The sequence below is a fragment of the Scyliorhinus torazame genome, chromosome 2, assembly GCF_047496885.1.
Source record: "Scyliorhinus torazame isolate Kashiwa2021f chromosome 2, sScyTor2.1, whole genome shotgun sequence".
NCBI classification, from domain to species: Eukaryota; Metazoa; Chordata; class Chondrichthyes; order Carcharhiniformes; family Scyliorhinidae; genus Scyliorhinus; species Scyliorhinus torazame.
Window position 1 is genome coordinate 378,779,506 of NC_092708.1, and position 70,795 is coordinate 378,850,300.

The 70,795-nt window shown below is 52.6% G+C and overlaps 4 non-coding genes and 2 pseudogenes across 4 annotated transcripts; all 6 read right to left on the minus strand.

Moving 5' to 3' along the window:
* Positions 1–16,689: 16,689 nt before the first annotated feature.
* On the minus strand, positions 16,690–16,868 carry LOC140408162 (U2 spliceosomal RNA; annotated as a pseudogene).
* A 5,587-nt stretch (positions 16,869–22,455) lies between these two features.
* On the minus strand, positions 22,456–22,640 carry LOC140407959 (U2 spliceosomal RNA). The gene has a single exon (XR_011939915.1). It is a non-coding gene; the product is annotated as a U2 spliceosomal RNA (small nuclear RNA).
* Positions 22,641–28,227: 5,587 nt separating this feature from the next.
* LOC140407983 (U2 spliceosomal RNA) lies at positions 28,228–28,417 on the minus strand. Its single transcript, XR_011939937.1, has one exon. It is a non-coding gene; the product is annotated as a U2 spliceosomal RNA (small nuclear RNA).
* A 5,591-nt stretch (positions 28,418–34,008) lies between these two features.
* LOC140407948 (U2 spliceosomal RNA) lies at positions 34,009–34,189 on the minus strand (annotated as a pseudogene).
* A 5,588-nt stretch (positions 34,190–39,777) lies between these two features.
* Positions 39,778–39,973, minus strand: LOC140408003 (U2 spliceosomal RNA). The gene has a single exon (XR_011939957.1). It is a non-coding gene; the product is annotated as a U2 spliceosomal RNA (small nuclear RNA).
* A 5,591-nt stretch (positions 39,974–45,564) lies between these two features.
* Positions 45,565–45,755, minus strand: LOC140408134 (U2 spliceosomal RNA). The gene has a single exon (XR_011940051.1). It is a non-coding gene; the product is annotated as a U2 spliceosomal RNA (small nuclear RNA).
* Between the last annotated feature and the right edge of the window lie 25,040 nt (positions 45,756–70,795).

The window sequence follows — 70,795 nt, forward strand, 5'->3', positions numbered from 1 at the left end:
CTGACACGGCTGGTGGAACAAATGGAAGAGGATTTCAAAAGGTGGGACATGCAGCCGCTGTCACTGGCGGGCAGAGTGCAGGCAATTAAGATGATGGTCCTCCCGAGGTTCCTATTTGTGTTCCAATGTCTCCCTATACTGATCACTAAGGCCTTCTTTAGAAAAATAGATAGGAGCATCACGAACTTCGTGTGGGCAGGGAAGGCCCCGAGGGTAAGGAGGGGGTTCCTACAACGTAGTAGAGACAGAGGGGGACTGGCGTTGCCGAATTTGGGCGACTACTATTGGGCCGCCAACGTGGCGATGATTTGTAAGTGGATGATAGAGGGAGAGGGAGCGGTGTGGAAAAGGTTGGAGATGAAGTCCTACAAAGGGACGAGCTTGAAGGCACTGGTGACGGCGCCATTATCGCTCTCCCCAAAAAAGTTTACCATGAACCCAGTGGTGGCGGCAACATTAAGTATCTGGGGGCAATGGAGGCGACAGAGGGGTGTGCTGGGAGCCTCGGTGTAGTCCCCGATCAGGAACAACCATAGGTTTGCCCCAGGGAGGCTGGACGGAGGATTCCAGAGCTGGTACCGGGCAGGAATCAGGAGAGTGGGAGACTTATTTATAGATGGGACGTTTGCGAGTTTGGGAATACTTGAGGAAAAGTATGAGCTGCCCCTTGGAAATACCTTTAGGTATATGCAGGTGAGAGCGTTCACGAGACAACTGGTGAGGGAATTTCCGCTGCTCCCGACACAGGGGATCCAGGACAGGGTGCTTTCGGGGGTGTGGGTCGGGGAGGGCAAAGTGTCCGAGATGTACCGGGAGATGAGAGAAGAGGGGGAGGAGCTGATGGACGAACTGAAGGGAAAATGGGAAGAAGAGCTCGGGGAGGAGATTGAGGAGGGTTTGTGGGCTGATGCCCTAAGCAGGGTAAATTCCTCTTCCTCGTGTGCCAGGCTTAGCCTGATCCAATTTAAGGTGCTGCATAGAGCACACATAACGGGAGCAAGGTTGAGCAGGTTCTTCGGAGTGGAGGACAGGTGCGGGAGGTGCGGCGGAAGCCCGGCAAACCACACACATATGTTTTGGTCGTGTCCGGCACTGGAGGGGTATTGGAGGGGAGTGACGGGAGTGATCTCGAAGGTGCTGAAGGTAGCCAGGCTGGGGGTTAGCTCTATTTGGAGTAGCGGATGAGCCGGGAGTGCAGGAGGCGAAAGAGGCCGATGTTGTGGCCTTTGCGTCCCTAGTAGCCCGGCGTAGGATTTTACTCATGTGGAAGGAAGTGAAACCCCCCGGCCTGGAGACCTGGATAAACGATATGGCGGGGTTTATAAAACTGGAGCAGATTAAGTTTGCGCTGAGAGGATCGGCTCAAGGGTTCACCAGACGGTGGCAACCGTTCCTCGACTACCAAGCAGAACGTTAGAGGGAAGATAGATGACCAGCAGCAGCAACCCAGGGGGGGGGGGGGGGGGCGGGGAAGGGAGGGAGGGGGGGGGTAAGATGTTTGGGTTCTGGGAGGGGGGGGGGGAGTTTCATTTTATGTTATTTGGTTAGTTTACCATGTTAGTTAGTTACTCATTGTTAGATTGTAGTTATCATGTTACTTGTACTTTTTATTTTTATTTTGATTGATGTGTAAGGGGAAAAAATTGTGATTGAAAAACTTTAATAAAATATATTTTTTTTTAATTAAAAAATTAAAAAATCCACTCCGAAGAACCTGCTCAACCTTGCTCCCGTTATGTGTGCTCTATGCAGCACCTTAAATTGGATCAGGCTAAGCCTGGCACACGAGGAAGAGGAATTTACCCTGCTTAGGGCATCAGCCCACAAACCCTCCTCAATCTCCTCCCCGAGCTCTTCTTCCCATCTTCCTTTCAGTTCGCCCACCAGCTCCTCCCCCTCTTCTCTCATCTCCCGGTATATCTCTGACACCTTGCCCTCCCCGACCCCTCCCCCCCCCCCCCCCCCCCCCGAATGCACTCTATCCTGGATCCCCTGTGTCGGGAGCAACGGAAATTCCCTCACCTGTTGTCTTGTGAACGCCCTCACCTGCCCTCATATACCTAAAGAAATTTCCCCGGGGCAGCTTATACTTTTCCTCCAGCGCTCCCAAGCTCGCAAACATCCCGTCTATAAATAAATCTCCCACTCTCCTAATTCCCAACTGGTGCCAGCTCTGGAATCCTCCATCCAGCCTCCCTGGGGCAAACCTATGGTTGTTCCTAATTGGGGACCCCATCAAGGCTCCCAGCACACCTCTCTGTCGCCTCTATTGCCCCCAGATACTTAATGTTGCCGCCACCACTGGGTTCGTGGTAAATATTTTTGGTGAGAGCGGTAGTGGCGCCGTCACCAGCGCTTCTAGACTCGTCCCTTTACAGGACTTCATCTCTAGTCTTTTCCACGCCGCTCCCTCTCCCTCTATCATCTACTTACGAATCATCGCCACATTGGCGGCCCAGTAGTAGTCGCCTAAATTCGGCAGCGCCAGTCCCCCTCTGTCTCTCCTACGTTGTAAGAACCCCCTCCTTACCCTCGGAACCTTCCCTGCCCACACGAAGCTCGTGATGCTCCTGTCTATTTTTAAAAAAAAGGCCTTAGTGATCAGTATAGGGAGACATTGGAACACAAATAGGAACCTCGGGAGGACCATCATCTTAATTGCCTGCACTCTGCCCGCCAGTGACAGCGGCTGCATGTCCCACCTCTTGAAATCCTCTTCCATTTGTTCCACCAGTCGTGTCAGATTAAGTCTGTGTAAGGTTCCCCAGCTCCTGGCTATCTGAATCCCCAGGTATCGAAAGTTTCTTTCCACTCTCCTTAGCGGTAGGCCATCTATCCCTCTACTCTGGTCCCCAGGGTGTATCACAAAAAGTTCACTCTTTCCCATGTTAAGCCTATATCCCGAGAAATCTCCGAACTCCCTCAATATCTGCATGACCTCTGTCATCCCCCCCACCGGGTCCGCTACATATAGCAGTAGGTCATCCGCATAGAGTGATACTCGGTGTTCCTCTCCCCCTCTCATCACCCCTCTCCATTTTCTGGAGTCTCTCAGCGCCATGGCCAGTGGTTCAATTGCCAACGCGAACAGTAATGGAGATAGCGGGCATCCCTGTCTTGTTCCCCTGAATAGTCGAAAATACTGCGATCTTTGCCGACCCGTGACCACACTTGCCGTTGGGGCCCCATAGAGGAGTTTGACCCAGCTAACAAACCCGTCCCCGAACCCGAACCTCCTCAGCACCTCCCATAGATACTCCCACTCCACCCTATCAAATGCACTTTTCGTCCTGCTCCACGGAGCGGACTCTGGAACGGAAGATAACCTTGGAGGCCTCCGAGGTGTAGAGCGAGGTTTGCTGGCCTTAAACTACACCTTAAACTGATAAGAACAGATTTTTTTTTTTTAATTCAAAAAAATATGATTTATTCATAAAATTTATCATAAGCATTACAGAACATTTCGAATTGTCTTGACTGTACATTTCCGTCAGTTACACATTGCCTTGACTTTCTTCCATTCAATTTTGATAATATTATACACATATCACTCTTTACATTACAATTCCTTCTTAAATATTTACATTGTCATGTTTATTTGATACACCTCCCCCACCTCTGCCTCCCCGCCCCCTCCACTCCCGAACTTCGCCCCATCGATCCCTGCCCCTCCCCCTCACTAACCCCACCCCATTGATCCCTGCCCCTCCCCGCACCAAAACCCCATCGATCTGCCCCTCCCCCTCCGCTGCCTGACCCCGCCCCCTGTCCCGTAACTCCGCCCCTCCTGGAGCCGCGCCCCCTCCTGTAACCCCGCCCCACCCCTAACCCCGCCCCTTCTCTTCAAACCCCGCCCCTTCTCTTCAAACCCCGCCCTTCCATTCCAAGACCCTCCCTCTATCCCAACCCCCACGCCCTCTTTTCTCCCTCCCCTCCTCACCCCCATTGCTTGGTGAACCAGGCTTTGCGATCAGGACTGCGCCTGCGCTCGCCCCGATCCGGCGGTTGCCGGAGGGGGCGGGGCGATCAGTTTGAAAGCCACGCTCGAGCCTCCGAGACTGGCTGCGCGCGCGGAGGGGGAGGCTCGAGCTGGGTCTCGGGCTGTCTGAGGCGCGCGTTGTCTGAGGCGCGGGGCCGGGGACCGGGCCAGGGCGCCGTGGCAGGGGACCGGGCCCGTGGCAGGGGACCGGGGCAGGGGACCGGGCCCGGGCGCCGGGGCAGGGGACCGGGCCCGGGCGCCGGGGCAGGGGACCGGGCCCGGGGGCAGGGGACCGGGCCCGGGCGCCGGGGCAGGGGACCGGGCCCGTGGCAGGGGACTGGGCCCGAGGCAGGGGACCGGGCCCGTGGCAGGGGACCGGGCGCCGGGGACTGGGCCCGAGGCAGGGGACCGGTGCCAAGCGGAGGAGCTATTGCGCTGAGTCACTTTGCTGCTGAGGTGAAGAAACCCTGGAGTTATTGGCGTTGACTTCTATTTTGTGTATTGAATGTCAATATCGCCAAAAATACGCTGCAGGGTTAAAATCAGGTTGCAATATGTGGTTTGGGATTTGAACCCCTAATCCAGGGGAATGCAAAAACATTTTGGTGATCTCCCAGTGCCTTGGCCAACATTCACCCCCACCATCAGGATCTCTGAAACAGATCGGGGCGGCATGTTGGTGCAGTGGTTAGCACTGCTGCCCCAGCGCACCGAGGACCCGGGGTCGATCCTGGCCCTGGGTCACTGTCCGTGTGGAGTTTGCACAATCCCCCCCGTGTCTGCGTGGGTTTCACCCCCACAACCCAAAAAGATGTGCAGGCGAGGTGGATTGGCCACACTAAATTGCCCCTTAATTGGGGAACAAAGAATTGGCTACACTAAACGTACATATAAAAAAGAAACCGATCACCTGATTGTTGTCACATTGTGGAGCCTTGCTGTGCGCATGTTGGCTGCCCCACTTCTCGCTTTACAGCAGATCTTTCTCCCAGTTGGTGTAAAGTGCCTTTGGATGTCCTGTGGTTCGTGATCGATGCTCTACAAATGCAAGTGACTCCTTTTGTGCAGTACTGGAGGGAGGGACAACACGATGGTTAGCATCTGTGCCTCACCGGGCCTGGGACCCGGGCTTTTCTTTAGGTGTTTAATGCTTTTTCCTTCGTGTAGATTGGCAACTCTGAGTCCTTGGCTTGAATAAAAACATTGCAATGTTAACAGTACCAGACCAGACCCGCAATGTTAACAGTACCAGACCAGACCCCCCCCCAATTTATATTAGGAAACCGGAGAAGAAACCCCAACAATTTTCCAATTTGTACACTATGAGGAAAGGATGCTGTATGCCTGGGAGTGATTCCACTAACAAAAACAAAAACGTATTAAAACAAACATTATTAACACAGGATTAACCCCATTGACATCCAAGGAGAAAACAGCTTTTCAATGAACAGTTCTTTTTTAAAAAGTCTTTGCGCTGACTTTCTCGTCTACTTCTAAAATTTCAATGGGGCAAGATCCACATTCGGGTCAAATGGCACTTATTAATAAAGTGTGGGGGAATCAGTTAGCTGGATGGCTGGTTTGTGACGCAGAGCAATGCCAACAGGGGGGAGTTCAATTCCCGTATTGGCTGAGGTTACCAGGAAGGCCTCGCCTTCTCAACCTTGACCCTTGCTTGAGGTGAGGTGGCCCACAGGTTAAATCACCACAAGTCAGCACTCTCTCTCTCTCTCTCAAAGGGAAGAGTAGCCTATGGCCCTCTGGGACGAGGGTGGCTTTCATTAATAAAGTTAACACTCAGGATTTGTTCACAAAGTCCTTGGAGAGAAACTTTCAGAAGGCAGTCTGAGAGACACAACTCTTTTCCTCAGAATCCAGAGCAGGGCTGGAAACGAAACTAAAAAGAGACGCAGCTCCTGCCAAGAGTGACATCACAGCCTGCCTAGCTGTTAACCCTTAATCACAGACATATAATCTGGATACCTTAACCTAAGTCCTTGTTAAAAAATATATATTTTATTGAAATTTTTCAAACAAAAATTTTTCCCGTTTTTACAACTCAACAAGGGATTATACATTAAACATTATTTAAATAATATAGTGAGCTTACAACAAAACTAGAAAAGAAAAAACAAATAGCAAAAACACAAAATAGTGCTCCCCCCTCCCCCCTGGGTTGCTGCTGCTGTCCTTTCTGTCTGGTGCTTGTTTGAAAGTTCTGGTGATGAGGCGTTCTGCCAGATGACTCTGGCAGTCTGCTCAGGGAACCATCCAACGTCCTCCACGGTCTCCTTTTCCCTGAGGGCCTCGAGGACATTACGTGCTGACCACTGCTTCATTGCCTTGTGGTCAAAGGTGTTTTCCTTCAAAACCCTTTCCACGAAGGACAGGTGGTACGGTACGGTCCAACTACTTGGAGCATTCCGCGGCAATGAGGCCAGGCCCATCCTTCGTAACACCGGGGACAGGTAGAACCTCAGTATGCAGTGACACTTGGTGTTTGCATACTGGGGGTCCACGCACAGCTTGATGCAGCTGGACACAAAGGTGGCCAACAGGATGAGGGAGGCGTTGGGTACCTTCCGCCCTCCCTTCTCCAGAGGTTTGTACATGGTGTCCCTTCGGACACGGTCCATCTTGGATCTCCAGATGAAATTGAAGATGGCCCGGGTGACTGCTGTGGCGTAGGGTCGGGTTATGGGCCAGACGTGCGCCACGTACAGTAGCACCGAGAGTACCTCACACCTGATGACCAGGATTTTGCCCGCAATGGAGAGGGAGCGTTGCTCCCACCAGCCCAGTTTCTGCCTTACCTTTGCTATGCGCTCCTCCCAGTTTTTAGTGCACACCCGAGCAGCTCCGAACCATATCCCCAGCACCTTCAGGTAATCTGACCTGACAGTGAAGGGGACAAAGGACCGGTCGGCCCAGTTCCCAAAGATCATGGCCTCGCTCTTGCCACGGTTTACCTTGGCTCCCGAGGCCAGTTCAAACTGGTCGCAGGCGGTCAAGAGCCTGCGTACAGATGCAGGATCCGAGCAGAAGACGGCAACGTCCTCCATTTACAGGGAGGCCTTGACTTGCATGCCTCCACTGACTGGGATCGTCACTCCACTTATACCCAGATCCTTCCTGATGGACTCAGCAAAAGGTTCTATGCAGCACACAAAAAGGGCAGAGGAGAGAGGGCAGCCCTGCCTGACTCCGGATTTGATCTGGAACTTTTCTGATTCCCACCCATTGATTGAGACTGCGCTATAGATGTTGGTGTAGAGGAGTTTGATCCAATTGCGGATTCCCTCCCCAAACCCCATTTTGGAGAGCACAGCTATCATGTAGGTGTGCGATATTCTGTCAAAAGCCTTCTCCTGGTCAAGGCTGATGAGGCAGGTGTCCACCCTCCTGTCCTGCACGTAGGCGATCGTATCCCTGAGTAGCGCGAGGCTATCAGAGATCTTCCTGCCTTGTACAGCACAGGTCTGGTCAGGGTGGATCACCGACTCCAGAGCAGACTTGACCCGATTGGGGATGACATTGGCTAGAATTTTGTAATCCACATTCAACAGTGAAATGGGTCGCCAATTTCGAATTTCTTCCCTTTCCCCCTTCTGCTTGTAGATGAGGGTGATGATGCCTTTCCTCATGGACTCTGACATGCTGCCTTCCAGAAGCATACTCTCGTACACTTCCAGCAGGTCTGGGCCCATCCAGTCCCACAGAGCCAAATACAACTCAACCGGTAAGCCGTCGCTTCCGGGGGTTTTACTCGTCTCGAAGGACTTGACGGCCTTTGTCAGCTCATCCAGAGTTAGTGGTTTGTCCAGGTTTTCCAGCTCGCTGCCGCCTATGACCTCCGTGATAGTCGACAGGAAGGTCTGGGAAACAGTGCTATCTGTTGGCTTCAGGTCATACAGTCCGGCATAAAAGGATTGGCTGATCCTCAGGATGTCAGACTGCGATGACTTTTCAGAGCCATCTTCTTCCTTCAGGCTGCTGATCACAGAGGTCTCTCTGTGCACCTTTTGGAAGAAGAAGCGTGAGCACTTTTCATCCTGCTCCACGGAGCGGACTCTGGAACGGAAGATAACCTTGGAGGCCTCCGAGGTGTAGAGCGAGGCTTGCTGGCTCTTCACCTCTTGGAGATCCCCTTTGACATCCACCCCCATCGACTGCAGCTGGAGCAAATTCTGCATACTTTTCTGGAGCCTGGACATGACCCCTCGTCTTTCTCTCACCTTCTGAACGCCCTTGAGGATGAAAAACCTCTTGAAATTCCCCTTGATTGCTTCCCACCAGAGATGTGGGGCCTCAAAGAGGGGTTTCACGGTTCTCCAACCTTTGTAATCCCTCCTGAGTTCCTCGAGGTTCTCAGGGGTCAGCAGTTTTACATTTAGCCTCCATGTCCCCCTGCCTACCCCCTGGTTTTCCTTGCAGGTGGCAGTCGGCCAGTAGGAGGCAGTGGTCAGAGAAGAACACCGGCCTTACGTCGGTGGACCTGACCGTGAAAGCTCGGGACACAAAAAAGAAGTCTATCCTGGAGCGGATGGACCCGTCTGGACGTGACCATGTGAATCTACGCTGCGCTCCGTCTGCAGGGTTGCTGCAGACGTCGAGCAGCTTGGCGTCTTTTACCGTTTCCATCAGGAGTCTGGACGTAGCGTCTAGTTTGCTGTCGGCTCTGCCAGATCGTCCAGCCGCATCGATGATGCAGTTGAAGTCACCGCCCAGGATGACCGGCTTGGAGGTGGCCAACAACAGTGGGAGTTGCTGAAGGACTGCCAGCCGCTCACTTTTTACGGCCGGCGCGTACACATTAATAAGTCTGAGAGGGGTGTTTTTGTATTTCACGTCTGCTACGAGGAGGCGCCCTCCCACCACCTCCTTAACGTCGGAGATGGTGAAGTTGCCTCCCCGCAGCAGAATACCCAGGCCGGAGGAGCAGCAGTCGTTTCCTCCTGACCAGATGGATGGCCCGTGGGACCACCAGCTCGACCAGCGCCTGTAGTAGCTGAGGTGCGGAATTCCGCACTCCTGCAGGAACAGTAGGTCAGCTTTCACATTTGCTAAATAGTTGAGTGTGGCTACACACCGCGAAGTATCTTTGATGCTTCGCACATTTCTGGATGCAATTTTAAAACCCATTATAAAAACGTAGATTTACCAGTCTCAAGAGTCCAGAGTCTATACAGTTGGCTGTTCCAGCTGTTGGATGTTCCCCAGCATGCCGGTGGTGCTCGCAAACTTTAGCACAGTTGCAGGGTTGAGAAAACTGTTCTGGTCCGCACTGGCCACGTGAACTTGATGCAGATGCATTGGGGGGGGGGGTGGTGTAGCTCTGGCGTTCGTTGTGGCAGTCAGTAGGTGTTGGGGTTGCAGGCCGGTCTTGGCCTGGGTTGTTGCTGCTCGTTACTTTCGGGGGTAGGTCTGTGACCTTGTTTTCTTCCCGGTCGGTGGTCTGGGGGGGTCTGTGCCTCCCGTTCCACGTTGGTGCTTTGCCTCTTTATTTATTTATTTTTTTAAAATATATTTTATTCAAGATTTTTTGGCCAAACATAACAGTACATAGTTTTTAATTTAAACAACAATAAAACAATATAAATAACAGTGGCCAGTTTTAAACAAATAAATAAATAATGTATAAACAGAAACAAAAACAAAACTAAATGGCAACTGCCTTGTCAAAAATAGTTACTCTCCAAAGATACAATCCAACAGTCCAATATACATTTCCTATAACAAATGTCTATACATATACAATGACATCCCTGAGAGCCCCCCCCCCCCCCCCCCCCCTCCCTCCCCCCCTGGCTTGGTGCTGTTGTCTTTCTTTCTTTTTCATTCCTTCTATCGTTCTGTGAGGTAGTTGACGAATGGTTGCCACCGCCTGGTGAACCCTTGAGCCGAACCCCTTAATACGAACTTGATCCGTTCTAACTTTATAAACCCTGTCATGTCGTTTATCCAAGTCTCCACGCCCAGAGGTTTGGCTTCCTTCCACATAAGCAATATCCTTCGCCGGGCTACTAGGGACGCAAAGGCCAAAACATAAGCCTCTTTCGCCTCCTGCACTCACGGCTCTTCTGCAACCCGAATATAGCTAACCCCCAGCTTGGCTCGACCCGGACCCCCACCACCTTCGAACGCACCTTCGCCACCCCCACCCAGAACCCCTGTAATGCCGGACATGACCAGAACATGTGGGTGTGATTCGCTGGGCTTCGCGAGCATCTCCCACACCTATCCTCTACCCCGAAAAATTTACTGAGCCGTGCTCCAGTCATATGCGCCCTGTGTAGAACCTTGAATTGTATCAGGCTTAGCCTGGCACACGAGGACGACGGGTTTACCCTACGTAGGGCCTCAGCCCACAGCCCCTCCTCAATCTCTTCCCCAGCTCTTCCCATTTCCCTTTCAGCTCATCTACCATGATCTCCCCCTCGTCCCTCATTTCCCTGTATATATCCGACACCCTACCATCCCCCACCCATGTCTCTGAGATCACTCTATCCTGCACCTCCTGCGTCGGGAGCTGCGGGAATTCCCTCACCTGTTGCCTCACAAAAGCCCTCAGTTGCATATACCGAAATGCATTCCCTTGGGGCAACCCATATTTTTCCGTCAGCGCTCCCAGACTCGCAAACGTCCCATCTACGAACAGATCTCTCAATTGTACTACCCCAGCTCTTTGCCATGCTCCAAATCCCCCATCCATTCTCCCCGGAACAAACCTATGGTTATTTCTTATCGGGGACCGCACCGAGGCTCCCGTCCTTCCCCTATGCCGTCTCCACTGCCCCCAAATTTTTAATGTTGCCACCACCACCGGGCTTGTAGTGTATTTCTTCGGTGAGAACGGCAACGGTGCCGTGACCATTGCTTGTAAGCTGGTCCCCTTGCAGGACGCCCTTTCCAATCTCTTGCACACCGCTCCCTCCCCTTCTCCCATCCACTTACACACCATTGAAATATTGGCGGTCCAGTAATAATCATTTAGGCTCGGTAGTGCCAGCCCCCCCCTATCCCTACTACACTGCAAGAACCCCCTCCTCACTCTCGGGGTCTTCCCGGCCCCCACACAACTCATAATGCTTTTCTCGATTCTCTTAAAAAAAGCCTTCGTGACCATCACCGGGAGGCACTGAAACACAAAGAGGAATCTCGGGAGAACCACCATTTTAACCGCCTGCACCCTACCTGCCAGTGACAGGGACACCATGTCCCATCTCTTGAAGTCCTCCTCCATTTGTTCCACCAATCGTGTTAAATTAAGCCGGTGTAAGGTTCCCCAATTCTTGGCTATCTGAATCCCCAAGTACCGGAAGTCTCTTGTTACCTTCCTCAGCGGTAAATCCTCTATTTCCCTGCTCTGCTCCCCCGGATACACCACAAACAACTCACTTTTCCCCATGTTCAATTTATACCCCGAAAAATCCCCAAACTCCCCAAGTATCCGCATTATCTCTGGCATCCCCTCCACCGGGTCCACCACATACAACAACAAATCATCCGCATACAAAGATACCCGGTGTTCTTCTCCTCCCCTAAACACTCCCCTCCACTTCCTGGAACCCCTCAGTGCTATGGCCAGGGGCTCAATCGGCAGTGCAAACAATAACGGAGACAGGGGACACCCCTGCCTCGTCCCTCTGTAAAGCCGGAAATAATCAGACCCCCGTCCATTCGTAACCACACTCGCCATCGGTGCCCTATACAGCAACTGTACCCATCCGATATACCCATCTCCAAAGCCAAATCTCCTCAGCACCTCCCACAGATAATCCCACTCCACTCTATCAAATGCTTTCTCGGCATCCATCGCCACCACTATCTCCGCTTCCCCCTCTGGCAGGGGCATCATCATTATCCCTAGCAACCTCCGTATGTTCGTGTTCAGCTGTCTCCCCTTCACAAACCCAGTTTGGTCCTCATGAACCACCCCCGGGACACAGTCCTCTATCCTCGTCGCCGTTACCTTGGCCAGAATCTTAGCATCCACATTTAAAAGAGAAATGGGCCTATAGGACCCGCATTGCAGCGGGTCTTTTTCCTTCTTTAGGAGGAGCGATATCGTTGCCTTTGACATAGTCGGGGGCAACTGCCCCCTTTCCCTAGCCTCATTAAAGGTTCTTGTCAGAAGCGGGGCCAGCAAGTCCATATACTTCCTATAAAATTCCACCGGGAATCCGTCTGGTCCCGGAGCCTTCCCCGCCTGCATGCTCCCAATCCCTTTCACTACCTCCTCCATCTCAATCTGTGCTCCCAGTCCCGCCCTCTCCTGCTCCTCCACCTTAGGGAATTCCAGCTGATCCAGAAAGCTCATCATTCTCTCCTTCCCTTCCGGGGGCTGAGCTTTGTATAATGTTTCGTAGAATGCCTTGAACACACCATTCACTCTCTCCGCTCCCCGCTCCATCTCTCCCTCCTCATATCTCACCCCCCCTATCACCCTCGCTGCTCCCCTCTTCCTCAGTTGGTGGGCCAGCAACCGGCTCGCCTTCTCCCCATATTCGTACTGTACACCCTGTGCCTTCCTCCATTGTGCCTCTGCATTACCCGTAGTCAACAAGTCAAATTCTACATGTAGCCTTTGCCTTTCCCTGTACAGTCCCTCCTCCGGTGCCTCCGCACATTGTCTGTCCACCCTCAAAAGTTCTTTCAGCAACCGCTCCCTTTCCCTACCCTCCTGCTTTCCTTTATGTGCCCTAATAGATATCAGCTCCCCTCTAACCACTGCCTTCAGTGCCTCCCAGACCACTCCCACCTGAACCTCCCCATTGTCATTAAGCTCCAAGTACCTTTCAATACACCCCCTCACCCTTAAACATACCCCCTCATCTGCCAGTAATCCCATGTCCATTCTCCAGGGCGGGTGCTGTTCTTTTTCCTCCCCTATCTCCAGGTCCACCCAATGTGGAGCGTGGTCCGAGATAGCTATAGCCGTGTACTCCGTCCCTGTCACCTTCGGGATCAGCGCCCTTCCCAAAACACAAAAGTCTATCCGTGAATATACTTTATGGACATAGGAGAAAAACGAGAACTCCTTACTCCTAGGCCTGCTAAATCTCCAGGGGTCTACTCCTCCCATCTGCTCCATAAAGTCCTTGAGCACCCTAGCTGCAGCCGGCCTCCTCCCGGTCCTGGACCTCGATCTGTCCAGCCCTGGGTCCAGCACCGTATTGAAGTCTCCCCCCATTACCAACTTTCCCGCCTCTATGTCCGGGATACGTCCCAACATACGCCTCATAAAATTGGCATCATCCCAGTTCGGGGCATATACGTTCACTAGAACCACCACCTCCCCTTGCAATCTGCCACTCACCATCACGTATCTACCCCCACTATCCGCCACTATGGTCTTTGCCTCAAACCGTACCCGTTTCCCCACTAATATAGCCACGCCCCTGTTCTTTGCGTCTAACCCCGAATGAAACACCTGCCCCACCCATCCTTTGCGTAGTCTGACCTGGTCTATCAGTTTCAAATGCGTCTCCTGCAACATAACCACATCTGCCTTTAATTTCATTAGGTGTGCGAGTATCCGTGCCCTTTTAATCGGCCCGTTCAGCCCTGTCACATTCCACGTGATCAGCCGGGTTGGGGGGCTCTTTACCCCCCCCCCTTGTCGACTAGCCATCCCCTTTTTTAATCCAGCTCCTCACCCAGTTCCCACGTAGCCGTATCTCCCCCTGACGGCGCCCTCCCGCTTCGACCACCCAAGCCCATACCAGCTCCCCCTTCTCCCCAGCAGCAGCAACCCAGTTAGGCCCCCCCCCCCGCTAGATCCTTTTCTAGCGTAATTGCACCCCCCATGTTGCTCCCAGAAGTCAGCAAACTCTGGCTGACCTCTGCTTCCCCCCGTGACCTCGGCCCCCACTGAGCGAGGCCCCCTTCTTCCTGCTTCCCTGTTCCCGCCATGATTACCATAGCGCGGGAACAAAGCCCGCCTTTCCCACTTGGCCCCACCCCTAATGGCCGGCGCCCACAATTCCTCATCCTCCCTCCCCCCTCTCCCCCACGACATGGGGAAGAGCGAAAAGTTACAGGGTCGCAAGATTAACAACTTGAGAGATCATCCCTTCCCCCTTTTTCCCCCCCTTCACCCCACGTAATCACCCCACCACTTTGTCCCAAACGTTCTTTTTCTGGCCCGCCTATTGCAGCTTCTCCTCCACAATAAATGTCCACGCCTCTTCTGCCGTCTCAAAGTAGTGGTGCTTCCCTTGGTGTGTGACCCACAGTCTTGCCGGCTGCAACATTCCAAATTTGACCTTCCTTTTGTGAAGCACCGCCTTGGCCCGATTAAAACTTGCCCTCCTTCTCGCCACCTCCGCACTCCAATCTTGATATACGCGGATCACCGCATTCTCCCACCTACTGCTCCGAGTTTTCTTCGCCCATCTGAGGACCATGTCTCTGTCATTATATCGGAGAAATCTCACCACTATGGCTCAAGGTATTTCTCCAGCCCTCGGTCTTCACGTCATAACTCGATAAGCTCCCTCCACCTCCAACGGGCCCGTCGGGGCCTCCGATCCCATTAACGAGTGAAGCATCGTGCTCACATATGTCCCGACGTCTGCACCTTCGGGAAGACCAAGAATCCTTAAATTCTTCCTCCTCGCATTATTCTCCAGCACCTCCAGCCTTTCCACACTCCTTTTGTGCTGTTCCTCGTGCGTCTCTGTCTTCACCACCAGGCCCTGTATTTCGTCTTCATTTTCAGCGACCTTTGCCTTCACGACCCGAAGCTCCTGCTCCTGGGTCTTTTGCTCCTCCTTTAGCCCTTCAATCGCCTGTAATATCGGGGCCAGCAGCTCCTTCTTCATCTCCTTTTTAAGTTCTTCCACACAGCGCCGCAGGAACTCTTGTTGGTCAGGGCCCCATACTAGACGGCCACCTTCCGACGCCATCTTGCTTTGTGCTTGCCTTCCTTGCCGCTGCTCTAGAGGATCCTCCGCAATCCGGCCACTTTCCTCTCCTTTTTCCATCCGTGTCCAGGGGGAATTCCCTTCTGGTTACCGCACAGTGTTTTTAGCCGTTAAACTTGCGGTTGGGGCTCCTATCAAGAGCCCAAAAGTCCGTTCCACCGGGAGCTGCCGAAACGTGCGACTTAGCTGGTCATCGCCGCACCCGGAAGTCTTTGCCTCTTTATTTGAGGCCGATTCTTGTCTTGTTTTCCCTCATCGGAGGAGGTGTCGGCATTAAGTCCGCTGGCTGAAAGGTGTCGCTTTTTGCCACTACCCCTCGGGGGGTTCTTCAGTTTGTTTTTTTGTTTCCTCTTTCGTTTGTCCCTGTTCACTGTTTGCCAGGGCTCTCTATTCTTTGTCCCATCCTCTTCCTCTTCCATTGAGTGTTCCTCATCAGATGAGGCTGGGGTTGGGTTGTCAGGGCGTGCTGGGGCCTCTTTTTGTTGGGGGCCCTTCTGTTGCTTTTCCGCATTCTGTGCCGTGGTGTCTTTTTCGGTGGGGGGTGCATGAACCTCCTCTCTGGTCGCCTTTTTAACTCCGCTGCTGATGATCTGTGCATATGTCGCCCCCCGTTTCGGGCAGGCCCTGTAAAGATGGCCGGCCTCCCCACACAGGTTGCAGCACTTGTCTTCTTTGCAGTCCTTAGTCATGTGTCCCTCCTGCCTGCAGTTTTTGCAGAAGGTCACACTGCAGTTTGCGGCAACATGCCCCGTTTTGCCACAGGTGTGGCATACTCGTGGCTGTCCCACGTAGTAGAGGTAGCCACGATTTCCTCCAATAGTGAAACTGGAGGGGGGATGCAGGATGGTTCCGCTGCCGTCTGTTCTTAGAGTCACCTTGATGTGGTGCTCACTTGTCCAGATGCCGAAGGTGTCTTTCACTTGCACGCTGTCACTTTTCAGCTCAGCGTACCTGGCGAGGAACGTGAGCACATCAGACACGGGGACGTGGGGGTTGTACGTGTGCAGTGTTACAACCCGGTTTTGCTGCGACGGTAGCGTAAACAGAGGCTCCGCAGTCAGGATCGACAGGGGACTCTGATTACCTTTTTCCTTGAAGACGTTCAAGAATCTGATGCACGCTGCGACGCTCTTGAAGGTGACATCAAAATATCCATTGTTGGGGAAGTTTTGCAAGCAGAAGATCTCTGTTGCTTTAAACCCACAACACTCGAGCAGCACCCGTTTCACGAAGAGTTTCCGGTCCACAGGTGACTCTCCTTCCGTTTTCTTCACTGTGACTCGGACAGTGTTTCGCACTCCCCAGCCTGGTGGTCGGGATGCAGCTGCATCCATAGCTCGTTCGTTGGGTGTGAAACTGTATCGGTGTTAGGCCTAAACCCGAGGTTTAGGCCAGCATGTAGATCCACCAATAGCAGCCAAGCTCCAAACGTTTCCTCTTTGACGACTTCAATCCCTCCGAGTTCTCCAATCCACGATCGACATGGAAATCCTCAGCTTCTCTCGATCAAATGAGACTACACTTGATCTTAGGCAAAAGGCCGAGAAGCCGAGTAATGCACATTCAAGAGTGAAATGGGTGGTCAATTTAGAATTAGTTCCCTTTCGCCGTTGTGCTTGTAAGATGCGTTTGGTCATTCTTCATGACACCGGGGCCAGGTAGAAGCTGAGTAGCAGCAGCCACTTGCCGAAGCATTTTGTTGTGTGCTGAAAGAACTGTGAATAAAGTGTATATTTGTATGTGTTTGATCTGTTTTTTAAGTTTGAAATTCCCCATGAAGGGGTGGTGTGCACCGTTCCTGGAGATACTGCAATACCAGGTCGATGCGTGGAGTGGACGGAGCAAGCCCCTATTCCATCTCCCTGCTCCAAAAATCAATTTAATATATGGTCCCCAGATAAGGGACGTATCAGATATTAAACTGATAAGAACAGATTTTTTTTTTTTTTCCAAAAAAATTTACTTTATTCATAAAAATTTATCATAAGCATTACAGAAACATTTCAAATTGTCTTGACTGTACATTTCCGGCAGGGTTACATGTTGCCTTGACTTTCTTTCATTCAATTTTGATATTATTATTCACATATCACTCTTTACGTTACAATTCCTTCTTAAATATTTACATTGTCATGTTTGTTTTATACATTGGAGTGTTGGTTGCCCAGACCGAGGGGCTTTACACTGTTACCCGCCCCTCGGTGTACATTTGCTGGAAAGACTTTACACAGTGGTCTTTCCCCATTGCGCCTTGGCGGCAGCTGCCCCAAGCTTGAGTGCGTCCCTCAGCACGTAGTCCTGGACCTTGGAATGTGCCAGTCTGCAACACTCGGTCGAGGACAATTCTTTGCACTGGAAGATCAGCAAGTTTCGGGCAGACCAAAGAGCGTCTTTCACCGAGTTGATGACCTTCCAGCAGCAGTTGATATTTGTCTCGGTGTGTGTCCCTGGAAACAGTCCGTAGAGCACAGAGTCCTGTGTCACAGATCTGTTTGGGATAAACCTTGACAAATACCACTGCATCTCTCTCCAGACCTTCTTTGCAAAGGCACATTCCACAAGGAGGTGTGTGACCGTCTCATTTCCCCCACAGCCACTCCGAGGGCAGCGTGCATTGGTGCAGAGCCTTCGGGTGTGCATGAAGAATCTGACAGGGAGGGCCCTTCTCACCACCAGCCAAGCTAGGTCTTGGTGCTTGTTTGAAAGTTCTGGTGATGAGGCGTTCTGCCAGATGACTCTGGCAGTCTGCTCAGGGAACCATCCAACGTCCTCCACAGTCTCCTTTTCCCTGAGGGCCTCGAGGACATTACGTGCTGACCACTGCTTCATTGCCTTGTGGTCAAAGGTGTTTTTCTTCAAAAACTTTTCCACGAAGGACAGGTGGTACGGTACGGTCCAACTACTTGGAGCGTTCCGCGGCAATGAGGCCAGGCCCATCCTTCGTAACACCGGGGACAGGTAGAACCTCAGTATGTAGTGACACTTGGTGTTTGCATACTGGGGGTCCACGCACAGCTTGATGCAGCTGGACACAAAGGTGGCCAACAGGATGAGGGAGGCGTTGGGTACGTTCCGCCCTCCTTTCTCCAGAGGTTTGTACATGGTGTCCCTTCGGACACGGTCCATCTTGGATCGCCAGATAAATTTGAAGATGGCCCGGGTGACTGCTGTGGCGCAGGGTCGGGTTATGGGCCAGACCTGCGCCACGTACAGTAGCACCGAGAGTACCTCACACCTGATGACCAGGGTTTTGCCCGCAATGGAGAGGGAGCGTTGCTCCCACCAGCCCAGTTTCTGTCTTACCTTTCCTATGCGCTCCTCCCAGTTTTTGGTGCACGCCCCAGCAGCTCCGAACCATATCCCCAGCACCTTCAGGTAATCTGACCTGACAGTGAAGGGGACAAAGGACCGGTCGGCCCAGTTCCCAAAGAACATGGCCTCGCTCTTGCCCCGGTTTACCTTGGCTCCAGAGGCCAGTTCAAACTGGTCGCAGGTGGTTAAGAGCCTGCGTACAGACGCAGGATCCGAGCAGAAGACGGCAACGTCGTCCATGTACAGGGAGGCCTTGATTTGCATGCCTCCACTGCCTGGGATCGTCACTCCTCTTATACCCGGATCCCTCCTGATGGACTCGGCAAAAGGTTCTATGCAGCACACAAAAAGGGCAGAGGAGAGAGGGCAGCCCTGCCTGACTCCAGATCTGATCTGGAACTTTTCTGATTCCCACCCATTGATTGAGACTGCGCTATAGATGTTTGTGTAGAGCAGTTTGATCCAATTGCGAATTCCCTCCCCAAACCCCATTTTGGAGAGCACATCCATCATGTAGGTGTGCGATATTCTGTCAAAAGCCTTCTCCTGGTCAAGGCTGATGAGGCAAGTGTCCACCCCCCTGTCCTGCACGTAGGCGATCGTATCCCTGAGTAGCGCGAGGCTATCAGAGATCTTCCTGCCGGGTACAGCACAGGTCTGGTCAGGGTGGATCACCGACTCCAGAGCAGACCTGACCCGATTGGCGATGACCTTTGCTAGAATTTTGTAGTCCACATTCAACAGTGAAATGGGTCGCCAATTTCGAATTTCTTCCCTTTCCCCCTTCTGCTTGTAGATGAGGGTGATGATGCCTTTCCTCATGGACTCTGACATGCTGCCTTCCAGAAGCATGCTCTCGTACACTTCCAGCAGGTCTGGGCCCATCCAGTCCCACAGAGCCGAATACAACTCAACCGGTAAGCCGTCGCTTCCGGGAGTTTTACTCGTCTCGAAGGACTTGGCGGCCTTTGTCAGCTCGTCCAGAGTTAGTGGTTTGTCCAGGTTTTCCAGCTCGCTGTCGCCTATGACCTCCGTGATAGTCGACAGGAAGGTCTGGGAAACAGTGCTATCTGTTGGCTTCAGGTCATACAGTCCGGCATAAAAGGATTGGCTGATCCTCAGGATGTCAGACCGCGATGACTTTTCAGAGCCATCTTCTTCCTTCAGGCTGCTGATCACAGAGGTCTCTCTGTGCACCTTTTGGAAGAAGAAGCGTGAGCACTTTTCGTCCTGCTCCACGGAGCGGACTCTGGAACGGAAGATAACCTTGGAGGCCTCCGAGGTGTAGAGCGAGGCTTGCTGGCTCTTCACCTCTTGGAGATCCTCCTTGACATCCACCCCCATCGACTGCAGCTGGAGCAAATTTTGCATACTTTTCTGGAGCCTGGACATGACCCCTCGTCTCTCTCTCACCTTCTGAACGCCCTTGAGGATGAAAAACCTCTTGATATTCCCCTTGATTGCTTCCCACCAGAGATGTGGGGCCTCAAAGAGGGGTTTCACAGTTCTCCAACCTTTGTAATCCCTCCTGAGTTCCTCGATGTTCTCAGGGGTCAGCAGTTTTACATTTAGCTTCCACGTCCCCCTGCCTACCCCCTGGTCTTCCTGCAGGTGGCAGTCGGCCAGTAGGAGGCAGTGGTCAGAGAAGAACACCGGCGTTACGTCGGTGGACCTGACCGTGAAAGCTCGGGACACAAAAAAGAAGTCTATCCTGGAGCGGACGGACCCGTCTGGCCGTGACCATGTGTATCTACGCTGCGCGCCGTCTGCAGGGTTGCTGCAGACGTCGAGCAGCTTGGCGTCTTTTACCGTTTCCATCAGGAGTCTGGACGTAGCGTCTAGTTTGCTGTCGGCTTTGCTGGATCGTCCAGCCGCATCGATGATGCAGTTGAAGTCACCACCCAGGATGACCGGCTTGGAGGTGGCCAACAGCAGTGGGAGTTGCTGAAGAACTGCCAGCCGCTCACTTTTTACGGCCGGGGCGTACACATTAATAAGTCTGAGAGGGGTGTTTTTGTATTTCACGTCTGCTACGAGGAGGCGCCCGCCCACCACCTCCTTAACGTCGGAGATGGTGAAGTTGCCTCCCCGCAGCAGAATACCCAGGCCGGAGGAGCGGCAGTCGTTTCCTCCTGACCAGATGGATGGCCCGTGGGACCACCAGCTCGACCAGCGCCTGTAGTTGCTGAGGTGCGGAATTCCGCACTCCTGCAGGAACAGTAGGTCAGCTTTTACATTTGCCAAATAGTTGAGTGTGGCTACACACCGCGAAGTATCTTTGATGCTTCGCACATTTATGGATGCAATTTTTAAACCCATTATAAAAAAGATAGATTTACCAGTCTCAAGAGTCCAGAGTCTATACAGTTGGCTGTTCCAGCTGTTCGATGTTCCCCAGCATGCCGGTGGTGCTCGCAAACTTTAGCACAGTTGCAGGGCTGAGAAAGCTGTTCTGGTCCGTACTGGCCCCGTGATTTTGATGCAGATGCATTGGGGGGGTGGTGTAGCCCTGGGGTTCGTCGTGGCAGTCGGTAGGTGTTGGGGTTGCAGGCCGGTCTTCACCTGGGTTGTTGCTGCTCGTTGCTATCGGGGGTTGGTCTGTGACCTTGTTTCCTTCCCGGTCGGTGGTCTGGGGGGTCTGGGCCTTCCGTTCCACGTTGGTGCTTTGCCTCTTTATTTGAGGCCGATTCTTGTCCTGTTTTCCCTCATCGGATGAGGTGTCGGCGCTAAGTGCGCCGGCTGAGAGGTGTCGCTTTTTGCCACTACCCCTCGGGGGGTTCTTCAGTTTGTTTTTTTGTTTCCGCTTTCGTTTGTCCCTGTTCACTGTTTCCCAGGGCTCTTTATTCTTTGTCCCATCCTCTTCCTCTTCCATTGAGTGTTCCTCATCAGATGGGGCTGGGGTTGGGTTGTCAGGAGGTGCTGGGGCCTCTTCTTTTTGTTGGGGGCCCTTTTGTTGCTTTTCCTCATTCTGAGCCGTGGTGTCTTTTTCGGTGGAGGGTGTATGCACCTCCTCTCTGGTCGCCTTTTTAACTCCGCTGCTGATGATTTCAGCGTATGTCGCCCCGCGTTTCGGGCAGGCCCTGTAAAGATGGCCGGCCTCCCCACACAGGTTGCAGCACTTGTCTTCTTTGCAGTCCTTAGTCATGTGTCCCTCCTGCCTGCAGTTCTTGCAGAAGGTCACACTGCAGTTTGCGGCAACATGCCCCGTTTTGCCACAGGTGTGGCATACTCGTGGCTGTCCCACGTAGTAGAGGTAGCCACGATTTACTCCAATAGCGAAATTGGAGGGGGGATGCAGGATGGCTCCGTTGCTGTCCGTTCTTAGGGTCACCTTGACCTGGTGCTCACTTGTCCAGATGCCGAAGGTGTCTTTCACTTGCACGCTGTCACTTTTCAGCTCAGCGTACCTGGCGAGGAACGTGAGCACATCAGATACAGGGACGTGGGGGTTGTACGTGTGCAGTGTAACAACCCGATTTCGCTGTGCCGGTAGCGTAAACAGAGGTTCCGCAGTCAGGATCGACAAGGGACTCTGGTTACCTTTCTCCTTGAAGACGTTCAAGAATTTGATGCACGCTGCGACGCTCTTGAAGGTGACATCAAAGAAGCCATTCTTGGGGAAGTTTTGCAAGCAGAAGATCTCTGTTGCTTTAAACCCACAGCACTCGAGCAGCACCTTCTTCACGAAGTGTTTCCGGTCCAAAGGTGACTCTCCATCCGTTTTCTTCACTGTGACTCGGACAGTGTTTCGCACGCCCCAGCCTGGTGGTCGGGATGCAGCTGCATCCATAGCTCGTACGTTGGGTGTGAAACTGTATCGGCGTTAGGCCTAAACCCGAGGTTTAGGCCAGCATGTAGATCCACCAATAGCAGCCAAGCTCCAAACGTTTCCTCTTTGCCGACTTCAATCCCTCCGAGTTGTCCAATCCACGATCGACATGGAAATCCTCAGGTTCCCTCGACCAAATGAGACTACACTTGATGTTAGGCAAAAGGCCGAGAAGCCGAGTAATGCACATTGAAGAGTGAAATGGGTGGTCAATTTCGAATGAGTTCCCTTTCGCCGTTGTGCTTGTAAGATGCGTTTGGTCATTCTTGATGACACCGGGGCCAGGTAGAAGGTGAGTAGCAGCAGCCAGTTGCCGAAGCATTTTGTTGTGTGCTGAAAGAAGTGAATAAAGTGCATATTTGTATGTGTTTGAGCTGTTTTTTGAGTTTGAAATTCCCCATGAAGGGGTGGTGTGCACCGTTGCTGGAGATACTGCAATACCAGGTCGATGCGTGGAGTGGACGGAGCAAGCCCCTATTCCATCTCCCTGCTCCAAAAATCAATTTAATATATGGTCCCCAGATAAGGGACGTATCAGATATTAAACTGATAAGAACAGATTTTTTTTTTTTTTTTTTTTTCAAAAAAATATACTTTATTCATAAAAATTTATCATGAGCATTACAGAAACATTTCAAATTGTCTTGACTGTACATTTCCGGCAGGGTTACATGTTGCCTTGACTTTCTTTCATTCAGTTTTGATATTGTCGTACACATGTCACTCTTTACATTACAATTCCTTCTTAAATATTTACATTGTCATGTTTGTTTTATACATTGGAGTGTTGGTTGCCCAGACCGAGGGGCTTTACACTGTTACGCGCCCCTCGGTGTACATTTGCTGGAAAGACTTTACACAGTGGTCTTTCCCCATTGCGCCTTGGCGGCAGCTGCCCCAAGCTTGAGTGCGTCCCTCAGCACGTAGTCCTGGACCTTGGAATGTGCCAGTCTGCAACACTCGGTCGAGGACAATTCTTTGCACTGGAAGATCAGCAAGTTTCGGGCAGACCAAAGAGCGTCTTTTACCGAGTTGATGACCTTCCAGCAGCAGTTGATATTTGTCTCGGTGTGTGTCCCTGGAAACAGTCCGTAGAGCACAGAGTCCTGTGTCACAGATCTGTTTGGGATAAACCTTGACAAATACCACTGCATCTCTCTCCAGACCTTCTTTGCAAAGGCACATTCCACAAGGAGGTGTGTGACCGTCTCATTTCCCCCACAGCCACTCCGAGGGCAGCGTGCATTGGTGCAGAGCCTTCGGGTGTGCATGAAGAATCTGACAGGGAGGGCCTTTCTCACCACCAGCCAAGCTAGGTCTTGGTGCTTGTTTGAAAGTTCTGGTGATGAGGCGTTCTGCCAGATGACTCTGGCAGTCTGCTCAGGGAACCATCCAACGTCCTCCCCGGTCTCCTTTTCCCTGAGGGCCTCGAGGACATTACGTGCTGACCACTGCTTCATTGCCTTGTGGTCAAAGGTGTTTTCCTTCAAAAACTTTTCCACAAAGGACAGGTGGTACGGTACGGTCCAACTACTTGGAGCGTTCCGCGGCAATGAGGCCAGGCCCATCCTTCGCAACACCGGGGACAGGTAGAACCTCAGTATGTAGTGACACTTGGTGTTTGCATACTGGGGGTCCACGCACAGCTTGATGCAGCTGGACACAAAGGTGGCCAACAGGATGAGGGAGGCGTTGGGTACGTTCCGCCCTCCCTTCTCCAGAGGTTTGTACATGGTGTCCCTTCGGACACGGTCCATCTTGGATCGCCAGATAAATTTGAAGATGGCCCGGGTGACTGCTGTGGCGTAGGGTCGGGTTATGGGCCAGACCTGCGCCACGTACAGTAGCACCGAGAGTACCTCACACCTGATGACCAGGGTTTTGCCCGCAATGGAGAGGGAGCGTTGCTCCCACCAGCCCAGTTTCTGTCTTACCTTTCCTATGCGCTCCTCCCAGTTTTTGGTGCACGCCCCAGCAGCTCCGAACCATATCCCCAGCACCTTCAGGTAATCTGACCTGACAGTGAAGGGGACAAAGGACCGGTCGGCCCAGTTCCCAAAGAACATGGCCTCGCTCTTGCCCCGGTTTACCTTGGCTCCAGAGGCCAGTTCAAACTGGTCGCAGGTGGTCAAGAGCCTGCGTACAGACGCAGGATCCGAGCAGAAGACGGCAACGTCGTCCATGTACAGGGAGGCCTTGACTTGCATGCCTCCACTGCCTGGGATCGTCACTCCTCTCATACCCGGATCCCTCCTGATGGACACGGCAAAAGGTTCTATGCAGCACACAAAAAGGGCAGAGGAGAGAGGGCAGCCCTGCCTGACTCCAGATCTGATCTGGAACTTTTCTGATTCCCACCCATTGATTGAGACTGCGCTATAGATGTTTGTGTAGAGCAGTTTGATCCAATTGCGAATTCCCTCCCCAAACCCCATTTTGGAGAGCACATCCATCATGTAGGTGTGCGATATTCTGTCAAAAGCCTTCTCCTGGTCAAGGCTGATGAGGCAAGTGTCCACCCCCCTGTCCTGCACGTAGGCGATCGTATCCCTGAGTAGCGCGAGGCTATCAGAGATCTTCCTGCCGGGTACAGCACAGGTCTGGTCAGGGTGGATCACCGACTCCAGAGCAGACCTGACCCGATTGGCGATGACCTTTGCTAGAATTTTGTAGTCCACATTCAACAGTGAAATGGGTCGCCAATTTCGAATTTCTTCCCTTTCCCCCTTCTGCTTGTAGATGAGGGTGATGATGCCTTTCCTCATGGACTCTGACATGCTGCCTTCCAGAAGCATACTCTCGTACACTTCCAGCAGGTCTGGGCCCATCCAGTCCCACAGAGCCGAATACAACTCAACCGGTAAGCCGTCGCTTCCGGGAGTTTTACTCGTCTCGAAGGACTTGGCGGCCTTTGTCAGCTCGTCCAGAGTTAGTGGTTTGTCCAGGTTTTCCAGCTCGCTGTCGCCTATGACCTCCGTGATAGTCGACAGGAAGGTCTGGGAAACAGTGCTATCTGTTGGCTTCAGGTCATATAGTCCGGCATAAAAGGATTGGCTGATCCTCAGGATGTCAGACTGCGATGACTTTTCAGAGCCATCTTCTTCCTTCAGGCTGCTGATCACAGAGGTCTCTCTGTGCACCTTTTGGAAGAAGAAGCGTGAGCACTTTTCGTCCTGCTCCACGGAGCGGACTCTGGAACTGAAGATAACCTTGGAGGCCTCCGAGGTGTAGAGCGAGGCTTGCTGGCTCTTCACCTCTTGGAGATCCTCCTTGACATCCACCCCCATCGACTGCAGCTGGAGCAAATTTTGCATACTTTTCTGGAGCCTGGACATGACCCCTCGTCTCTCTCTCACCTTTTGAACGCCCTTGAGGATGAAAAACCTCTTGATATTCCCCTTGATTGCTTCCCACCAGAGATGTGGGGCCTCAAAGAGGGGTTTCACGGTTCTCCAACCTTTGTAATCCCTCCTGAGTTCCTCGATGTTCTCAGGGGTCAGCAGTTTTACATTTAGCTTCCACGTCCCCCTGCCTACCCCCTGGTCTTCCTGCAGGTGGCAGTCGGCCAGTAGGAGGCAGTGGTCAGAGAAGAACACCGGCGTTACGTCGGTGGACCTGACCGTGAAAGCTCGGGACACAAAAAAGAAGTCTATCCTGGAGCGGACGGACCCGTCTGGCCGTGACCATGTGTATCTACGCTGCGCGCCGTCTGCAGGGTTGCTGCAGACGTCGAGCAGCTTGGCGTCTTTTACCGTTTCCATCAGGAGTCTGGACGTAGCGTCTAGTTTGCTGTCGGCTTTGCTGGATCGTCCAGCCGCATCGATGATGCAGTTGAAGTCACCACCCAGGATGACCGGCTTGGAGGTGGCCAACAGCAGTGGGAGTTGCTGAAGAACTGCCAGCCGCTCACTTTTTACGGCCGGGGCGTACACATTAATAAGTCTGAGAGGGGTGTTTTTGTATTTCACGTCTGCTACGAGGAGGCGCCCGCCCACCACCTCCTTAACGTCGGAGATGGTGAAGTTGCCTCCCCGCAGCAGAATACCCAGGCCGGAGGAGCGGCAGTCGTTTCCTCCTGACCAGATGGATGGCCCGTGGGACCACCAGCTCGACCAGCGCCTGTAGTTGCTGAGGTGCGGAATTCCGCACTCCTGCAGGAACAGTAGGTCAGCTTTTACATTTGCCAAATAGTTGAGTGTGGCTACACACCGCGAAGTATCTTTGATGCTTCGCACATTTATGGATGCAATTTTTAAACCCATTATAAAAAAGATAGATTTACCAGTCTCAAGAGTCCAGAGTCTATACAGTTGGCTGTTCCAGCTGTTCGATGTTCCCCAGCATGCCGGTGGTGCTCGCAAACTTTAGCACAGTTGCAGGGCTGAGAAAGCTGTTCTGGTCCGTACTGGCCCCGTGATTTTGATGCAGATGCATTGGGGGGGTGGTGTAGCCCTGGGGTTCGTCGTGGCAGTCGGTAGGTGTTGGGGTTGCAGGCCGGTCTTCACCTGGGTTGTTGCTGCTCGTTGCTATCGGGGGTTGGTCTGTGACCTTGTTTCCTTCCCGGTCGGTGGTCTGGGGGGTCTGGGCCTTCCGTTCCACGTTGGTGCTTTGCCTCTTTATTTGAGGCCGATTCTTGTCCTGTTTTCCCTCCTCGGATGAGGTGTCGGCGCTAAGTGCGCCGGCTGAGAGGTGTCGCTTTTTGCCACTACCCCTCGGGAGGTTCTTCAGTTTGTTTTTTTGTTTCCGCTTTCGTTTGTCCCTGTTCACTGTTTCCCAGGGCTCTTTATTCTTTGTCCCATCCTCTTCCTCTTCCATTGAGTGTTCCTCATCAGATGGGGCTGGGGTTGGGTTGTCAGGAGGTGCTGGGGCCTCTTCTTTTTGTTGGGGGCCCTTTTGTTGCTTTTCCTCATTCTGAGCCGTGGTGTCTTTTTCGGTGGAGGGTGTATGCACCTCCTCTCTGGTCGCCTTTTTAACTCCGCTGCTGATGATTTCAGCGTATGTCGCCCCGCGTTTCGGGCAGGCCCTGTAAAGATGGCCGGCCTCCCCACACAGGTTGCAGCACTTGTCTTCTTTGCAGTCCTTAGTCATGTGTCCCTCCTGCCTGCAGTTCTTGCAGAAGGTCACACTGCAGTTTGCGGCAACATGCCCCGTTTTGCCACAGGTGTGGCATACTCGTGGCTGTCCCACGTAGTAGAGGTAGCCACGATTTACTCCAATAGCGAAATTGGAGGGGGGATGCAGGATGGCTCCGTTGCTGTCCGTTCTTAGGGTCACCTTGACCTGGTGCTCACTTGTCCAGATGCCGAAGGTGTCTTTCACTTGCACGCTGTCACTTTTCAGCTCAGCGTACCTGGCGAGGAACGTGAGCACATCAGATACAGGGACGTGGGGGTTGTACGTGTGCAGTGTAACAACCCGATTTCGCTGTGCCGGTAGCGTAAACAGAGGTTCCGCAGTCAGGATCGACAAGGGACTCTGGTTACCTTTCTCCTTGAAGACGTTCAAGAATTTGATGCACGCTGCGACGCTCTTGAAGGTGACATCAAAGAAGCCATTCTTGGGGAAGTTTTGCAAGCAGAAGATCTCTGTTGCTTTAAACCCACAGCACTCGAGCAGCACCTTCTTCACGAAGTGTTTCCGGTCCAAAGGTGACTCTCCATCCGTTTTCTTCACTGTGACTCGGACAGTGTTTCGCACGCCCCAGCCTGGTGGTCGGGATGCAGCTGCATCCATAGCTCGTACGTTGGGTGTGAAACTGTATCGGCGTTAGGCCTAAACCCGAGGTTTAGGCCAGCATGTAGATCCACCAATAGCAGCCAAGCTCCAAACGTTTCCTCTTTGCCGACTTCAATCCCTCCGAGTTGTCCAATCCACGATCGACATGGAAATCCTCAGGTTCCCTCGACCAAATGAGACTACACTTGATGTTAGGCAAAAGGCCGAGAAGCCGAGTAATGCACATTGAAGAGTGAAATGGGTGGTCAATTTCGAATGAGTTCCCTTTCGCCGTTGTGCTTGTAAGATGCGTTTGGTCATTCTTGATGACACCGGGGCCAGGTAGAAGGTGAGTAGCAGCAGCCAGTTGCCGAAGCATTTTGTTGTGTGCTGAAAGAAGTGAATAAAGTGCATATTTGTATGTGTTTGAGCTGTTTTTTGAGTTTGAAATTCCCCATGAAGGGGTGGTGTGCACCGTTGCTGGAGATACTGCAATACCAGGTCGATGCGTGGAGTGGACGGAGCAAGCCCCTATTCCATCTCCCTGCTCCAAAAATCAATTTAATATATGGTCCCCAGATAAGGGACGTATCAGATATTAAACTGATAAGAACAGATTTTTTTTTTTTTTTTTTTTTTTATTCAAAAAAATATACTTTATTCATAAAAATTTATCATGAGCATTTAAGAAACATTTCAAATTGTCTTGACTGTACATTTTCGGCAGGGTTACATGTTGCCTTGACTTTCTTTCATTCAATTTTGATATTGTCGTACACATATCACTCTTTACATTACAATTCCTTCTTAAATATTTACAGTGGCATGTTTGTTTTATACATTGGAGTGTTGATTGCCCAGACCGAGGGGCTTTACACTGTTACGCGCCCCTCGGTGTACATTTGCTGGAAAGACTTTACACTGTGGTCTTTCCCCATTGCGCCTTGGCGGCAGCTGCCCCAAGCTTGAGTGCGTCCCTCAGCACGTAGTCCTGGACCTTGGAATGTGCCAGTCTGCAACACTCGGTAGAGGACAATTCTTTGCACTGGAAGATCAGCAAGTTTCGGGCAGACCAAAGAGCGTCTTTTACCGAGTTGATGACCTTCCAGCAGCAGTTGATATTTGTCTCGGTGTGTGTCCCTGGATACAGTCCGTAGAGCACAGAGTCCTGTGTCACAGATCTGTTTGGGATAAACCTTGACAAATACCACTGCATCTCTCTCCAGACCTTCTTTGCAAAGGCACATTCCACAAGGAGGTGTGTGACCGTCTCATTTCCCCCACAGCCACTCCGAGGGCAGCGTGCATTGGTGCAGAGCCTTCGGGTGTGCATGAAGAATCTGACAGGGAGGGCCCTTCTCACCACCAGCCAAGCTAGGTCTTGGTGCTTGTTTGAAAGTTCTGGTGATGAGGCGTTCTGCCAGATGACTCTGGCAGTCTGCTCAGGGAACCATCCAACGTCCTCCACGGTCTCCTTTTCCCTGAGGGCCTCGAGGACATTACGTGCTGACCACTGCTTCATTGCCTTGTGGTCAAAGGTGTTTTTCTTCAAAAACTTTTCCACGAAGGACAGGTGGTACGGTACGGTCCAACTACTTGGAGCGTTCCGCGGCAATGAGGCCAGGCCCATCCTTCGCAACACCGGGGACAGGTAGAACCTCAGTATGTAGTGACACTTGGTATTTGCATACTGGGGGTCCACGCACAGCTTGATGCAGCTGGACACAAAGGTGGCCAGCAGGATGAGGGAGGCGTTGGGTACGTTCCGCCCTCCCTTCTCCAGAGGTTTGTACATGGTGTCCCTTCGGACACGATCCATCTTGGATCGCCAGATAAATTTGAAGATGGCCCGGGTGACTGCTGTGGCGTAGGGTCGGGTTATGGGCCAGACCTGCGCCACGTACAGTAGCACCGAGAGTACCTCACACCTGATGACCAGGGTTTTGCCCGCAATGGAGAGGGAGCGTTGCTCCCACCAGCCCAGTTTCTGTCTTACCTTTCCTATGCGCTCCTCCCAGTTTTCGGTGCACGCCCCAGCAGCTCCGAACCATATCCCCAGCACCTTCAGGTAATCGGACCTGACTGTGAAGGGGACAAAGGACCGGTCGGCCCAGTTCCCAAAGAACATGGCCTCGCTCTTGCCCCGGTTTACCTTGGCTCCAGAGGCCAGTTCAAACTGGTCGCAGGTGGTCAAGAGCCTGCGTACAGACGCAGGATCCGAGCAGAAGACGGCAACGTCGTCCATGTACAGGGAGGCCTTGACTTGCATGCCTCCACTGCCTGGGATCGTCACTCCTCTTATGCCCGGATCCCTCCTGATGGACTCGGCAAAAGGTTCTATGCAGCACACAAAAAGGGCAGAGGAGAGAGGGCAGCCCTGCCTGACTCCAGATCTGATCTGGAACTTTTCTGATTCCCACCCATTGATTGAGACTGCGCTATAGATGTTTGTGTAGAGCAGTTTGATCCAATTGCGAATTCCCTCCCCAAACCCCATTTTGGAGAGCACATCCATCATGTAGGTGTGCGATATTCTGTCAAAAGCCTTCTCCTGGTCAAGGCTGATGAGGCAAGTGTCCACCCCCCTGTCCTGCACGTAGGCGATCGTATCCCTGAGTAGCGCGAGGCTATCAGAGATCTTCCTGCCGGGTACAGCACAGGTCTGGTCAGGGTGGATCACCGACTCCAGAGCAGACCTGACCCGATTGGCGATGACCTTTGCTAGAATTTTGTAGTCCACATTCAACAGTGAAATGGGTCGCCAATTTCGAATTTCTTCCCTTTCCCCCTTCTGCTTGTAGATGAGGGTGATGATGCCTTTCCTCATGGACTCTGACATGCTGCCTTCCAGAAGCATACTCTCGTACACTTCCAGCAGGTCTGGGCCCATCCAGTCCCACAGAGCCGAATACAACTCAACCGGTAAGCCGTCGCTTCCGGGAGTTTTACTCGTCTCGAAGGACTTGGCGGCCTTTGTCAGCTCGTCCAGAGTTAGTGGTTTGTCCAGGTTTTCCAGCTCGCTGTCGCCTATGACCTCCGTGATAGTCGACAGGAAGGTCTGGGAAACAGTGCTATCTGTTGGCTTCAGGTCATACAGTCCGGCATAAAAGGATTGGCTGATTCTCAGGATGTCAGACTGCGATGACTTTTCAGAGCCATCTTCTTCCTTCAGGCTGCTGATCACAGAGGTGTCTCTGTGCACCTTTTGGAAGAAGAAGCGTGAGCACTTTTCGTCCTGCTCCACGGAGCGGACTCTGGAACGGAAGATAACCTTGGAGGCCTCCGAGGTGTAGAGCGAGGCTTGCTGGCTCTTCACCTCTTGGAGATCCTCCTTGACATCCACCCCCATCGACTGCAGCTGGAGCAAATTTTGCATACTTTTCTGGAGCCTGGACATGACCCCTCGTCTCTCTCTCACCATTTGAACGCCCTTGAGGATGAAAAACCTCTTGATATTCCCCTTGATTGCTTCCCACCAGAGATGTGGGGCCTCAAAGAGGGGTTTCACGGTTCTCCAACCTTTGTAATCCCTCCTGAGTTCCTCGATGTTCTCAGGGGTCAGCAGTTTTACATTTAGCTTCCACGTCCCCCTGCCTACCCCCTGGTCTTCCTGCAGGTGGCAGTCGGCCAGTAGGAGGCAGTGGTCAGAGAAGAACACCGGCGTTACGTCGGTGGACCTGACCGTGAAAGCTCGGGACACAAAAAAGAAGTCTATCCTGGAGCGGACGGACCCGTCTGGCCGTGACCATGTGTATCTACGCTGCGCGCCGTCTGCAGGGTTGCTGCAGACGTCGAGCAGCTTGGCGTCTTTTACCGTTTCCATCAGGAGTCTGGACGTAGCGTCTAGTTTGCTGTCGGCTTTGCTGGATCGTCCAGCCGCATCGATGATGCAGTTGAAGTCACCACCCAGGATGACCGGCTTGGAGGTGGCCAACAGCAGTGGGAGTTGCTGAAGAACTGCCAGCCGCTCACTTTTAACGGCCGGGGCGTACACATTAATAAGTCTGAGAGGGGTGTTTTTGTATTTCACGTCTGCTACGAGGAGGCGCCCGCCCACCACCTCCTTAACGTCGGAGATGGTGAAGTTGCCTCCCCGCAGCAGAATACCCAGGCCGGAGGAGCGGCAGTCGTTTCCTCCTGACCAGATGGATGGCCCGTGGGACCACCAGCTCGACCAGCGCCTGTAGTTGCTGAGGTGCGGAATTCCGCACTCCTGCAGGAACAGTAGGTCAGCTTTTACATTTGCCAAATAGTTGAGTGTGGCTACACACCGCGAAGTATCTTTGATGCTTCGCACATTTATGGATGCAATTTTTAAACCCATTATAAAAAAGATAGATTTACCAGTCTCAAGAGTCCAGAGTCTATACAGTTGGCTGTTCCAGCTGTTCGATGTTCCCCAGCATGCCGGTGGTGCTCGCAAACTTTAGCACAGTTGCAGGGCTGAGAAAGCTGTTCTGGTCCGTACTGGCCCCGTGATTTTGATGCAGATGCATTGGGGGGGTGGTGTAGCCCTGGGGTTCGTTGTGGCAGTCAGTAGGTGTTGGGGTTGCAGGCCGGTCTTCACCTGGGTTGTTGCTGCTCGTTACTATCGGGGTTGGTCTGTGACCTTGTTTCCTTCCCGGTCGGTGGTCTGGGGGGTCTGTGCCTTCCGTTCCACGTTGGTGCTTTGCCTCTTTATTTGAGGCCGATTCTTGTCCTGTTTTCCCTCATCGGATGAGGTGTCGGCGCTAAGTGCGCCGGCTGAGAGGTGTCGCTTTTTGCCACTACCCCTCGGGGGGTTCTTCAGTTTGTTTTTTTGTTTCCGCTTTCGTTTGTCCCTGTTCACTGTTTCCCAGGGCTCTTTATTCTTTGTCCCATCCTCTTCCTCTTCCATTGAGTGTTCCTCATCAGATGGGGCTGGGGTTGGGTTGTCAGGAGGTGCTGGGGCCTCTTCTTTTTGTTGGGGGCCCTTTTGTTGCTTTTCCTCATTCTGAGCCGTGGTGTCTTTTTCGGTGGAGGGTGTATGCACCTCCTCTCTGGTCGCCTTTTTAACTCCGCTGCTGATGATTTCAGCGTATGTCGCCCCGCGTTTCGGGCAGGCCCTGTAAAGATGGCCGGCCTCCCCACACAGGTTGCAGCACTTGTCTTCTTTGCAGTCCTTAGTCATGTGTCCCTCCTGCCTGCAGTTCTTGCAGAAGGTCACACTGCAGTTTGCGGCAACATGCCCCGTTTTGCCACAGGTGTGGCATACTCGTGGCTGTCCCACGTAGTAGAGGTAGCCACGATTTACTCCAATAGCGAAATTGGAGGGGGGATGCAGGATGGCTCCGTTGCTGTCCGTTCTTAGGGTCACCTTGACCTGGTGCTCACTTGTCCAGATGCCGAAGGTGTCTTTCACTTGCACGCTGTCACTTTTCAGCTCAGCGTACCTGGCGAGGAACGTGAGCACATCAGATACAGGGACGTGGGGGTTGTACGTGTGCAGTGTAACAACCCGATTTCGCTGTGCCGGTAGCGTAAACAGAGGTTCCGCAGTCAGGATCGACAAGGGACTCTGGTTACCTTTTTCCTTGAAGACGTTCAAGAATTTGATGCACGCTGCGACGCTCTTGAAGGTGACATCAAAGAAACCATTCTTGGGGAAGTTTTGCAAGCAGAAGATCTCTGTTGCTTTAAACCCACAGCACTCGAGCAGCACCTTCTTCACGAAGTGTTTCCGGTCCAAAGGTGACTCTCCATCCGTTTTCTTCACTGTGACTCGGACAGTGTTTCGCACGCCCCAGCCTGGTGGTCGGGATGCAGCTGCATCCATAGCTCGTACGTTGGGTGTGAAACTGTATCGGCGTTAGGCCTAAACCCGAGGTTTAGGCCAGCATGTAGATCCACCAATAGCAGCCAAGCTCCAAACGTTTCTTCTTTGACGACTTCAATCCCTCCGAGTTCTCCAATCCACGATCGTCATCGAAATCCTCAGCTTCCCTCGATCAAATGAGACTACACTTGATCTTAGGCAAAAGGCCGAGAAGCCGAGTAATGCACATTGAAGAGTGAAATGGGTGGTCAATTTTGAATGAGTTCCCTTTCGCCGTTGTGCTTGTAAGATGCGTTTGGTCATTCTTGATGACACCCCCGGGGCCAGGTAGAAGGTGAGTAGCAGCAGCCAGTTGCCGAAGCATTTTGTTGTATGCTGGAAGAAGTGTGAATAAAGTGTATATTTGTATGTGTTTGAGCTGTTTTTTGAGTTTGAAATTCCCCATGAAGGGGTGGTGTGCACCGTTGCTGGAGATACTGCAATACCAGGTCGATGCGTGGAGTGGACGGAGCAAGCCCCTATTCCATCTCCCTGCTCCAAAAATCAATTTAATATATGGTCCCCAGATAAGGGACGTATCAGATATTAAACTGATAAGAACAGATTTTTTTTTTTTTTTTTCAAAAAAATATACTTTATTCATAAAAATTTATCATGAGCATTACAGAAACATTTCAAATTGTCTTGACTGTACATTTCCGGCAGGGTTACATGTTGCCTTGACTTTCTTTCATTCAATTTTGATATTGTCGTACACATATCACTCTTTACATTACAATTCCTTCTTAAATATTTACAGTGCCATGTTTGTTTTATACATTGGAGTGTTGGTTGCCCAGACCGAGGGGCTTTACACTGTTACCCGCCCCTCGGTGTACATTTGCTGGAAAGCCCTTACACAGAGGTCTTTCCCCATTGCGCCTTGGCGGCCGCTGCCCCAAGCTTGAGTGCGTCCCTCAGCACGTAGTCCTGGACCTTGGAATGTGCCAGTCTGCAACACTCGGTCGAGGACAATTCTTTGCACTGGAAGATCAGCAAGTTTCGGGCAGACCAAAGAGCGTCTTTTACCGAGTTGATGACCTTCCAGCAGCAGTTGATATTTGTCTCGGTGTGTGTCCCTGGAAACAGTCCGTAGAGCACAGAGTCCTGTGTCACAGATCTGTTTGGGATAAACCTTGACAAATACCACTGCATCTCTCTCCAGACCTTCTTTGCAAAGGCACATTCCACAAGGAGGTGTGTGACCGTCTCATTTCCCCCACAGCCACTCCGAGGGCAGCGTGCATTGGTGCAGAGCCTTCGGGTGTGCATGAAGAATCTGACAGGGAGGGCCTTTCTCACCACCAGCCAAGCTAGGTCTTGGTGCTTGTTTGAAAGTTCTGGTGATGAGGCGTTCTGCCAGATGACTCTGGCAGTCTGCTCAGGGAACCATCCAACGTCCTCCACGGTCTCCTTTTCCCTGAGGGCCTCGAGGACATTACGTGCTGACCACTGCTTCATTGCCTTGTGGTCAAAGGTGTTTTCCTTCAAAAACTTTTCCACAAAGGACAGGTGGTACGGTACGGTCCAACTACTTGGAGCGTTCCGCGGCAATGAGGCCAGGCCCATCCTTCGCAACACCGGGGACAGGTAGAACCTCAGTATGTAGTGACACTTGGTGTTTGCATACTGGGGGTCCACGCACAGCTTGATGCAGCTGGACACAAAGGTGGCCAGCAGGATGAGGGAGGCGTTGGGTACGTTCCGCCCTCCCTTCTCCAGAGGTTTGTACATGGTGTCCCTTCGGACACGATCCATCTTGGATCGCCAGATAAATTTGAAGATGGCCCGGGTGACTGCTGTGGCGCAGGGTCGGGTTATGGGCCAGACCTGCGCCACGTACAGCAACACCGAGAGTACCTCACACCTGATGACCAGGGTTTTGCCCGCAATGGAGAGGGAGCGTTGCTCCCACCAGCCCAGTTTCTGTCTTACCTTTCCTAGGCGCTCCTCCCAGTTTTTGGTGCACGCCCCAGCAGCTCCGAACCATATCCCCAGCACCTTCAGGTAATCTGACCTGACAGTGAAGGGGACAAAGGACCGGTCGGCCCAGTTCCCAAAGAACATGGCCTCGCTCTTGCCACGGTTTACCTTGGCTCCCGAGGCCAGTTCAAACTGGTCGCAGGTGGTCAAGAGCCTGCGCACAGACGCGGGATCCGAGCAGAAGACGGCAACGTCGTCCATGTACAGGGAGGCCTTGACTTGCATGCCTCCACTGCCTGGGATCGTCACTCCTCTTATGCCCGGATCCCTCCTGATGGACTCGGCAAAAGGTTCTATGCAGCACACAAAAAGGGCAGAGGAGAGAGGGCAGCCCTGCCTGACTCCAGATTTGATCTGGAACTTTTCTGATTCCCACCCATTGATTGAGACTGCGCTATAGATGTTTGTGTAGAGCAGTTTGATCCAATTGCGAATTCCCTCCCCAAACCCCATTTTGGAGAGCACATCCATCATGTAGGTGTGTGATATTCTGTCAAAAGCCTTCTCCTGGTCAAGGCTGATGAGGCAAGTGTCCACCCCCCTGTCCTGCACGTAGGCGATCGTATCCCTGAGTAGCGCGAGGCTATCAGAGATCTTCCTGCCGGGTACAGCACAGGTCTGGTCAGGGTGGATCACCGACTCCAGAGCAGACCTGACCCGATTGGCGATGACCTTTGCTAGAATTTTGTAGTCCACATTCAACAGTGAAATGGGTCGCCAATTTCGAATTTCTTCCCTTTCCCCCTTCTGCTTGTAGATGAGGGTGATGATGCCTTTCCTCATGGACTCTGACATGCTGCCTTCCAGAAGCATACTCTCGTACACTTCCAGCAGGTCTGGGCCCATCCAGTCCCACAGAGCCGAATACAACTCAACCGGTAAGCCGTCGCTTCCGGGAGTTTTACTCGTCTCGAAGGACTTGGCGGCCTTTGTCAGCTCGTCCAGAGTTAGTGGTTTGTCCAGGTTTTCCAGCTCGCTGTCGCCTATGACCTCCGTGATAGTCGACAGGAAGGTCTGGGAAACAGTGCTATCTGTTGGCTTCAGGTCATACAGTCCGGCATAAAAGGATTGGCTGATCCTCAGGATGTCAGACTGCGATGACTTTTCAGAGCCATCTTCTTCCTTCAGGCTGCTGATCACAGAGGTGTCTCTGTGCACCTTTTGGAAGAAGAAGCGTGAGCACTTTTCGTCCTGCTCCACGGAGCGGACTCTGGAACGGAAGATAACCTTGGAGGCCTCCGAGGTGTAGAGCGAGGCTTGCTGGCTCTTCACCTCTTGGAGATCCTCCTTGACATCCACCCCCATCGACTGCAGCTGGAGCAAATTTTGCATACTTTTCTGGAGCCTGGACATGACCCCTCGTCTCTCTCTCACCTTTTGAACGCCCTTGAGGATGAAAAACCTCTTGATATTCCCCTTGATTGCTTCCCACCAGAGATGTGGGGCCTCAAAGAGGGGTTTCACGGTTCTCCAACCTTTGTAATCCCTCCTGAGTTCCTCGATGTTCTCAGGGGTCAGCAGTTTTACATTTAGCTTCCACGTCCCCCTGCCTACCCCCTGGTCTTCCTGCAGGTGGCAGTCGGCCAGTAGGAGGCAGTGGTCAGAGAAGAACACCGGCGTTACGTCGGTGGACCTGACCGTGAAAGCTCGGGACACAAAAAAGAAGTCTATCCTGGAGCGGACGGACCCGTCTGGCCGTGACCATGTGTATCTACGCTGCGCGCCGTCTGCAGGGTTGCTGCAGACGTCGAGCAGCTTGGCGTCTTTTACCGTTTCCATCAGGAGTCTGGACGTAGCGTCTAGTTTGCTGTCGGCTTTGCTGGATCGTCCAGCCGCATCGATGATGCAGTTGAAGTCACCACCCAGGATGACCGGCTTGGAGGTGGCCAACAGCAGTGGGAGTTGCTGAAGAACTGCCAGCCGCTCACTTTTTACGGCCGGGGCGTACACATTAATAAGTCTGAGAGGGGTGTTTTTGTATTTCACGTCTGCTACGAGGAGGCGCCCGCCCACCACCTCCTTAACGTCGGAGATGGTGAAGTTGCCTCCCCGCAGCAGAATACCCAGGCCGGAGGAGCGGCAGTCGTTTCCTCCTGACCAGATGGATGGCCCGTGGGACCACCAGCTCGACCAGCGCCTGTAGTTGCTGAGGTGCGGAATTCCGCACTCCTGCAGGAACAGTAGGTCAGCTTTTACATTTGCCAAATAGTTGAGTGTGGCTACACACCGCGAAGTATCTTTGATGCTTCGCACATTTATGGATGCAATTTTTAAACCCATTATAAAAAGATAGATTTACCAGTCTCAAGAGTCCAGAGTCTATACAGTTGGCTGTTCCAGCTGTTGAATGTTCCCCAGCATTCCGGTGGTGCTCGCAAACTTTAGCACAGTTGCAGGGCTGAGAAAACTGTTCTGGTCCGTACTGGCCCCGTGATTTTGATGCAGATGCATTGGGGGGGTGGTGTAGCCCTGGGGTTCGTTGTGGCAGTCAGTAGGTGTTGGGGTTGCAGGCCGGTCTTCACCTGGGTTGTTGCTGCTCGTTACTATCGGGGGTTGATCTGTGACCTTGTTTCCTTCCCGGTCGGTGGTCTGGGGGGTCTGTGCCTTCCGTTCCACATTGGTGCTTTGCCTCTTTATTTGAGGCCGATTCTTGTCCTGTTTTCCCTCATCGGATGAGGTGTCGGCGCTAAGTGCGCCGGCTGAGAGGTGTCGCTTTTTGCCACTACCCCTCGGGGGGTTCTTCAGTTTGTTTTTTTGTTTCCGCTTTCGTTTGTCCCTGTTCACTGTTTCCCAGGGCTCTTTATTCTTTGTCCCATCCTCTTCCTCTTCCATTGAGTGTTCCTCATCAGATGGGGCTGGGGTTGGGTTGTCAGGAGGTGCTGGGGCCTCTTCTTTTTGTTGGGGGCCCTTTTGTTGCTTTTCCTCATTCTGAGCCGTGGTGTCTTTTTCGGTGGAGGGTGTATGCACCTCCTCTCTGGTCGCCTTTTTAACTCCGCTGCTGATGATTTCAGCGTATGTCGCCCCGCGTTTCGGGCAGGCCCTGTAAAGATGGCCGGCCTCCCCACACAGGTTGCAGCACTTGTCTTCTTTGCAGTCCTTAGTCATGTGTCCCTCCTGCCTGCAGTTCTTGCAGAAGGTCACACTGCAGTTTGCGGCAACATGCCCCGTTTTGCCACAGGTGTGGCATACTCGTGGCTGTCCCACGTAGTAGAGGTAACCACGATTTACTCCAATAGCGAAATTGGAGGGGGGATGCAGGATGGCTCCGTTGCTGTCCGTTCTTAGGGTCACCTTGACCTGGTGCTCACTTGTCCAGATGCCGAAGGTGTCTTTCACTTGCACGCTGTCACTTTTCAGCTCAGCGTACCTGGCGAGGAACGTGAGCACATCAGATACAGGGACGTGGGGGTTGTACGTGTGCAGTGTAACAACCCGATTTCGCTGTGCCGGTAGCGTAAACAGAGGTTCCGCAGTCAGGATCGACAAGGGACTCTGGTTACCTTTTTCCTTGAAGACGTTCAAGAATTTGATGCACGCTGCGACGCTCTTGAAGGTGACATCAAAGAAACCATTCTTGGGGAAGTTTTGCAAGCAGAAGATCTCTGTTGCTTTAAACCCACAGCACTCGAGCAGCACCTTCTTCACGAAGTGTTTCCGGTCCAAAGGTGACTCTCCATCCGTTTTCTTCACTGTGACTCGGACAGTGTTTCGCACGCCCCAGCCTGGTGGTCGGGATGCAGCTGCATCCATAGCTCGTACGTTGGGTGTGAAACTGTATCGGCGTTAGGCCTAAACCCGAGGTTTAGGCCAGCATGTAGATCCACCAATAGCAGCCAAGCTCCAAACGTTTCTTCTTTGACGACTTCAATCCCTCCGAGTTCTCCAATCCACGATCGTCATGGAAATCCTCAGCTTCCCTCGATCAAATGAGACTACACTTGATCTTAGCCAAAATGCCGAGAAGCCGAGTAATGCACATTGAAGAGTGAAATGGGTGGTCAATTTCGAATGAGTTCCCTTTCGCCGTTGTGCTTGTAAGATGCGTTTGGTCATTCTTCATGACACCGGGGCCAGGTAGAAGGTGAGTAGCAGCAGCCAGTTGCCGAAGCATTTTGTTGTGTGCTGAAAGAACTGTGAATAAAGTGTATATTTGTATGTGTTTGAGCTGTTTTTTGAGTTTGAAATTCCCCATGAAGGGGTGGTGTGCACCGTTGCTGGAGATACTGCAATACCAGGTCGATGCGTGGAGTGGACGGAGCAAGCCCCTATTCCATCTCCCTGCTCCAAAAATCAATTTAATATATGGTCCCCAGATAAGGGACGTATCAGATATTAAACTGATAAGAACAGATTTTTTTTTTTTTTTTTTTTTTTTTTTTTTTTCAAAAAAATATACTTTATTCATAAAAATTTATCATGAGCATTACAGAAACATTTCAAATTGTCTTGACTGTACATTTCCGGCAGGGTTACATGTTGCCTTGACTTTCTTTCATTCAATTTTGATATTGTCATACACATATCACTCTTTACATTACAATTCCTTCTTAAATATTTACATTGTCATGTTTGTTTTATACATTGGAGTGTTGGTTGCCCAGACCGAGGGGCTTTACACTGTTACGCTCCCCTCGGTGTACATTTGCTGGAAAGACTTTACACAGTGGTCTTTCCCCATTGCGCCTTGGCGGCAGCTGCCCCAAGCTTGAGTGCGTCCCTCAGCACGTAGTCCTGGACCTTGGAATGTGCCAGTCTGCAACACTCGGTCGAGGACAATTCTTTGCACTGGAAGATCAGCAAGTTTCGGGCAGACCAAAGAGCGTCTTTTACCGAGTTGATGACCTTCCAGCAGCAGTTGATATTTGTCTCGGTGTGTGTCCCTGGAAACAGTCCGTAGAGCACAGAGTCCTGTGTCACAGATCTGTTTGGGATAAACCTTGACAAATACCACTGCATCTCTCTCCAGACCTTCTTTGCAAAGGCACATTCCACAAGGAGGTGTGTGACCGTCTCATTTCCCCCACAGCCACTCCGAGGGCAGCGTGCATTGGTGCAGAGCCTTCGGGTGTGCATGAAGAATCTGACAGGGAGGGCCCTTCTCACCACCAGCCAAGCTAGGTCTTGGTGCTTGTTTGAAAGTTCTGGTGATGAGGCGTTCTGCCAGATGACTCTGGCAGTCTGCTCAGGGAACCATCCGACGTCCTCCACGGTCTCCTTTTCCCTGAGGGCCTCGAGGACATTACGTGCTGACCACTGCTTCATTGCCTTGTGGTCAAAGGTGTTTTCCTTCAAAAACTTTTCCACAAAGGACAGGTGGTACGGTACGGTCCAACTACTTGGAGCGTTCCGCGGCAATGAGGCCAGGCCCATCCTTCGCAACACCGGGGACAGGTAGAAACTCAGTATGTAGTGACACTTGGTGTTTGCATACTGGGGATCCACGCACAGCTTGATGCAGCTGGACACAAAGGTGGCCAACAGGATGAGGGAGGCGTTGGGTACGTTCCGCCCTCCCTTCTCCAGAGGTTTGTACATGGTGTCCCTTCGGACACGGTCCATCTTGGATCGCCAGATAAATTTGAAGATGGCCCGGGTGACTGCTGTGGCGTAGGGTCGGGTTATGGGCCAGACCTGCGCCACGTACAGTAGCACCGAGAGTACCTCACACCTGATGACCAGGGTTTTGCCCGCAATGGAGAGGGAGCGTTGCTCCCACCAGCCCAGTTTCTGTCTTACCTTTCCTATGCGCTCCTCCCAGTTTTTGGTGCACGCCCCAGCAGCTCCGAACCATATCCCCAGCACCTTCAGGTAATCTGACCTGACAGTGAAGGGGACAAAGGACCGGTCGGCCCAGTTCCCAAAGAACATGGCCTCGCTCTTGCCCCGGTTTACCTTGGCTCCAGAGGCCAGTTCAAACTGGTCGCAGGTGGTCAAGAGCCTGCGCACAGACGCGGGATCCGAGCAGAAGACGGCAACGTCGTCCATGTACAGGGAGGCCTTGACTTGCATGCCTCCACTGCCTGGGATCGTCACTCCTCTTATACCCGGATCCCTCCTGATGGACTCGGCAAAAGGTTCTATGCAGCACACAAAAAGGGCAGAGGAGAGAGGGCAGCCCTGCCTGACTCCAGATCTGATCTGGAACTTTTCTGATTCCCACCCATTGATTGAGACTGCGCTATAGATGTTTGTGTAGAGCAGTTTGATCCAATTGCGAATTCCCTCCCCAAACCCCATTTTGGAGAGCACATCCATCATGTAGGTGTGCGATATTCTGTCAAAAGCCTTCTCCTGGTCAAGGCTGATGAGGCAAGTGTCCACCCCCCTGTCCTGCACGTAGGCGATCGTATCCCTGAGTAGCGCGAGGCTATCAGAGATCTTCCTGCCGGGTACAGCACAGGTCTGGTCAGGGTGGATCACCGACTCCAGAGCAGACCTGACCCGATTGGCGATGACCTTTGCTAGAATTTTGTAGTCCACATTCAACAGTGAAATGGGTCGCCAATTTCGAATTTCTTCCCTTTCCCCCTTCTGTTTGTAGATGAGGGTGATGATGCCTTTCCTCATGGACTCTGACATGCTGCCTTCCAGAAGCATACTCTCGTACACTTCCAGCAGGTCTGGGCCCATCCAGTCCCACAGAGCCGAATACAACTCAACCGGTAAGCCGTCGCTTCCGGGAGTTTTACTCGTCTCGAAGGACTTGGCGGCCTTTGTCAGCTCGTCCAGAGTTAGTGGTTTGTCCAGGTTTTCCAGCTCGCTGTCGCCTATGACCTCCGTGATAGTCGACAGGAAGGTCTGGGAAACAGTGCTATCTGTTGGCTTCAGGTCATACAGTCCGGCATAAAAGGATTGGCTGATCCTCAGGATGTCAGACTGCGATGACTTTTCAGAGCCATCTTCTTCCTTCAGGCTGCTGATCACAGAGGTGTCTCTGTGCACCTTTTGGAAGAAGAAGCGTGAGCACTTTTCGTCCTGCTCCACGGAGCGGACTCTGGAACGGAAGATAACCTTGGAGGCCTCCGAGGTGTAGAGCGAGGCTTGCTGGCTCTTCACCTCTTGGAGATCCTCCTTGACATCCACCCCCATCGACTGCAGCTGGAGCAAATTTTGCATACTTTTCTGGAGCCTGGACATGACCCCTCGTCTCTCTCTCACCTTTTGAACGCCCTTGAGGATGAAAAACCTCTTGATATTCCCCTTGATTGCTTCCCACCAGAGATGTGGGGCCTCAAAGAGGGGTTTCACGGTTCTCCAACCTTTGTAATCCCTCCTGAGTTCCTCGATGTTCTCAGGGGTCAGCAGTTTTACATTTAGCTTCCACGTCCCCCTGCCTACCCCCTGGTCTTCCTGCAGGTGGCAGTCGGCCAGTAGGAGGCAGTGGTCAGAGAAGAACACCGGCGTTACGTCGGTGGACCTGACCGTGAAAGCTCGGGACACAAAAAAGAAGTCTATCCTGGAGCGGACGGACCCGTCTGGCCGTGACCATGTGTATCTACGCTGCGCGCCGTCTGCAGGGTTGCTGCAGACGTCGAGCAGCTTGGCGTCTTTTACCGTTTCCATCAGGAGTCTGGACGTAGCGTCTAGTTTGCTGTCGGCTTTGCTGGATCGTCCAGCCGCATCGATGATGCAGTTGAAGTCACCACCCAGGATGACCGGCTTGGAGGTGGCCAACAGCAGTGGGAGTTGCTGAAGAACTGCCAGCCGCTCACTTTTAACGGCCGGGGCGTACACATTAATAAGTCTGAGAGGGGTGTTTTTGTATTTCACGTCTGCTACGAGGAGGCGCCCGCCCACCACCTCCTTAACGTCGGAGATGGTGAAGTTGCCTCCCCGCAGCAGAATACCCAGGCCGGAGGAGCGGCAGTCGTTTCCTCCTGACCAGATGGATGGCCCGTGGGACCACCAGCTCGACCAGCGCCTGTAGTTGCTGAGGTGCGGAATTCCGCACTCCTGCAGGAACAGTAGGTCAGCTTTTACATTTGCCAAATAGTTGAGTGTGGCTACACACCGCGAAGTATCTTTGATGCTTCGCACATTTATGGATGCAATTTTTAAACCCATTATGAAAAGATAGATTTACCAATCTCAAGAGTCCAGAGTCTATACAGTTGGCTGTTCCAGCTGTTGAATGTTCCCCAGCATGCCGGTGGTGCTCGCAAACTTTAGCACAGTTGCAGGGCTGAGAAAACTGTTCTGGTCCGTACTGGCCCCGTGATTTTGATGCAGATGCATTGGGGGGGTGGTGTAGCCCTGGGGTTCGTCGTGGCAGTCAGTAGGTGTTGGGGTTGCAGGCCGGTCTTCACCTGGGTTATTGCTGCTCGTTGCTATCGGGGGTTGGTCTGTGACCTTGTTTTCTTCCCGGTCGGTGGTCTGGGGGGTCTGTGCCTTCCGTTCCACGTCGGTGCTTTGCCTCTTTATTTGAGGCCGATTCTTGTCCTGTTTTCCCTCATCGGATGAGGTGTCGGCACTAAGTGCGCCGGCTGAGAGGTGTCGCTTTTTGCCACTACCCCTCAGGGGGTTCTTCAGTTTGTTTTTTTGTTTCCTCTTACGTTTGTCCCTGTTCACGGTTTCCCAGGGCTCTTTATTCTTTGTCCCATCCTCTTCCTCTTCCATTGAGTGTTCCTCATCAGATGGGGCTGGGGTTGGGTTGTCAGGAGGTGCTGGGGCCTCTTCTTTTTGTTGGGGGCCCTTTTGTTGCTTTTCCTCATTCTGAACCGTGGTGTCTTTTTCGGTGGAGGGTGTATGCACCTCCTCTCTGGTCGCCTTTTTAACTCCGCTGCTGATGATTTGAGCGTATGTCGCCCCGCGTTTCGGGCAGGCCCTGTAAAGATGGCCGGCCTCCCCACACAGGTTGCAGCACTTGTCTTCTTTGCAGTCCTTAGTCATGTGTCCCTCCTGCCTGCAGTTCTTGCAGAAGGTCACACTGCAGTTTGCGGCAACATGCCCCGTTTTGCCACAGGTGTGGCATACTCGTGGCTGTCCCACGTAGTAGAGGTAGCCACGATTTACTCCAATAGCGAAATTGGAGGGGGGATGCAGGATGGCTCCGTTGCTGTCCGTTCTTAGGGTCACCTTGACCTGGTGCTCACTTGTCCAGATGCCGAAGGTGTCTTTCACTTGCACGCTGTCACTTTTCAGCTCAGCGTACCTGGCGAGGAACGTGAGCACATCAGATACAGGGACGTGGGGGTTGTACGTGTGCAGTGTAACAACCCGATTTCGCTGTGCCGGTAGCGTAAACAGAGGTTCCGCAGTCAGGATCGACAAGGGACTCTGGTTACCTTTCTCCTTGAAGACGTTCAAGAATTTGATGCACGCTGCGACGCTCTTGAAGGTGACATCAAAGAAGCCATTCTTGGGGAAGTTTTGCAAGCAGAAGATCTCTGTTGCTTTAAACCCACAGCACTCGAGCAGCACCTTCTTCACGAAGTGTTTCCGGTCCAAAGGTGACTCTCCATCCGTTTTCTTCACTGTGACTCGGACAGTGTTTCGCACGCCCCAGCCTGGTGGTCGGGATGCAGCTGCATCCATAGCTCGTACGTTGGGTGTGAAACTGTATCGGCGTTAGGCCTAAACCCGAGGTTTAGGCCAGCATGTAGATCCACCAATAGCAGCCAAGCTCCAAACGTTTCTTCTTTGACGACTTCAATCCCTCCGAGTTCTCCAATCCACGATCGTCATCGAAATCCTCAGCTTCCCTCGATCAAATGAGACTACACTTGATCTTAGCCAAAAGGCCGAGAAGCGGAGTAATGCACATTGAAGAGTGAAATGGGTGGTGAATTTCGAATGAGTTCCCTTTCGCCGTTGTGCTTGTAAGATGCGTTTGGTCATTCTTGATGACACCCCCGGGGCCAGGTAGAAGGTGAGTAGCAGCAGCCAGTTGCCGAAGCATTTTGTTGTGTGCTGGAAGAAGTGTGAATAAAGTGTATATTTGTATATGTTTGAGCTGTTTTTTGAGTTTGAAATTCCCCATGAAGGGGTGGTGTGCACCGTTGCTGGAGATACTGCAATACCAGGTCGATGCGTGGAGTGGACGGAGCAAGCCCCTATTCCATCTCCCTGCTCCAAAAATCAATTTAATATATGGTCCCCAGATAAGGGACGTATCAGATATTAAACTGATAAGAACAGATACTACACTTGATCTTAGCCAAAAGGCCGAGAAGCGATGGCCAATGTTCTTGAGTTGCCCGAGTGCCATATGCCCTCCCTCTTTTACAGCACGCTGACAGCATTCCAAAGACTCTTCGATGAAAGCACTGACACTTTCACTCTTGCCACATTGCTCCTGGCCTTTGCCATTGAAACAGGAGATTCATATTGACAGAACCTGCCTCTTTTCCCCTTTGTCAATCAGACTGCATGACAGTTATGTAAATGAGCAGTACTCCACCTATCCACACGTACGTCACTGTCACCGCTGCGGAGCAAGCTTTTGAAAACACTTGCATGTCTTGCCAGTGAGAATGCAGCAGCAGCAACCTGCCTTTTCCCCGTGGCCCTGCAAATATTTTCCCTTCAGATAATTATCCCATTGTCTTTTGAAAGGCAGGCTTGAAACTGCCCACAGCACCCTCTCTCAGGCAGTGCATTGCAGATTCTTGTTTTAAAAATATATTTATTAAAGTTTTTTAACAACACAATTTTTTCCCCTTACAAACAATAACCCCCCCCTCCGTAACAAAATCGCACTGAGCAAGATATATACATGGCAAAATGGTATATTTACATAGCTTTATACACTGGCTCTCGCCCGCACGTGCCAGTTTCCCCCACCCTCCATGTTATCTCCTGCTCATCCATCCCCTCAAACAATCTCTCGTTCCCCCCTCCCCTCCGCCCCCCCCCAGTGTTGCTGCTGACCGACCTTCCTCTAACGCTCCGCGAGGTAGTCTAGGAACGGTTGCCACCGCCTGCAGAACCCTCTCAGGGCAAACTTAATCCTCTCCAGCTTTCTGAACCCAGTGCATTGCAGATTCTAACCACTCGAGCCAGGCAGGAAGATTTCCTCTCACGCCCAAAGACTGTACCATGAAAGGAATTCTGCTAGCCCAAGTCTCGCTCGCTCCTGTGATACTGGTTTTGGCTTGTTAAACGAGGCCCTCTTGTTGAAACCATTGTGTGAGAACAGTCAATGTTTAGGCCATTCGCACCATTATTGGACATCAGCTCCTGCGAACGGCAGCCTTTGTTCAAAGCTGGCTGCAGCAGACAAACTGTCTGTTGGCTCAATTGTGTTAGTGTAGCTGGACTGCTTTTGTCATACAAGGTGACTTACACGCCAGGATCTTTGAGATGTTAGCCATTGTTCACTTTTTTTAAAAAATGTCATTCGGATTTTAACATAAATCGTGCAGATAGATAAACGGGTACGATATAATTGGGATTACGGTGACCAAGGATGGGAACTGAATGTCCCTGGATATTCAGTATTTCGGAAGGACAGGCATAAAAGAAAAGGTGGTGGCGTGGCCCTGCTGGTTAAAGCGGAAATGAACACAATGGTGAGAAAGGATATTAGCTTTGACAATGTGGAGTCTGTATGGGTGGAGTTGAGAAATACCAAGGGGCAAAAAACATTAGAAGAGAAAATGCTGGAAAATCTCAGCAGGTCTGGCAGGGAGAGAAAAGAGCTAACGTCCCGAGTCCAGGTGATCCCCCGCCAAAGCCCAAAGAGCTTTGACAAAGGGTCACCCAGACCCAAAACATCATCTCTCCCCGCCCCCCCCCCCCCCCACAGATGCCGCCAGTTCCTTGATTGTCAAGGTTTCACGGTTCAATAGTTCAGATTCTCACTGGGGCTTCACATTTGAAATGAAAATGAAAATCGCTTATTGTCACAAGTAGGCTTCAAATGAAGTTACTGTGAAAAGCTCCTAGTCGCCACATTCCAGCGCCTGTTCGGGGAGACTGGTACGGGAATTGAACCGTGATGCGGGGGCCTGGAAACCTTAGAAAAAGTTGCATTCCTGGGATGGAGTGACCCCCCTCCCCCGCTAAAGGTTCATCCCAGAGAACATCGATCAAGCTGAAAGTGAAAACAAATGTGCAAAAGAAAAATCAGTTGGAGCAACTTTTGTTTTATTTACAGTAGAAATGGTTCTTACTTCACAGCTATTCAGGGAGAGGTTTGAAATCAATGTCCAGAAGAAAGTTTTGTAATGGATGAATAATTTTGGCCACTATTTGAGGAGATGTGTGCCAAAAATGAGACTGAAGGGTCAGTGTGACAATCATTGCCTCACCCTTCACATTCCCATTGGTGGGAATTGTTATTCAAACTCTTTATAAATGGGCAGTACAGTGTGTTAGCCCTGCTACCTCACGGCGCCGAGGTCCCAGGTTCAATCCCGGCTCTGGTCATTATCCGTGTGGAGTTTGCACATTCTCCCTGTGTTTGCGTGAGTTTCGCCCCCACAACCCAAAAGATGTGCAGGTTCGGTGGATTGGCCATGCAAAATTGCCCATAGGTTAGATGGGGTTACTGGTTTATGGGGATAGGGTGGGGGTGTGGGCTTAAGATGGGTGTGCTTTCCAAGAGCCTGTGCAGACTCGATGGGCCGAATGGCCACCTTTGGCACTGTAATTTCCATGATGTCAGTTTCCTCTTGTGTGCAGCTTTTTTGTCCGTGTTTGGATCGCGGCTGTAATTGGGTGAGGAGCTGAGTGACCTGGTGGAACCAAACTGAGTGTCAGCGAGCAGGTTATTGCTCAGCAAGTGCTGCTTGATAGAGCCGTCATCAACACCTTCAGAATAATTACTCATCATCAATATCAGAACAGCAAATATATTTGACAGGCCCAGATGCGGGTTAATTTTATAACCCACCTATACTCTGTCCACTGACACTTTCAATCACTTCAGTTTAATCTGTTTCAGTATTTAACACACATTCAGGAGAAATCAAGCGACACCGTCAGAGGGTTCCTTACATTTTGGATCATCGTGTTGCTCTATGTGTGGGTCTATGTATTCATGCTGTGCTCAAGTGGCAGCGCCTCGGAGAACAACTGCCTCTGCTCAGAAGTCTGTGGTTTACCTTGTGTAGAGTAAAGGGTTAACTCAAACACCAGCGGAAGGAACTATGTCAATGTCACTCGTTGAGGGGAAGCTGAATGAGTGGTATCTTAGAGAGTAACTCCAGCGATGTCCTGCGCTGACTTTTTTTTTATTAAGGTATTTTTGGCATTGTAAACAGTTACAGTAATGTGCAAATATCAACCCAAAAGAGAAACATAGTGCAAAAGACCAAACCTCTCTCATAAACAGTACCCGCCTATTTATCCCTTCTATTCTACTCTAATCTACCCCCCTCCCGCCCCTGCTGACGTTTAATTCCCCGCGAAGAAGTCGATGAATGGTTGCCACCTTCGGGCGAACCCTAATACAGATCCTCTCATGGCGAACTTAATTTTTTCCAGCCCCAAAAAGCTCGACGTGTCCGAGAGCCATGCTTCGGCCTTCGGGGGCTTTGAGTCCCTCCATGCCAGCAATATACGTCGCCGGGCTACCAGGGAAGCAAAGGCCAAGATGTCGGCCTCCCTCTCCTCCCGGACCCCCGGGTCTTCCAAGACCCCCAAAATTGCCACCACTGGACTCATCACCACCCTAGCTTTCAGTACCTGGGACATGACGCCCACAAACCCCTCCCAGTATCTACTAAGTTTTGGGCATGCCCAGAACATGTGGACGTGATTCGCTGACCCTCCCGCACTTGTCCTCCACCCCAGAAAATGTACTCATCCGGGCCACCGTCATGTGGGCCCGGTGGACGACCTTGAACTGGATCAGGCTGAGCCTAGCACATATTGCAGTTGAATTTACCCTACTCAGGGTTTCCGCCCATACCCCCTCCTCCATCTCCTCGCCGAGCTCCTCCTCCCACTTGAGCTTCAGTTCCTCTGTCTGGGACTCATCCCCTTTCATAAGTTCTCGGTAAATATCCGAGAGTTTCCCCTCTCCTACCTCTCCCCTAGAGACTACTCTGTCCTGGATCCCATTTGGTGGGAGGCGCGGACAGGATGGGACCTGTCTGCGTATGAAGTCACGCACTTGCAAGTACCAAAAGTCATTCCCTCTTTCTAGTCCGAATTTCTCCTCCAAAGCCTTCATGCTCGAGAAGTTCCCCCCGCAAGAACATATCGCCCATCCTTCCCACCGCTGCCACGCTCGGAATCCACCGTCCATACTCCCAGGGGCGAATCGGTGGTTGTCGCATATTGGAGACCAGACCGATGCTCCCACCTCCCCTACATGCCTCCTCCACTGGCCCCAAATCCGCAGGGCTGCCACCGCTACGACCAGGGCTGCCAAACTAGTACCCCTGCACGAAGCCGGGTCCACTCGCCCCCAAATAGACCCCGTACCCACCATCCAATTCCTTACCATGGCTATGTTGGCCGCCCATAGTAGTTGCTGAGGTTCGGCAGCGCCAGCCCCCCCCTCGCTACGGTTCCTCTCAAGCATCGCTTTCTTCACCCGCGGGGGCTTTCCCGCCCAGACAAAGCCCCTAATAATCTTGTTGACCCTTTTGAAGAAGGACTGCGGGATGAAAATCGGGACTCACTGAAAAATAAACAGAAATCTTGGGAGGATTGTCATCTTTACCGTCTGCACTCTCCCCGCAAGTGATAGCGGGAGTGCGTCCCGTCTCCTAAACTCGCTCTTCATTTGCTCCACCACTCTAGTCAAATTTAGCTTATGCAGCCTGCCCCAGTCTCGCGCCACCTGTATCCCTAAGTCTGGGAAACTTTCTCCGACCATCCTAAATGGCAGCCCCTTCAACCTGTTCTCCTGGCCCCTCGCCTGCACTACAAACATCTCACCCGTAGTCATGTTCAGTTTGTACCCTGAAAACCTGCCAAATTCTCTCAATATTCCTAGTATACTGTCCATCCCAGCCAGCGGGTCCAATACGTACAGGAGCAGGTCGTCAGCGATACCCTGTGCTCCACCCCTCCCCTAATCATTACCTCTCTGCCCCCGGGGGCATGATGATCACATTGAGTCGTCTTCTCAAGTTGGCTACCAGCTGTCTGCCTTTAACAAACCCTGTTTGGTCGTCCCCGATCACCTCCGGGACACAGTCCTCAGTTTTAAGCGCCAAGACTTTAGCCAGGAGCTTGGTGTCGACGTTAATCAGGGAGATTGGTCTGTATGACCCACACGCTGTCCTGCCCTTACTTTACCATTGGAAATAGTTAGTTTGCTGGTGGGGGAGGGGCGATGGGGAGATATTGCTGAACTTGTGAGAGCAGCAGGGGGCCGGCTGACAAATTCCTTTGTCGCTGGAAAATGGGGGTGGGGGGAGGGGTGGGGAGGCCCATGGATGAAGGAAGCCTCCATACTTTCCTCTTCTCTGGAAAGCTTTAATGAAGATTCAGATTATTTGGAGGGAACAGGATTCAGAGCAGAACGAGGAAAAAATAAACCCAGTTTCAGATGCGAGTAAGGACATTTTTCAGTGACGATGGGGAGTGGGGAAGAAAGTGGAGGGACATCATGCAACCTATTAAGATGTTTAAATGTAGGAATTGATTCTGTGTCAAATTGGAGAGTGTGGTCAGAGAGTGAAGAGTTCTTCCTCTGAGGAAGGGGAGTACGGGAGAATGCGTTTACGTTTCAAGCATTACCTCTTTTTCCAGAACAAAGAAACAAAGGCCTGAATTTTATTTAATTTTTAACCCCAGGGAGGGTTTTTAGGCGGGGCGGAACGAGGTGGGAAATTGAAGGGACAGGATTCCCATCCTGCCCAGCCTGACCTCACAATGAGTTTACACTGGGGCAGGCAAGGCCTCAGATGGGGAGCTGCCACCCTTGTCCCAATTGAGGATCATAAGTGGCCAATTATTGGCCACTGCAGGGCTGTTTCCCAGCCTCAATCTTTAGGGTGGTGGGCCACCCAGATTCGGACACGCCAGCCCTCCTCTGTCCCTACTACGCTCCAGAAACCCCCTCTTTACCCTCGGGGTCTTGTTTGCCCACACAAAGCCCATGATGCTCCTACCTACCCGCTTAAAACAGGCCTTGGTAATCATAATAGGAAGGCACTGGAACACAAAAAGAAACCTCGGGAGGATCATCATTTTAATCGACTGTACCCTGCCCGCTAGCGAGAGTGGCAACACATCCCATCGTTTGAAGACCTCCTCCATCTGCTCCACCAGCCGCGTCAAATTAAGTTTGTGCAGGGCTCCCAACTCCTAGCTACCTGGATCCCCAAGTACCGAAAGCTCCTTTCCGCCCTCCTCAACGGTAGGTCGTCTATCCCTCTTCTCTGGTCCCCTGGATGCACCACGAAGAGCTCACTTTTCCCTACATTGAGCTTATAGCCCAAGAAGTCCCCAAACTCCCTTAGGATCTGCATGACCTCCACCATCCCCTCCACTGGATCTGCCACATACAGCAACAGGTCGTTTGCACACAGCAACACCCGATGCTCCTCTCCCCCTCGGACCACCCCCTTCCATTTCCTGGACTCCCTTAATGCCATGGCCAAAGGCTCAATTGCTAATGCAAACAACAGGGGGTACAGGGGGCACCCCTGCCTCGTCCCTCGATACAGCCGAAAATACTCCGACCTACGCTGATTCGTAACCACACTCGCCACCGGGGCTCTATATAGGAGCTTAACCCAACTGATATACCCCTCCCCAAACCCAAACCTCCGCAGCACTTCCCAGAGATACTCCCACTCCACTCGGTCACAGGCCTTCTCCGCGTCCATAGCTGCCACTATCTCCGCCTCTCCCTCCACCGATGGCATCATAATCACGTTTAGGAGCCTCCACACATTGGTGTTTAGCTGCCTGCCCTTTACAAATCCCGTCTGGTCCTTGTGAATCACCCCCGGGACACAGCCCTCAATCCTTGTAGCCAGCACTTTTGCCAGCAACTTAGCGTCCACATTAAGAAGCGAAATCGGCCTATACGACCCGCATTGCAGTGGGTCCTTGTCCCGCTTCAGGATCAGAGAAATCATCGCCCCGGACATTGTTGGGGGCAGGGTCCCCCCCTCCCTTGCCTCATTGAAAGTCGTCACCAGCAACGGGGCTAGCAGGTCCGCATACTTCCTGTAAAACTCGACCGGGAACCCATCTGGCCCCGGGGCCTTCCCCGCCTGCATGCTCCCCAGTCCTGCAATCAGCTCCTCCAACCCAATTGGCGCCCCCAAACCAGCCACCTCCTGCTCCTCCACCCTCGGGAACCTCAGCTGATCCAGAAATCGTCGCATCCCCTCTTCCCCCGCTGGGGGCTGAGATCTGTACAGCTCCTCATAAATGGCCTTAAATGCCTCATTTACTTTCACCGCAATCCGTACCGTAGTTCCCCTGCCATCCTTGACTCCACCTATCTCCCTCGCTGCCATCCTCTTACGGAGCTGATGTGCCAGCATCCGGCTCGCCTTCTCCCCATACTCGTACGTCGCCCCCTGTGCTTTCCTCCACTGTGCCTCTGCCTTCCCTGTGATCAACAGGTCGAATTCCGTCTGGAGACTTCGCCGCTCCCTAAGTAGTCCCTCTTCAGGGGCCTCTGCATATCTCCTGTCCACCCTCAGGATCTCCCCCACTGACCTCTCCCTTTCCCTGCCCTCTCTCTTCTCTCTGTGAGCCTTGATGGAGATTAACTCTCCCCTGACCACGGCCTTCAGCGCCTCCCATACTACCCCCACCTGCACCTCCCCGTTGTCGTTGGTCTCCAAATACCTTTCAATGCACCCCCGTACCATCCTGCACACCTCCTCATCTGCCAGCAAACCCACATCTAGACGCCACAGCGGGCGTTGGTCCCTCCCCTCTCCCAACTCCAGCTCCACTCAGTGCGGGGCGTGGTCTGAGATGGCTATGGCCGAGTACTCCGTTCCCTCCACTTTCGGGATCAGAGCCCTGCTCAAAACAAACAAATCTATCCGGGAGTAGGCTTTGTGTACGTGGGAAAATAAAGAAAATTCCCTGGCCAGGGGCCTAGTAAACCCCCTCTTTACCCTCGGGGTCTTGTTTGCCCACACAAAGCCCATGATGCTCCTACCTACCCGCTTAAAACAGGCCTTGGTAATCATAATAGGAAGGCACTGGAACACAAAAAGATACCTCGGGAGGATCATCATTTTAATCGACTGTACCCTGCCCGTTAGCGAGATGGGGAGTGCTATGTGAGGGTTAATGATGGGGTGCTGTGAGAGGGTTAATGATGGGGAGTGCTGTGAGGGTTAATGGGGAGTGCTTTGTGAGAGGGTTAATGATGGGGAGCGCTGTGTGAGAGGGTTAATGATGGGGAGTGCTGTGAGATGGTTAATGATGGGGAGTGCTGTGAGAGGGTTAATGATGGGGAGCGCTGTGTGAGAGGGTTAATGGGGAGTGCTGTGTGAGAGCGTTAATGATGGGGAGTGCTGTGAGAGGGTTAATGATGGTGTAGTGCACAATGACTTACGAGAAGTGATGAAGTCGATTCAGGCTTTATTAAGCGAGACTTGTCCCCAGCAGCTCAGCAACAGAATGAAGCTGCGGGGAGAAGCTCGGGTTCTTATACTCCACCTTCAGGGAGGAGCCAGGAGTCGGCAGCCAACCAGGACCCGGGATCTGTCAGCCAATAGCATCTCGGCTTCACAGTCCCACATGACCCCTAATACATACCACCACATTCACCCCTTGTTAAAAAGGAACCCGCGGGGTGGTGGTTCGCATGGTGGTAGGGGTTTACAAGGCTGGCCCTGGAAGGAAAATTTCGGACAGTGTTACTACAGTTTTAGCCCTACACTGGGCTATGTACAAGTTTGTGCGAACTATTTACAATATTAGCAAAAACATTTTTTTTTTTTTGTTACAACAACATTCTTGGTGTCACGCGGATTCCACGAGTCGAGTGGGCGGTCTGGTCTTCCTCGTCGATCGCCTCAGCCCCGGTGGTGGTGCAGGTGCTTGCTCAGGCGTTGTCGTCTCCGGGAGCGTTTTGGTGTTTGTTCCGGTTTTACTCCTGGGCGGGCACGGGAGGAGGACCGATCCCCCCCGGGAAGGGGGCGGTCGCGGGGTGCGCCGGTGGCAAGGAGGGGATGATCGGTGTCGGGGGGGGTGTGTGTGTTGCCGGCGGGCGCCAGGTCCCGCAGGGAGACCGTGTCCTGTCGGCCGTCGGGGTACGCCACGTAGGCGTACTGCGGGTTCGCGTGGAGAAGGTGAACCCTCTCGACCAACGGGTCCGATTTGTGCGCCCGCACATGTTTCCGGAGCAAGATGGGTCCTGGGGCCGCCAGCCAGGTCGGCAGCAACATTCCGGAGGAGTACTTCCTGGGAAGACAAGGAGGCGCTCATGGGGCGTTTGGTTAGTGGTGGTACACAGCAGCGACCGGATGGAGTGGAGAGCGTCCGGGAGGACCTCCTGCCACCAGGAAACTGGGAGATCCCTGGACCGTAGGGCCAGTAGGACGGTCTTCCAGACCGTGCCGTTCTCCCTCTCTACTTGCCCGTTCCCCCGGGGGTTGTAGCTGGTCGTCCTGCTCAAGGCGATGCCCTTGCTGAGCAGGAACTGGCGCAGCTCGTCACTCATGAATGAGGACCCACTGTCGCTATGGATATACGCGGGGTGAACAGTGTGAATATGGTGTCAAGGGCTTTAATGACTGTGGCCGCTGTCATGTCGGGGCAGGGGATGGCGAAGGGGAAACGAGAGTACTCGTCCACCACGTTCAGGAAGTATGCGTTGCGGTCGGTGGAGGGGAGGGGCCCTTTGAAATCCAAACTGAGGCGTCCAAAGGGGCGGGAAGCCTTGATCAGGTGCGCTCTATCCGGCCTGAAAAATTGCAGTTTGCACTCTGCGCAGATGTGGCAGTTCCTGGTTACTGTACGGACCTCCTCCACAGAGTAGGGGAGGTTGCGGGACTTTACGAAATGGTAGAATCGAGTGACCCCCGGGTGGCAGAGGTCCTCGTGGAGGGCTTGGAGGCGGTCTATTTGTGCGTTGGCACATGTGCCGCGGGATAGGGCATCGGACGGCTCGTTCAGCTTTCTGGGACGATACAAGCTCTCATAGTTGAAGGTGGCGAGCTCGATCCTCCACCTTAAGATCTTGTCATTTTTAATTTTGCCCCGCTGTGCATTATCGAACATGAAGGCTACCGACCGTTGGTCGGTGAGGAGAGTGAATCTCCTGCCGGCCAGGTAATGCCTCCAATGTCGCACAGCTTCCACTATGGCTTGGGCTTCCTTTTCCACTGAGGAGTGGCGGATTTCTGAGGCGTGGAGGGTTCGGGAGAAAAAGGCCACGGGTCTGCCCGCTTGGTTAAGGGTGGCCGCCAGAGCTACGTCGGATGCGTCGCTCTCAACCTGGAAGGGGAGGGACTCGTCAATGGCGCGCATCGTGGCCTTTGCGATATCCGCTTTGATGCGGCTGAAGGCCTGGCGAGCCTCTGTCGACAAGGGGAAGGTAGTGGACTGTATTAGCGGGCGGGCCTTGTCTGCATACTGGGGGACCCACTGGGCGTAATATGAAAAGAAACCCAGGCAACGTTTCAGGGCTTTGGAGCAGTGGGGGAGGGGGAATTCCATAAGGGGGCGCATGCGTTCGGGGTCGGGGCCTATTATCCCATTGCGCACTACGTATCCCAGGATGGCCAACCGGTTTGTGCTAAAAACGCACTTTTCCTCGTTATATGTGAGGTTCAGGGCGTTAGCGGTCTGGAGGAACTTTTGGAGGTTGGCGTCGTGGTCCTGCTGATCGTGGCCGCAGATGGTTACGTTGTCGAGATACGGGAACGTGGCCTGCAACCCGTGCTGGTCAACCATTCGGTCCATCTCCCGTTGGAAGACCGAGACCCCGTTTGTGACACCAAGTGGGACCCTTAGGAAGTGGTATAGACGCCCGTCTGCCTTGAAGGCGGTGTACTTGCGGTCACCTGGGCGGATGGGGAGCTGGTGGTAGGCGGACTTGAGGTCCACGGTGGAGAAGACCTTCTACTGGGCAATCCGATTGACCCATGTCGGATATGCGGGGGAGAGGGTACGCATCTAGCTGCGTGTACCTGTTGATGGTCTGACTATAGCCTACGACCATCCTTTGCTTCTCCCCGGTCTTTACTACTACCACCTGGGCTCTCTAGGGACTATTGCTGGCCTGGATTATGCCTTCCTTCAGCAGCCGCTGGACTTCAGACCGAATAAATATCCGGTCCTGGGCGCTGTACCGTCTGCTCCTAGTGGTGACGGGTTTGCAATCCGGGGTGAGGTTTGCAAACAAGGACGGCGGTTCAACCTTGAGAGTTGCGAGGCCGCAGATAGTGAGTGGGGGTATTGGGCCGCCGAATTGGAATGTTAGGCTCTGCAGGTTACACTGGAAATCTAATCCCAGTAATGTGGGCGCGCAGAGTTGGGGAAGGACGTAGAGCCTGTAGTTCTTAAACTCCCTCCCTTGCACCGTTAGGTTCGCGATGCAGAACCCTTTGATCTCTACGGAGTGGGATCCTGCAGCTAGGGAAATCTTTTGCGTGCTTGGATGGATGGTCAGAAAACAGCGTCTTACCGTGTCTGGGTGAATAAAACTTTCAGTGCTCTCGGAGTCGATCAGGCATGGCGTCTCGTATCCGTTGACCAGCACCGTTGTTGTCGTCGTCTGGAGCGTCCGGGGCCGCAATTGAGAGTTCATACCTGCCACAAATGCATCGCAAATTAGCAGGTCCGTGTGTTCGATCACGTTCACCGGCGGGCAGCTGCAGCCCCGTCCCAAAATTAGCAGCGCGGCGTAGAATTCCTCTAGCGATTCTCTGGGACTTTGCCGTCTCGTCGCGAGTTGGTGGCGCGCGTAGACCTGGTTAACGGGCCGAACGGAGATGCTCTTCAGCAATGCGAGCGCCGTTGGGAAATCCTCTGCGTCTTCTATGAGAGGGTACATTTCCGGGCTTACCCTCGAATGCAGGACCTGCATTTTCAGGTCTTCTGTGATCCGGCCGGGGGCCGTTCGGAGGTAGCCTTCAAAGCATGCTTGCCAGTGTTTAAATACTGCTGCCGAGTTCGCTGCGTGGGGGCTGATCCGCAGGCATTCCGGGGCGATCCGGAGCTCCATAGTCTTTTAAGCTCGCTTAATAAATTGTAGCGCACAATGACTTACGAGAGACGAGAAGTGATGAAGTCGATCCAGGCTTTATTAAGCGATGCTTGTCCCCAGCAGCTCAGCAACAGAATGAAGCTGCGGGGAGAAGCTCGGGTTCTTATACTCCGCCTTCAGGGCGGAGCCAGGAGTCAGCAGCCAACCAGGACCCGGGATCTGTCAGCCAATAGCATCTCGGCTTCACAGTCCCACATAAACCCTAATACATACCACCACACTCAGGAAGGCAGACAGCATTATCAGACACCCCTCCCACCCAGGCATTGCCTTCTTCCAGACCCTTCCATCAGGCAGAAGGTACAGAAGTGGGGGGTGAGCATGGGGATACCTCCATCAGAAGCCCTCTTATGATCAGGAATTCCCCCCTCCCCCACACACCATATAATACCCAGTGGCCTCTGGACCTCCCTCCCATCCCGCTCCCTCCTCTGGGAAATCCGATCGCTCCCACCTCATCCAATCAGATTGATTGGCATCTCCCTGAGGCAGGACTTCCTCACAAATTGAAAACTAGTCTCAGCAATGGTGGAAATACTGATCGCTGGTTGTAAAAGCCTGTCTGGTTCACTAATGTCCTTTAGGAAAGGAAATCTGTCGTCCTTACCCGGTCTGGCCTACATGTGACTCCAGACCCACAGCAATGTGGTTGACTCTTATTTTTGATAAATAATTTTAATGAGGTATTTTTTGACATTGTAAACAGTAGAATTACAGAACGAGAAAACAAAAGGACTGTACAGTAAACAAAGTACAGTAACCCTGCCCCCCGCCCCCCCTGCTGACGATCAATTGTCCGCAAAGAAGTCAATGAATGGTTGCCACCTCCGAGCGAGGTGGCAACCATTCACTTCCTTCCCCCACCCATCCTCTAGACACTACCCTATCTTGGATCCCCCTTAGTGGCAAGAGTGGAAAAGGTGGCACCTGCCTACGCAAAAATTCCCGCACCAAAATATACCAGAATTCATTCTCCCTCGTCAACCCAAACTTGGCCTCCAGCGCCCTCAAGCTAGGGAAGCCCCCGCCTCCCCCGCACCACCCACTTCCATATCATGACTATGTTAGCTGCCCAATAATAGTTGCTGAAACTCAGCAGTACAAGCCCCCCTTCCCCCCCCCGGTTCCGCTCGAGCATCACCCTCTTCAGTCGCGGGGACTTGCCCGCCCATACAAAGCCCAAAATGATCTTGCTTACCCTCTTAAAAAAGGAACATGGGACTTCCGGGTGCGGCGATGACCAGCTGAGTCGCACGTTTCGGCAGCTCCCGGTGAAACGGACTTTTGGGCTCTTGATAGGAGCCCCAACGGCAATTTTGACGGCTATAAACACTGTGCGGTAAACCAGAAGGGAATCCCCCTGGATACGGATGAAAAAAGGAGGAGAAAGTGGCCGGATTGCAGTGGATCCTTTAGAACAGCGGCAAGGAAGGCAAGCAAAAACCAAGATGGCGTCGGAAGGTGGCAGTTTAACATGGGGCCCTGAACAACAAGAGTTCTTGAAATGCTGTGTGGAAGAGCTCAAAAAGGAAATGAAGAAAGAGCTGTTGGCACCGATACTACAGGCGATCGAAGGGCTAAAGGAGGAACAAAAGACCCAGGAGCGGGAGCTTCGGGTCGTGAAGGCAAAGGCAGCCGAGAATGAGGACGACATACAGGGCCTGGTGGTGAACCTGGTGGTGAAGATGGAGATGCATGAGGCACATCAGAAACAATGTGTGGAAAGGTTGGAGGCACTGGAGAACAACGCAAGGAGGAACAACCTGAGGATTCTTGGTCTTCCTGAAGGTGCGGAGGGAGCGGACGTCGGGGCATATGTGAGCACGATGCTGCACTCGTTAATGGGAGCGGAGGCCCCGGCGGGTCCGTTGGAGGTGGAGGGAGCATACCGAGTGATGGCGCAAGGACCGAGAGCAGGAGAAATTCCCAGAGCCATAGTGGTGAGATTCCTCCGTTTTAAGGATAGAGAAATGGTCCTTAGATGGGCAAGGAAAACTCGGAGCAGTAAATGGGAGAACGCGGTGATCCGCGTTTATCAAGACTGGAGTGCGGAGGTGGCGAGAAGGAGGGCAAGCTTTAATCGGGCCAAGGCGGTGCTTCATAAAAAGATAAAATTTGGAATGCTGCAACCGGCAAGACTGTGGGTCACATATCGAGGGAGGCAGCACTACTTTGAGACGGCGGATGAAGCGTGGACTTTTATTGTGGAAGAAAAACTGGAATGAGCGGGTTATTAAAAAGAACGTTTGAACAAAGTGGAGGGGCGAATGTGGGGGGCGAAGAGGGGGGTTAAAAAGGGGGGAAAGAGGAGTTTTATGTACTAATCCTGCGATGTGGTAACTTTTCTCTCTTCCACAGGTGGTGATGGGGGAGGAGGGGAGGTGGAGGAGATGGGGCGTTGGCCATTGGGGGCGGGGCCAGGGGAGAAGCGTGGGCTTGGTTCCCGCGCTATGATAATCATGGCGGGAATAGAGAAGCAGGAAGGAGGGGGCGTCGCACGGTGCGAGCCGAGGTCGCGGGGGGAAGCCGAGGTCGGCCAGAGTTTGCTGACTTCTGGGAGCAACATGGGGGGAGTAATTACGCTAGCGGGGGGGGTGGGAGGGGGGGAATTACTGGGTTGCTGCTGCTGGGGAGAGGGGGGAGCTGGTATGGGAGAGGATGGGCGGGGGGGGGCACCGCCTGGGGGAGATACAGCTGCGTGGGAACTGGGTGAGGAGCTGGAAAAAGGGGATGGCTAATCGACAAGGGGGGGGGGGTAGGAAGCCCCCCAACCCGGCTGATCACGTGGAACGTGAGAGGGCTGAACGGGCCGATAAAGAGGGCACGGGTACTCGCACACCTTAAGAAACTTAAGGCAGATGTGGTTATGTTACAGGAAACGCACCTGAAACTGATAGACCAGGTTAGGCTACGCAAAGGATGGGTGGGGCAGGTGTTCCATTCGGGGCTAGATGCGAAAAACAGGGGGGTGGCTCTCTTAGTAGGGAAGCGGGTAATGTTCGAGGCAAAGACTATAGTGGCGGATAACGGGGGCAGATACGTGATGGTGAGTGGCAAACTACAGGGGGAGACGGTGGTTTTGGTAAACGTATATGCCCCGAACTGGGATGATGCCAATTTTATGAGGCGGATGCTAGGACACATTCCGGACCTAGAGATGGGAAAGCTGATAATGGGGGGAGATTTTAATACGGTGTTGGAACCAGGGCTGGATAGGTCGAAGTCCAGGACTGGAAGGAGGCCGGCAGCAGCCAAGGTACTTAAAGATTTTATGGAGCAGATGGGAGGTGTAGACCCGTGGAGATTTAGCAGACCTAGGAGTAAGGAGTTCTCGTTTTTCTCCTATGTCCATAAAGTCTACTCGCGAATAGACTTTTTTGTGCTGGGAAGGGCGTTGATCCCGAAGGTGAGGGGAACGGAGTATGCGGCTATAGCCATTTCGGATCACGCTCCACACTGGGTAGACTTGGAGATAGGGGAGGAAACAGGAGGGCGCCCACCCTGGAGAATGGACATGGGACTAATGGCAGATGAGGGGGTGTGTCTAAGGGTGAGGGGGTGCATTGAAAAGTACTTGGAACTCAATGATAATGGGGAGGTCCAGGTGGGAGTGGTCTGGGAGGCACTGAAGGCGGTGGTTAGAGGGGAGCTGATATCAATAAGGGTACATAAAGGGAAGCAGGAGAGTAAGGAACAGGAGCGGTTGCTGCAAGAACTTTTGAGGGTGGACAGACAATATGCGGAAGCACCGGAGGAGGGACTGTACAGGGAAAGGCAAAGGCTACATGTAGAATTTGACTTGCTGACTACGGGCACTGCAGAGGCACAATGGAGGAAGGCACAGGGTGTACAGTACGAATATGGGGAGAAGGCGAGCAGGTTGCTGGTACACCAATTGAGGAAAAGGGGAGCAGCGAGGGAAATAGGGGGAGTGAGGGATGAGGAAGGAGAGATGGAGCGTGGAGCGGAGAGAGTGAATGGAGTGTTCAAGACATTTTATAAAAAGTTATATGAACATAGAACATAGAACATAGAAAATACAGCACAGAACAGGCCCTTCGGCCCACGATGTTGTGCCGAACCTTTGTCCTAGATTAATCATAGATTATCATTGAATTTACAGTGCAGAAGGAGGCCATTCGGCCCTTTGAGTCTGCACCGGCTCTTGGAAAGAGCACCCTACCCAAACTCAACACCTTCACCCAACACCAAGGGCAATTTGGACATTAAGGGCAATTTATCATTGGCCAATTCACCTAACCTGCACATCTTTGGATTGTGGGAGGAAACCGGAGCACCCGGAGGAAACCCACGCAGACACGGGGAGGACGTGCAGACTCCGCACAGTCAGTGACCCAAGCCGGAATCGAACCTGGGACCCTGGAGCTGTGAAGCAATTGTGCTATCCACAATGCTACCGTGCTGCCCTTGAGAACAAATAAATCTACACTATATCATTTAACCGTAATCCATGTACCTATCCAATAGCTGCTTGAAGGTCCCTAATGTTTCCGACTCAACTACTTCCACAGGCAGTGCATTCCATGCCCCCACTACTCTCTGGGTAAAGAACCTACCTCTGATATCCCTCCTATATCTTCCACCTTTCACCTTAAATTTATGTCCCCTTGTAATGGTTTGTTCCACCCGGGGAAAAAGTCTCTGACTGTCTACTCTATCTATTCCCCTGATCATCTTATAAACCTCTATCAAGTCGCCCCTCATCCTTCTCCGTTCTAATGAGAAAAGGCCTAGCACCCTCAACCTTTCCTCGTAAGACCTACTCTCCATTCCAGGCAACATCCTGGTAAATCTTCTTTGCACCTTTTCCAAAGCTTCCACATCCTTCCTAAAATGAGGCGACCAGAACTGTACACAGTACTCCAAATGTGGCCTTACCAAAGTTTTGTACAGCTGCATCATCACCTCACGGCTCTTAAATTCAATCCCTCTGTTAATGAACGCGAGCACACCATAGGCCTTCTTCACAGCTCTATCCACTTGAGTGGCAACTTTCAAAGATGTATGAACATAGACCCCAAGATCTCTGCTCCTCCACATTGCCAAGAACTCTACCGTTAACCCTGTATTCCGCATTCATATTTGTCCTTCCAAAATGGACAACCTCACACTTTTCAGGGTTAAACTCCATCTGCCACTTCTCAGCCCAGCTCTGCATCCTATCTATGTCTCTTTGCAGCCGACAACAGCCCTCCTTACTATCCACAACTCCACCAATCTTCGTATCATCTGCAAATTTACTGACCCACCCTTCAACTCCCTCATCCAAGTCATTAATGAAAATCACAAACAGCAGAGGACCCAGAACTGATCCCTGCGGTACGCCACTGGTAACTGGGATCCAGGCTGAATATTTGCCATCCACCACCACTCTCTGACTTCTATCGGTTAGCCAGTTCGTTATCCAACTGGCCAAATTTCCCACTATCCCATGCCTCCTTACTTTCTGCATAAGCCTACCATGGGGAACTTTATCAAATGCCTTACTAAAATCCATGTACACTACATCCACTGCTTTACCTTCATCCACATGCTTGGTCACCTCCTCAAAGAATTCAATAAGATTTGTAAGGCAAGACCTACCCCTCACAAATCCGTGCTGACTATCCCTAATCAAGCAGTGTCTTTCCAGATGCTCAGAAATCCTATCCTTCAGTACCCTTTCCATTACTTTGCCTACCACCGAAGTAAGACTAACTGGCCTGTAATTCCCAGGGTTATCCCTAGTCCCTTTTTTGAACAGGGGCACGACATTCGCCACTCTCCAATCCCCTGGTACCACCCCTGTTGACAGTGAGGATGAAAAGATCATTGCCAACGGCTCTGCAATTTCATCTCTTGCTTCCCATAGAATCCTTGGATATATCCCGTCAGGCCCGGGGGACTTGTCTATCCTCAACCCCCGGATGGGAGGGAGAGAATGATGGGCTTCTTGGATCGGCTGGAATTTCCCAAGGTGGAAGAGCAGGAAAGGGTGGGACTGGGAGCACAGATCGAGGTAGAAGAAGTGGTGAAAGGAATTAGGAGCATGCAGGCGGGAAAGGCCCCGGGACCGGATGGATTCCCAGTCGAATTCTATAGAAAATATGTGGACTTGCTCGCCCCGGTATTGACGAGGACCTTTAATGAGGCAAAGGAAAGGGGACAACTGCCCCCGACTATGTCTGAAGCAACGATATCGCTTCTCTTAAAGAAGGAAAAGGACCCGCTACAATGCGGGTCCTATAGACCTATTTCCCTCCTAAATGTAGATGCCAAGATCCTGGCCAAGGTAATGGCAATGAGAATAGAGGAATGTGTCCCGGGGGTGGTCCACGAGGACCAAACTGGGTTTGTGAAGGGGAGACAGCTGAACACGAATATCCGGAGGCTGTTAGGGGTAATGATGATGGCCCCACCAGAGGGGGAAACGGAGATAGTAGTGGCAATGGATGCCGAGATAGCATTTGTTAGCGTGGAGTGGGATTATTTGTGGGAGGTGTTGAGGAGATTTGGTTTTGGAGAGGGGTATGTTAGATGGGTGCAGCTGTTGTATAGGGCCCCGATGGCGAACGTGTCACGAATGGACGGGGATCTGCATATTTTCGGCTCCATAGAGGGACAAGGCAGGGATGCCCTCTGTCCCCATTATTGTTTGCACTGGCGATTGAGCCCCTGGCGATAGCATTGAGGGGTTCCAAGAAGTGGAGGGGAGTACTTAGAGGAGGAGAAGAACACCGGGTATCTTTGTATGCGGACGATTTGCTACTATACGTGGCAGACCCGGCGGAGGGGATGCCAGAAATAATGCGGATACTTGGGGAGTTTGGGGATTTTTCAGTGTATAAATTGAACATGGGGAAAAGTGAGTTGCTTGTGGTGCATCCAGGGGAGCAGAGTAGGGAAATAGAGGACCTACCGTTGAGGGAGGTAACAAGGGACTTTCGTTACCTGGGGATCCAGATAGCCAAGGATTGGGGCACATTGCATAGGTTAAATTTAACGCGGTTGGTGGAACAAATGGAGGAGGATTTCAAGAGATGGGATATGGTATCCCTGTCACTGGCAGGGAGGGTGTAGGCGGTTAAGATGGTGGTCCTCCCGAGATTCCTCTTTGTGTTTCAGTGCCTCCCGGTGGTGATCACGAAGGCTTTTTTAAAAAGGATTGAAAAGAGCATCATGGGTTTTGTGTGGGCCGGGAAGACCCCGAGAGTGAGGAAGGGATTCTTACAGCGTAGCAGGGATAGTGGGGGGCTGGCACTACCGAGCCTAAGTGAGTATTATTGGGCCGCTAATATTTCAATGGTAAGTGGATGGGAGAGGAGGAGGGAGCGGTGTGGAAGAGATTAGAGAGGGCGTCCTGTAGGGGGACTAGCCTACAGGCTATGGTGACAGCCCCATTGCCGTTCTCACCGAGGAACTACACCACAAGCCCGGTGGTGGTGGCTACACTGAAGATTTGGGGACAGTGGAGACGGCATAGGGGAAAGACTGGAGTCTTGGGGGGGGGGGTCCCCGATAAGAAACAACCATAGGTTTGCCCCGGGGGGAATGGATGGGGGCTATGGAATGTGGCAAAGAGCAGGAATAACGCAACTGAAAGATCTGTTTGTGGATGGGAAGTTCGCGAGTCTGGGAACGCTGACCGAGAAATATGGGTTGCCCCAAGGGAATGCATTCAGGTATATGCAACTGAGGGCTTTTGCGAGGCAACAGGTGAGGGAATTCCCGCAGCTCCCGACACAAGAGGTGCAGGACAGAGTGATCTCAAAGACATGGGTGGGGGATGGTAAGGTGTCAGATATATATAGGGAAATGAGGGACGAAGGGGAGACTATGGTAGATGAACTAAAAGGGAAATGGGAAGAAGAGCTGGGGGAGGAGATCGAGGAGGGGCTGTGGGCAGATGCCCTAAGCAGGGTAAACTCGTCGTCCTCGTGTGCCAGGCTAAGCCTGATTCAGTTTAAGGTATTACACAGGGCGCATATGACTGGAGCACGGCTCAGTAAATTTTTTGGGGTGGAGGATAGGTGTGCGAGGTGCTCGAGAAGCCCAGCGAATCATACCCATATGTTTTGGTCATGCCCGGCACTACAGGGGTTTTGGATGGGGGTGACAAAGGTGCTTTCAAAAGTAGTGGGGGTCCGGGTCGAACCAAGCTGGGGGTTGGCTATGTTTGGGGTTGCACAAGAGCCGGGAGTGCAGGAGGCGAGATAGGCCGATGTTTTGGCCTTTGCGTCCCTAGTAGCCCGGCGCAGGATATTGTTAATGTGGAAAGAAGCCAAGCCCCCGGGGGTGGAGACCTGGATAAATGACATGGCAGGGTTTATAAAGCTAGAGCGGATTAAGTTCGTTCTAAGGGGGTCGGCTCAAGGGTTCACCAGGCGGTGGCAACCGTTCGTCGAATACCTCGCAGAAAGATAGATGGAATGGAAAAAAGAAGGCAGCAGCAGCAGCCCAGGATCAGGAGCGGGGGGGGGGGGAGGAGGAACCAGAAGGACTCTCAGGGTTGTTAATATATACTGTATAATATGTATAGGTCGTTGCGACAGATAATTATATATTGGACTGTTAAATTATATTTTTGGAGAGTGTTACTTGTGATAAGGCAGTTGCCAATTAGGGTTAGTTTTCATTTTTGTTATTTATTATTTATTCATTTTTTGTTTATAAAATAGGTCATTGTTATTTGTGTTGTTATAATATTGTGTAAAGGATGCACAATGTACTGTGTTGGTTGACCAAAAATTTTCAATAAAACTTTTATTTAAAAAAGGGAACGTGGAATGAAAATGGGGAGACACTGGAACACGAATAAGAACCTCAGGAGGATCATAATTTTAACTGTCTGTACTCTCCCAGCTAACGACAGCAGGAACGCATCCCACCTCCGAAACTCCCCTCGCATTTGATCTACCAGCCGGGACAGGTTCAGCTTGTGCAGTCGACCCCAATCCCGCGCCACTTGTATTCCCAGGTACCTGAACTGTCCCCCACTAACCGGAACAGCAGCTCCCTCAGCCGGTCCCCGTGGCCCCTCTCCTGAACTACAAACATTTCACTTTTTGTCATATTCAATTTGTACCCCGAAAACCGGCCGAATTCCCCCAGGGTCGCCATGATTCCGTCCATCCCCGCCATCGGGTCTGAAACGTACAAAAGCAGGTCATCTGCATACAATGAAACCCTATGCTCCACCCAGCACCCCCCCCCGAACCAGCCCCTTCCAACCCTCTGAAGCCCTCAGAGCAATTGCCAGCGGCTCTATAGCTAGCGCAAACAGCAGTGGGGAGAGGGGGCACCCCTGTCTCGTCCCGCGGTGCAGTCTAAAATACTTGAAAGTCTTCCTGTTTGTCCTCACACTCGCCTCCAGGATCTGATATAGCAGCCTGACCCAGTCGGTGAAACACACCCCAAATCCAAACCGTCCCAGCACCTCCCATGATTCCCACTCAACCTGGTCAAATGCCTTCTCAGTGTCCATTGCCACCACTACCTCCACCTCCTTTCCCTCTGGGGGCATCACGATCACATTGAGCAATCTTCTTGTATTCGCCACCAGTTGCCTACCTTTAACGAACCCTGTTTGGTCCTCCCAAATCCTAGCAAACCCCCTCTTTACCCTCGGGGTCTTGTTTGCCCACACAAAGCCCATGATGCTCCTACCTACCCGCTTAAAACAGGCCTTGGTAATCATAATAGGAAGGCACTGGAACACAAAAAGAAACCTCGGGAGGATCATCATTTTAATCGACTGTACCCTGCCCGCTAGCGAGAGTGGCAACACATCCCATCGTTTGAAGTCCTCCTCCATCTGCTCCACCAGCCGCGTCAAATTAAGTTTGTGCAGGGCTCCCCAACTCCTAGCTACCTGGATCCCCAAGTACCAAAAGCTCCTTTCCGCCCTCCTCAACGTCGTCTATCCCTCTTCCCTGGTCCCCTGGATGCACCACAAAGAGCTCACTTTTCCCTACATTGAGCTTATAGCCCGAGAAGTCCCCAAACTCCCTTAGGATCTGCATGACCTCCACCATCCCCTCCACTGGATCTGCCACATACAGCAACAGGTCGTCTGCACACAGTGACACCCGATGCTCCTCTCCCACTCGGACCACCCCCTTCCATTTCCTGGACTCCCTTAATGCCATGGCCAAAGGCTCAATTGCTAATGCAAACAACAGGGGGGACAGGGGGCACCCCTGCCTCGTCCCTCGATACAGCCGAAAATACTCCGACCTCCGCCGATTCGTAACCACACTCGCCACCGGGGCTCTATATAGGAGCTTAACCCAACTGATAAATCCCTCCCCGAACCCAAACCTCCGCAGCACTTCCCAGAGATACTCCCACTCCACTCGGTCACAGGCCTTCTCCGCGTCCCTAGCTGCCACTATCTCCGCCTCTCCCTCCACCGATGGCATCATAATCACGTTTAGGAGCCTCCACACATTGGTGCTTAGCTGCCTGCCCTTTACAAATCCCGTCTGGTCCTTGTGAATCACCCCCGGGACACAGTCCTCAATCCTCGTAGCCAGCACTTTTGCCAGCAACTTAGCGTCCACATTAAGAAGCGAAATCGGCCTATGCGACCCGCATTGCAGTGGGTCCTTGTCCCGCTTCAGGATCAGAGAAATCATCGCCCCGGACATTGTCGCGGGCAGGGTCCCCCCCTCCCTTGCCTCATTGAAAGTCTTCACCAGCAACGGGGCTAGCAGGTCCGCATACTTCCTGTAAAACTCGACCGGGAACCCATCTGGCCCCGGGGCCTTCCCCGCCTGCATGCTCCCCAGCCCTGCAATCAGCTCCTCCAACCCAATTGGCGCCCCCAAACCAGCCACCTCCTGCTCCTCCACCCTCGGGAACCTCAGCTGATCCAGAAATCGTCGCATCCCCTCTTCCCCCGCTGGGGGCTGAGATCTGTACAGCTCCTCATAAAAGGCCTTAAATGCCTCATTTACTTTCACCGCAATCCGCACCGTAGTTCCCCTGCCATCCTTGACTCCACCTATCTCCCTCGCTGCCATCCTCTTACGGAGCTGATGTGCCAGCATCCGGCTCGCCTTCTCCCCATACTCGTACGTCGCCCCCTGTGCTTTCCTCCACTGTGCCTCTGCCTTCCCTGTGGTCAACAGGTCGAACTCCGTCTGGAGACTTCGCCGCTCCCTGAGTAGTCCCTCTTCAGGGGCCTCTGCATATCTCCTGTCCACCCTCAGGATCTCCCCCACTGACCTCTCCCTTTCCCTGCCCTCTCTCTTCTCTCTGTGAGCCTTGATGGAGATTAACTCTCCCCTGACCACGGCCTTCAGCGCCTCCCATACTACCCCCACCTGCACCTCCCCGTTGTCGTTGGTCTCCAAATACCTTTCAATGCACCCCCGTACCATCCTGCACACCTCCTCATCTGCCAGCAAACCCACATCTAGACGCCACAGTGGGCGTTGGTCCCTCCCCTCTCCCAACTCCAGCTCCACCCGGTGCGGGGCGTGGTCTGAGATGGCTATGGCCGAGTACTCCGTTCCCTCCACTTTCGGGATCAGAGCCCTGCTCAAAACAAACAAATCTATCCGGGAGTAGGCTTTGTGTACGTGGGAAATTAGAAAATTCCCTGGCCAGGGGCCTAGCAAATCTCCACGGATCTACTCCCCCCATCTGGTCCATAAACCCCCGAAGCACCTTGGCCGCAGCCGGCCTCTTTCCCGTCCTAGATCTGGAACGATCTAATGCTGGGTGATAAACAATTTTAATGAGGTATTTTTTGGCATTGTAAACAGTAGAATTACAGAACGAGAAAACAAAAGGACTGTACAGTAAACAAAGTACAGTAACCCTCCCTCTCTCTCTCTCTCCTCTCCCCCCCCCCCCCCCCCCCCTGCCCTGCTGATGATCATTGTCCACAAAGAAGTCAATGAATGGTTGCCACCTCCGGGCGAACCCTAACAACGACCCTCTCAAGGCGAACTTGATTTTCTCCAAGCCCAGGAAACTCGCCATGTCTGACAGCCAGGCTTCTGACTTCGGGGGGCTTGAGTCCCTCCAAGCTAGAAGTATCCGTCTCCGGGCAACAGGGAAGCATAGGCCAAAACGTCGGCCTCTTTCTCTCCCTGGACTTCCGGGGCCTCTGAAACACCACAAATCGCCATCTCCGGGCCCATTGCCACCCTTATGTTCAATACTCTGGACATGACGTCCTCAAACCCCTGCCAGAATTCCTAAATTTTGGACACGCCCAAAACATGTGGACATGGTCTGCCGGTCCTCTCAGACACTTTACACACCCGTCCTCTACGCCGAAGAATCTGTTAATCCGGGACACTGTCATGTGGGCCCGGTGGACGACTTTGAGCCTGGCACATGTTGCAGTCCCATTAACCCTGCACAGCGCGTCCAACCACAGGCCTTCCCCAATCTCCCCTCCGAACTCCTCCTCCCATTTATGCCTCAGCTCCTCGGTCTGCGTCTCCTCCGCCGCCATGAGCTCCTTGTAAATTTCCGAGACACTTCCCTCCCCCACCAATCCTCTAGACACTACCCTATCTTGGATCCCCCTTAGTGGCAAGAGTGGAAAAGGTGGCACCTGCCTGCGCAAAAAGTCCCGCACCTGAATATACCGGAATTCATTCCTCCCTCGTCAACCCAAACTTGGCCTCCAGCGCCCTCAAGCTAGGGAAGCTCCCTTCCAAGAACAAATCTCCCATCCGCTCAATCCACGCCCTCCACCATACCCGAAACCCCCCGTCCAACCTCCCCGGGGCAAATCAATGGTTGTCACATATCGGGGACCAGACCGATGCTCCCCTTGCTCCCACGTGCCTCCTCCACTGTCCCCAGATCCGAAGGGCCGCGACCACTACAGGGCTGGTGGGGAAGCACGCCGGCGGGAACGGCAGAGGCGCCGTCACCAACACCACCAGACTGGTACCCTTACATGAGGCTGCCTCCACCCACTCCCAAGTCAACCCAGGTCGGAGAATCGGAGGGGGGGGCGTGAATCCCGCCCCCGCCGGCTGCCGAATATTCCGGCGCCGGAGATCTGGCGGGGGCGGGAATTGCGCTGCGCCGGTCGGCGGCCTCCCTCCGCCGATTCTCCGGACCGCGATGGGCCAAGTTACGGCCTGTTTTT